The 71,634-nt window shown below is 43.2% G+C and overlaps 2 protein-coding genes and 1 long non-coding RNA gene across 3 annotated transcripts in view; 2 read left to right on the top strand and 1 right to left on the bottom strand.

The window, feature by feature from the left end:
* Ube2j1 (ubiquitin-conjugating enzyme E2, J1) overlaps positions 1-7,979 on the top strand; it is a gene marked incomplete at its 5' end in the record, with an annotated part of 14,908 nt that extends 6,929 nt beyond the window's left edge. The window contains 2 exon segments of the mRNA XM_005377749.2: positions 1,356-1,475; positions 6,813-7,979. Of these exon segments, the coding sequence (XP_005377806.2) occupies positions 1,356-1,475; positions 6,813-7,091 (399 nt within the window).
* Positions 7,980-14,330: 6,351 nt separating this feature from the next.
* On the top strand, positions 14,331-57,963 carry LOC102005911 (gamma-aminobutyric acid receptor subunit rho-2). Its single transcript, XM_005377748.2, has 9 exons — positions 14,331-14,579; positions 23,366-23,472; positions 47,086-47,153; positions 47,554-47,777; positions 48,558-48,640; positions 48,833-48,973; positions 50,556-50,708; positions 51,858-52,054; positions 55,368-57,963. Exons 1-9 carry the CDS (start codon positions 14,392-14,394, stop codon positions 55,674-55,676), a joined length of 1,470 nt encoding a protein of 489 aa, XP_005377805.1. The 5' UTR covers positions 14,331-14,391; the 3' UTR covers positions 55,677-57,963.
* A 2,448-nt stretch (positions 57,964-60,411) lies between these two features.
* On the bottom strand, positions 60,412-62,794 carry LOC106147821. The gene is made up of 3 exons (XR_001232806.1): positions 62,280-62,794; positions 60,722-60,851; positions 60,412-60,497 (listed from the first exon to the last, which is right to left on the bottom strand). It is a non-coding gene; the product is annotated as an uncharacterized LOC106147821 (long non-coding RNA).
* Positions 62,795-71,634: the final 8,840 nt, after the last annotated feature.

Genomic DNA, 71,634 nt, shown 5'->3' with positions numbered 1-71,634 from the left:
TGGACTCTGGTGTATAATGCCAAGGGTTAGGGTTCAACTTCGCATCTTAGTAGTAGTACTACAAGTCAGACGTGTTTTTTTCTCATCCATCAATAATAAGAGTACCCACTCTAGTGGAATGTTGTAATGACGGAGTTAATACAGGTAGTGTATGTGTTACATCTAGATCTGCACCTGGTACTTAATAAATTCTAGCTGTTATCATAGAAAATACAGATAAGTAACAAGAATAAGATTATAAGCCAGGTGTGGTGGCACAGGCTTGTAGTCCCAGTACTGGAGAGGCTGAGACAGGAGGATTGCTGCAAATTCTAGGCCAATCTGGGCTACATAGTGAGACCCTCTTAAAAAAAATTATTGCCCATAGTCCCACTTCCCCAAAATAACACTTAACACTTGGTTACCTCTCTCTTTTATTCCTTTTCTGCATGTTTTACTGAAACATAAGATTTATATAGTATTTTAATGCTTTGAGTAGCTATACTTATAGTTCTAGAATTTAATTAGTGCTTAAAAAAAACAACCTGCATAAAGCAACATGCTACTTCCTCCCCTTCTCCACTTCTTTATACCCTGTCTGTCCTTTTGGGTCCAGTTCTTGAAAGTTTTCCCTTTTATTTTATTACAGTGCCTAGAAAAGGAGGTATAAATGTTGGTTATAATTTCTTCCTTCGGAGGACTAGGCCCAGATGTGTTTTGTTCATCAGAATTTTTCAGATTTTAGAAAAAATATTATACATACCATATATTAACCTGCAGTAGAATGTGGAGCAGCACCTCATAATCAAACCCATTAATATTTCCTCAGCAAACCTAGGACTGTTTACACTGATGAGGCATAAACGCTATTCCAGGGGCCAGGAATATTGCTCAGTGGTAGAGCCCTTGTCTAGCAGTGTGAGGCCCTGGGTTTGATCTTCAACGCTGCCAAAATTAAACAAACAAACATTGCTAAGGACTGGTGATGTAGCTCAGTAGTAGAGTGTTTGCCTGGCACATGTGACGTGCTTCATTTGACCCCCAGCACTGGAGAAAAAATAAAGGACTAGTTGTCTCATATTACTTCATATCAGGCTTTGCCTAAAAATTGTCCAAAAAGCTTTTTATGAGAACTTTTTAGAATTATAGATTGTGAACCATGATGTTGGTTTTGTTCCTAAGTAACAGCTCCTTGAGAACAGGGATTGTCTCTCTGTCTTCCTATAATACCTAGCCCAGTGTCAGACACATAGGTGCTCAATGCTTACTGATTGATAGTAGCAATGAGTAAATCCAAGAGAGGAAAATTTAATAGGTTGCGCACTGTTCTATATGTTTCTTCTTGTAACACTGTTCTTGGGTATTTCTTTTAACAGGCAGAAGTCAATTCATCCGGAAAGACTATTGCTGAGTCAGAGATAAACCACTCTTTTTCACTGAATGATTTACAAGATAACATACCTGCGACATTCCCAGGTGCTACGGCCAGCACTTCGGTATGGCTCTTTTTAATATATATGTATTTTTGTGTTTTTATCATTATTTGGAATAGAAGATGTCAGATCAAATATATGAAAATTCTGGTTCCTGAAAAGTTGGGTTTCAGCCCAGCTCTAATGAATTGTACAATGGAACCTCGGATCACAAATGCAGTTCTCATCACAATTCTGGTTGTGAACCAGACTGAACAAGAACAGAATCAAATTTCCCCACAAGGTCAACATTGAACCTAACCATTGAAATTGATTTGGTTCTCGTCCAACTTGATTTGCAACCAGAATCATGGATAGAATCAAGTTTGGGGGGCTGGGGATTTAGCTCAGTGGCACAGTGCCTTCCTAGCAAGCGCAAGGTTGTGAGTTTGGTTCCCAGTACCAGAAAAAAACCAAAACCAAAAAAAAAAAAGAATCAAGTTCAGGAACTGATGCTTCATTCTGTTATCTTAATTCATTCAAACTTCCTGGGCTTTAGTTTTCTTAATTTTTAAGCCCTATCGTCCCTCTAGAATTCTGTGATTTTTTTAAAGATTTAGTTTCAATATAGTGCTAGATTCTGAATAAAACAAAATATATTAGACACTTTCTAAATGAACACAAATCAGGTTTGTTAAACTACATTAAAGCAGGGCCTGGGGATTTAGCTCAGTGGCACAGCGCCTGCCTGGCAAGTACAAGGTCGTGAGTTTGATTCCTGGTACCGGAAAAGGACCAAAAAAAAAAAAAAAAATTAAAAAAACAAACAAACAAAACTACATTAAAGCACTGACTTGATGCATATAGGGAGCCAGAAGTTGGACTTGCTGTGTTCAGTATACAAGCTGCTCACTACATGTGACTATCTCAGTTCTCATTTAAATTAATAAAAAGTTAAATTCAAAACTTAATTCCTTAGTCACACTAGCCACATGTGGCTAGTGGCTACCATTTATAGAAGTGTAGACATAGAACTTTACTATCACTGCACAATTCTATTGGACCATGGTCCCTTGCACATAGCGACCAAAAAATAACTATTGAATGAAAGAGTGAGTAAATGCTGTGGGGCTGTTAGTTGTTCCCTGACCTGTTGTCTTAAAAAAAAAAAATTGGTGGGACTAGGTCACCAGAGAGACTGATTTAAAAAGTTCAACTAGACTGGTGCTAAATGGGATTACAGGGAAAACCAGTGTCTTTCCTTTCTATATAAAAAAGACAACGGTTCTGGGGTCTTTCTAATAAAACATTGTTTTGTTTTGTTTTGTTTTGGTTTGTTTTGGTTTGGTTTTTCTCCGGTACCGGGAACCGAACTCACGACCTTGCGCTTGCCAGGCAGGCGCTTTTGCCGCTGAGCTAAATCCCCAGCCCCTAAAACATTGTATTATTAAGTAGCCACATCTACTTTTTTTTTCTCTCCAGTTTATGGAGGATTTTAGGAGGTCAGGAAAATTGAAAGTGAAGCTAGGAAGAAGCAGGTTTCCGCTTTACCCAGGAATAACTTACTATAAGTGAACTGAATAGTCTTGAGTGGCTTTTTCCTATTCACAGTGAGCTGATCAGAGAAAAGGAGGCTGGAGAAAAGCAGGGGGGAGGGGCCTGTAGGGAAACACTGTGCAGGGGGGAAGACTGCAGGTGAAGGTGTGGGGGGAAAGTGATGTAGTGAGTTTAAGTTGTTTTTACATGATCCCAAAGCAATTCTCTGAATACAGAGGAATATAATGAATTATTTTTGGATAGGTATGTTGTAAATTGAAATGCTAAACTTTCAGGTTTTTTGTTTTTGTTTTTTTTGGTACCGGGAATCGAACTTATGACCTCAGGCTTGCAAGGCAAGCGCTTATGCCACTGAGCTATATCCCCAGCCCTCAGGTTATTTTTTATTAGTAGTATTCTGTTTTTTTTTTATTTTATAAAGTTTTTTGATAGAGCCATTCTAGATTGAGGATGTAGCTCGGTGATAGAGCACTTGCCTAGCATGAGCAAGGCTCTGGGTTTCATCCCCAGCACCATGAAATGCACACATACACACAAGGTAGAGCCATTCTACTACTATGATGAAGGTGGTAATCTTTTACCTATTAGGACATGCTCCTAATATTTGTTATGATGTGTCTAAATCTGTCTTATAGTAAGTGATCATTATATATTTGTTGAATGAATGAATAAATCTTAGGATTGATACTAGGAATACAGGTAAAGAAATCAAGAAGTGTAAGTCAACTAGATTGCAGAACAGGCTGGGCGTGGTGATGCACGCCTGTAATTCCAGCACTCGGGAGGCTGAGGCAGGAGGATTGTTGCAAGTTTGAGACCAGCCTGGGCTACAAAGAGAGCTCAAGGCCAGCCTGAACTGCATAGTGAGACCCTGCCACAAAAAAGAAAAAGAAAAAAGGGGCTGGGGATTTAGCTCAGCGGCAAAGCGCCTGCCTGGCAAGCGCAAGGTCGTGAGTTCGGTTCCCGGTACCGGAGAAAAACCAAAAAAAAAAAAAAAAAAATTGCAGAACAGTATCTTTAGTATAGTAGTATACTTCATTTTCATGTACATAAAACAATTCTTTTTCATAGATACAATTCACTATTTGAGACTAATTTTGGTTAAAATATGCATAAGTAATTGTCTACAATTGCAAGTGGTTGTTTTAATTACATTTGCATATAAACTGTCTCAAAATGTGATTATATAATTTGACCACTGTGGAATTATTGGAAACCTGGTTTTGGCTAGGGGTAGCTGCTTTATATGCAAGTGTAATATAAATTCACTGAGATATTATACATCAAATCCCAGATAAGCTACATTTTTTTTTTTCTTTAGCCTTGAGGGGGCGAGAGATTGTGGAAAGTCTAAATAAACACAGCAGATAACATCGGGCCATCTGTTGGTTTCTGATGCAGATTTTTTAGCTACGTAGAAATAGAAAAAATAACCGATGGTAGTTTTATGTTCTTCCAGTTTAACAGATTTTCCTCTCTTCCTAAGGATTGAGGTTCTGAATAAGCCTTTCCATTTCATAATAAAAACTAATACAAAACTCTGTCACAGATACTAGTTCTTTAGGTTATTATAGAAAAATTGATATATATTTCTGGGGAAATATATATGATTACAACTATGATTCTTCTAAATAGGAAACATTTTAGAATTTTGTAATATCGCCAGGTTTTAGTCAGTAATGTCATCCAAAAGGCATCTGAAATGTAGGCATGTAATTAAAACATACTATATATGAATAAATATTTCTATTTATTTAAATATTACAGTCAGTATTTTAAAGAATTTTTTTTCTAAATATGTTAGTCATACTAATATAAGACCAAAAAGCTCTAAGTAAATTTCCATTTTTTTTGAACCTTAGTCTAGGTGCTTCCAAATAATAAGCAATTCTGTATTTTAAGTGCTTTATATCATTATCCTGTTTAATCCTCACAACTGCTGAATTGGATATTATCCTCATTGTACAAATGAGGGAGCTGAGATTTGGTTAAATAACTTGCTTAGGTTTACATATCTACCGAGCGGCAAAGCCAGCCTAGTAATGGTAAGGCTCTCTGTTTATAGGCAGGATAATGTTCTCTACTTACACTCTTGGAAAAAATAAAAGCTTTAATCTGAATCAATCTCTTGTGCTGATTTTTGGGCTGATATTACCACCATGTTTTTTTTTCTTTTTCCTGAGAACCCCTTTCTGTTTTTAAGCCTTGACTACATTGGCTCTCTTGCAATTTTTCTTTTTTTTTTTTTGTACCGGGAATCGAACTCAGGACCTTGCACTTGCTAGGTAGGTGCTTATGCCGCTAAGCTATATCCCCGGCCCCTCTCTTCCAAACTTTTTTATGTTCTTGGCTGAGCAGTCAGAAGAATGGAAGGTTTTCTACTAGAATGTTTTTTACTGGCACCATAACTCAGCTAAACTGATGGAATACTTGTTAACTCACCTCGTGACACTTGTGACGATATGTGACTCATGAAATACCAGGCCGTATTTGCACTGTTCGGTAAGCAGGCTGCTCCTTGGAGTCTTGGATTATGGGTGCCCAAGTACGTGCAGCTCCAATCCAGTATCAGCACTTTCATTTCTAACTCAAAGTCAATAGTTTCTTTTTGCTTCTATATTATGGGTCACTATATTTGACAGATTACAATGAATAGTTTTAAAAAGTCGGATTTAACCTTCTTAATGTTGAGATAAATGCCATATTTAAAATGGAAATTGTTCTGCAGATAATTTAGGTCAGCAGGTTTTCCCCCTAATGTTTCAAACTGCTGCCAGTACAAAGTTCATCCTCCTCCCTTTTAGGAAGAGTATTTGAATTATATTATTGATTATCTTTTCTTCCAGGTAATTTGAATTTTTTCTAGTGGAAACTATTTTTAAAGTGTTGTATACTTAATGTATATTATTCTGAATAAATTTTGCATTTGTTTTTTGTTTGAAAGAACATATACTGTCATTAACGTATAGCCAGTGTACATTCGTTGTCTTCAACAAAAGAATGCAAGGCTGCTGAGTTCTTACAGATAGAGTTAAGGTGTCCACATAAGCAATATGGAACTCATATTTTACATAACTTCCTTGACTATGTCCTCACCGTATTTCTTATCTGTATGCCACACTTAAGACTGAAGCGCTTTGCCGGGCATGGTGGCGCATGCCTGTAATCCCAGCACCTGGGAGGCTGAAGCAGGATTGTTGTGAGTTCAAGACCAGCCTGGGCTACAAAGTGAGCTCAAGGCCAGCTTGAAATGCATTGTGAGACCCTGTCTCAGAAAAAAAAAAAAAACAAAAAAAACCCAAGACTGAAGCGCTTTGGCTGTGCTCCGTCCAGTCATGAAAGCAGCAGTGAGGGTGCCGAAGTAGAGGCTACACTGAGCCACACCTTACTATCTTGACATTATTCTTAGACATGCCCAGGGAATTGTTGACAACGTAAGGTATCCAGTACTAAGTACAAGATCCTTACGGACTTGTGTCCGTTCATTGTCAGTAATTGTGAGAAAGGGTAAGCCTGGTTTGAGAACCACATCTAAAATTTTTATAATATTGCTATGAAAAATACATGGTTTGAAATTACTTCCTGTGCTCTATTACTACTAGTAAAGTGTGGAGAAAATAGGTAGACTTTTGTGGTCTACTTTGTTGCTGGTAAATTCCTCCTCTTTCTCAGGGGTACTCAGAGTAAGTTGTATTGTTGGCTTACTCTGCAAGGTGAGTTACTTGCCTCAGTGTTTCATAAGTCTTGGTAGTTTTTTTCCTCAGTCATATTTAACGTACTGAAATTCCTTGTATTCTTGAACAGATAAGTATATATACAAATTTTATTTGCCAATTTCAAGCAAAATTTCTTAAAATTTCCTAGTATGGAGTCGAGAATCCCTCAGCAGCATCCTCTCAACAACCTACCCAACCTGTAGCTAAGAATACTTCCATGAGCCCTCGACAGCGCCGAGCCCAGCAGCAGAGTCAAAGAAGGTCGTCCATGTCACCAGATGTGATACAGGGCCAACAGCCGAGAGACAACCATACAGATCACGGCGGATCAGCTGTACTGATTGTCATCCTGACTTTGGCATTGGCAGCTCTTATATTCCGACGAATATACATGGCCAATGAATACATATTTGACTTTGAGTTATAATAATTGTTTTGTGAATTAAGAGCTGTGACTCAGTTGCTTCATTAAACATTCTGTATTGGGTATAATCTAAGAATTGTTTACAAAGAAATTATTTTGTATCTACCCTTCATTCCTTTTTTGATCTTTATAAATTCAATATAAATTTAGCTAGACATTCAGACTATGCCAAGCAGTGTGTGTGTCCTGCTTAGTTTAAGAGACTGGAATTCAGAGTTCCTTATCTCACTATTTGATCTGCTTCACAGGGAAATAACTTACTGTTATTTCTCCTGCCTCAGTTTCTTTTTCTTTAAATTTGCCATACCTTTCCCTACAGTTCTTTGAAATCTTCAGATAAAAGATGGTATTTGAAGTTCCTGTGAGTATTATTAGTTACTCAATACCATTTATTGAGTACTCCTAGTTAGAGAGAATGATATAGGTACAGAAGAATTAAAAAGGGAAAAGGCAAAACTCAAATAGCTTCTTGAAAGCATCATTCATAGGAGATACATTGGGACTGCCCGTTCTGTGACTCTGCTCTAAATAACAAGTGAGAATGACTTTGTTTTGGTCAAACATTTCTGAGGAAATGCGATCACATTTTTGTTATTGGACATTACTTGAAGAAGAAGTACTTTGTAACCACTTCGATATGCTGTTATCACTCCCCTCTCTCCAGTATGCACACAGATTAAAGAAAAGGAGACAGTCCTTCATAGATCCTTGTCTTAAGGAATAAAGAGGCCAAGCCAGAAAATCGCTTGATTTTCTTCTAGAAGTTAGGAGGGAGGATCTTAGGATTTGAATGTTTGCTGTGCTTTGAAGTGTGTATCTTCTGAGATGTATTATATGCCTCGCTTTGTAATCACAATAAATTTTAATTATTCCAGGAATATACACAATGTACCATTTCATGTATCATTTTAATGGAAAAGCTCAGGGCCCAAGAAGCGGTGGTAGAAATTCTTTACTCAGACTTGTCTACCTAATCAAAGCCCAAGAAAGATTTTCAGTGAAACAAATCAGTATCTCAGTGCTGTTAGCACACATGCTAGTAAGATAATTTTATCATCACAATGTCTGTGGAGACGATATAATCACGGAAAACATTGCCCAGCATGTTCAGTTAGCAGCATTCAGATGTTACTAGTGAAGATTTAATCTTTAAATATAAGCAGTGTCCAGCTTCCATTTAGAAATGTGTCTGTAAGTTGATTTCCTTTTTATAAGTCAATGTAAATGAAATTTAGGTTTTAGGCCAGTCTGTGAAAATTACCTTGAATAGTTTAGGGGAGGGTACTCATAAAGTCTTTCTGCAATTTTAGCTAAAGTTATAGGCAAGAGAAAAACAAGTCATAAAATTATTTTAAAGGCAAATTTAATTTTTATTCTTATAGGGAGTTTGGAGCTATTAACTATCAGACATAATTTCATTTGACAGTTTTCTATTGTGTCTGCATCTAAAATAAGTTTACTATTATATAAGTAGAATTGTCTTAAACTTAATAACAGCATTTTAAAGTTGTTCACAGGTTGTTTCTGTTACATTTATTTTTGTTTTTGTTTTTCTTCCAGTACCAGCAATCAAACTCACAACCTTGTGCTTGCTAGGCAGGCGCTGTGCCGCTGAGCTAAATCCCCAGCCTTTTCTGTTACATTTATAGCTGAAGCTGGAAAACACTAAAAAACCCAAGGACTTTATGAAGACCTCCTGTCAGGAAGGTTACAGATTACCATTTTATAACTTTATTGCCATGAAAAAATACATTCTGAGGTCTTGGTTCATCGCACAAGCTATTAGAAATATTAGAAATCACTGACCCAGCTGGGGAGACCAGATAACATTATCACCTGAGGAAGAAATCCTCATGCCCTCAACCTAAGCTGAGATAGTGCTAGAAACAGTTTTCCTTCCATTTAAAGCTCTAGTCGTACTTGAGACGGCCCCTGGATCTACGTGATCTTGCTGCATGTTTCCGTGAAGAGTGCCTGCAGTTTATAATTAAGCATTGTGCAGATCCTTTAACCTGATGTCCTTGTCTACCCTCACCCATAAAGTAACTGGGGACCTGCTTGTGTAGGGATTTATAGCGCCCGACCACACATCTGAAAGTGGCGCATTTTGCCTTCCCCTCACAGAACGCGCCCTGAAAATCCTTCAGGTGTCACTCTGACCCTCCTCATGGGGCTAAGAGGCCTCATTAATGTTGCTGTAAGACTGTTTTAATTGAAACTCCACTGAAGGTCCTCTTCAGGAAACTATTACTTTTAAAGCCCCACTTTAATCCTTTAATTCCAGTATAAACCCAAACTGGATGTATAATCTGCTAGGTGAAGGCTTAGAATTTCTTATTGCCCCAATTCTTAATTTAGGTAACTCATGGCTTTTGCTTTGATACCATCATCATGACTGCTTACCTAGATAGTTAAAATAGCATGCTTCCAGAATACGCGTTTCATATGTGACTGTTTAAGCCAATGAACCTTTCAGATTTTATGTAATGTGGGGCTTTTATGTAGCACTTTGTTTCCATGCTGCTTATTTTATTCTACAGAAATAAATGAGTTTCAGCAAAATTACCAATTTTTTAAAACTTTAAAAATTGTTTCTTATTTTGGCTATAGACATATAAAATTTCTTCTTTCCGGCAAATAATTTTGGTTTATGAATAAATATTCTTGCTATCTGAGATGCCCCATTTTTATAGTTCAGAATCAGTAAAGAAGCAAACCTCATGCACTTGGACTTGAGCAGAAACCTGAAGCAAAGTACTGAAAAGCCTACATTGTTGTGTTTCTCACAAGTACACGTATGTGATGGGAATGTGTGAACCAGACATTAACCAAGAGTAATGTATACATTAATTTACACACCACTGAAACCCTCGTAGGACGTGCGTGTCCCAGAAGCTGCATGGACCACCTGTTGAACAGGTCAGTGCCTTTAGAACCAGTTTGAGCCACTTAATAAAACCATTGGGTATGTTTTTTGTTTTTTTTTGTTTTTCTCCGGTACCAGAAATCGAACTCACGATCTTGCGCTTGCCAGGCAGGTGCTTTGCCACTGAGCTAAATCCCCAGCCCCACCACTGGCTATGTTCATACCTTGTTTTTGACCAAAGACTGAATTCCTGCCCACCTAGTCTTATCACTGGTAGTATCTGTTCTACTCCTTTGAACATTCACTACTCTAAAATAGCCATTATCTCTTCTGAATTACTGCATTTACCTCTTTTTTTGTTTGTTTTTTTCTCCGGTACCAGGAACCGAACTCACGACTTTGCGCTTGCTAGGCAGGCGCTTTGCCGCTGAACTAAATCCCCAGCCCCTGCATTTACCTCTTCGTAGGTCTCTAGTCTTTTTCCATTCCTCACACTCAGCCAGACTCAACACACAAATCTGATCCTGTCTTTCCTATTGCTCTTAAGGTAGGCCTAACCCCTAAAGCGAGGACACAAAGCTGTGTGTGACCAGACTCCTGCCTTGCTTTCTGGGCTAATCTGATCTCATCAAATGGTATTGAGGCCTGCCCACAGCTCTGAGCCAGTGAGCAAGTGCTGAAAGTTCTGCCATCTGTGTAGCCTCATGCCAGACAGTAATTAGCTCAAATGTATCAAAGACTTAAATGTAAACTTAAAGCTGTAAAACTCTTGGAAACAATAGATGTTGGTCCCAGTGGGCCAGGAGTGGGTTCTTAAGATACAAGATCAAAAGGACAAACAAGCAAAGAAAAAGGTAAGTTATAGTTGATCAAAATAAAAATTTGTGTTTCAAAGAACACTATCAACAAAGTGAAAAGGCAACAAAATATTTACACATCAGATATCTGATAAGGAATTTATAGTAAGGATATTTGAATAATAGTTGTAATTCAGTAGTGAAAAAGATAACCTGATTTTAAAATGGCAACAGATTTGAACAGACATTTCTACAAAGAAGATATACATATAGCCATTGTATACTCAATGTCATTAGCTATTAAGAGCAATGTATATCAAAACCACACCGAGATACCATTTTATTCTCACAAGGATGGGGAGAATAAAAAGCTAGATAAGTGTTTGGTGAAGATGTAAAGAAACTGGAACTCTCCTACATTTCTAGTAGGGGTGTAAAATAATGGAGCTACCTTTTTTGTATCAGGAATCGAACTCAGGACCTTGCACTTGTCAGGCAGGCACTTGTGCCACTGAGATATATACCCCCTGCCCTTACTTTGAAAAATGGGCAGTTCCTCAAAAAACAACAAAGTTATCACATGACCCAGCCGTCCCATCCCCATATATATATTCAAAAGAAACCAAAATATGTTCACACACAAATTTGTTTGCAAATACTCATAGCAGCATTATTGTTAATAGTGAAGAGATAGAAACTCAAATGACCAGCTGATAAATGGATGAACGTGTGCTATGTCTATACAATGGACTGTTATTTGCCCATAAAAAGGAATGAAGTGATGAAACATGCTAAGACAGAGGAACCTTCAAAACAGTGGTGAGGTACAGCTCAGTGGTGCAGCACCTGCCTGGCAAGCCCAAGGTCCTGAGTTCAATTCCCAGTAGCCATTACATAAATAAATAAATAAAATGTTATGAGTGTGCTCAAAAGATTAAAAAAAAAAAGTGAGTGAAGCCAGCTACAAAGGCTGCAAATAGTGATTCCACTTACATAAAATGCCCAGAACAGGCAAAATCTTAGTGTCAGAAAGATTGGTGGTTGCCAGAGGCTAAAGGAAAGAGAATGGAGAATGACTGCTATTTGGTCTGAGATTTCTTCGTGGGGGAGATTAAAATATTCTAAAATTAGGTAGTGGTGGTAGTTGTTTAACTCTGAATATATTAAAATCAACCCTTCAAAGGAATGAACTTAGGGTATGTGAATATTTCACTGAAGTGATTTAAAAAGTACCATCCATCTGTGGTTTTCTCCTTTCTGAAATTAATTCAACTGTTGATACGAGAACTTTACAGAAAACAATTAGCAGGACCTAAAGTTGTGTCTAGAGTGCAGAAGAGTCAACAATTTCTTAGAAACAACATCCAGGCATGATTCTCCTGTTGCAGCTTGTCCTTTAAAGACTGGTTTTGAATAGAAGAAAGAAAAAGAAAGATTTTGAACAAAAGCTACAAAGAAAAGAACTTTTAACAGTTCTCGTGTCTCACCACTGAATCTTTGAAAGGAATAAGACTTTTAAACACATTTCTGGGCTAGCAGTGTAACTTAAAGGTAGAGCCCTTGCCTACCACGCATGAGGCCCTGGTTAACAAACACTTCGCCCCTGGCTAATTCGAATGAGTGGCCAGATTTGCGAATCACTACATCATTTCCACTCCTAAACACCTATGTAACCCATTGTAAGTTGGCTCCCCATCACGTCTCAACCCAAACCGCTCCTGCTGAGGTCAGGAATGCTCTTCCAGTTGCCACGTCCAGTTACCTATTTCTTGTACTCATGTTTGACTTCCTCACACGGCTGACTGTTGACTACTCCTTAGCTCCCTCCCTGAAACTCTCTGCTTTCATAGTCAGCTTCCTTGCTGCTGCTTCTATGTTTTTGTTCTGGTTTCCCCATCTATTCTTTAGATTCTCCAGGATCCTGTGCTTGGAGTTGGGATCTTTCTATGTCCAGAAGGATCTCACTCTTTCCTGGGATTAAACTGCCACCACACCCTCATGGCTTCGAGTCTATTCTTCAATCCAGACCTTTTTCTGGAGTTCTAGCCTCATAGGCCAGTTGCTTGTTTGCCATCTGGAGGTCAGTGAGCCCACAAACGTGGTCCACAAGTCCAAATTTATCTCATTTTCCCAACAAACTGGCCCCCCTCTATTGGATATCACACAATGGTAGTGCCCTCCTACTAACCCTGCAGATCCACCTCCAAGCTAGAAGGCTTTCTTTTGTAGTGGGAACGGAACCAGGGCCTTGCACACAGTAGGCGAGTGCTCTACCACTGAGCTACCTCCTCAGTCCTCTAAAGCAGAATTCATGCGGTCATTGTTGGTTTCTCTTTCACCTCCTAGAATCACCAAACATATTCCACTTCTGAAGTAACTTGGTCGTCTCCTTTCTTTCTTTCTTTTTTCTTTTTTGGTCTTTTTGAGACAGGGTCTCGCTATGTACTTCAGGCTGGCCTTGAGCTCACTTTGTAGCCCAGGCTGGTCTCGAACTCACAACGATCCTCCTGCCTCAGCCTTCCAAGTGCTGGGATTACAGGCATGCGCCACCACGCCTGGCTATCTCATTTCTTTCTTCCTCCTCTTCTTTCCTGCTTTACTTATAGAAGGAACTCATCCTGGTTAGTTGTTATATTTTCCCTGGTTCCACTGACCCTGATTAGAATTCCTTAAAAAATAAAATGGATTGTGTCATCTTGCTTTGCTGCTTTTGGCTCTTTTCTTCGCTACATAATATATCCCAAATTCTTGTTCAGCTCTCCCTCCTCCCAACCTCTGGCCCCATTTGCCTGTTTCTACCACACTCCTCTCCACCGCCAGCCCGCAGAAGCCAAGCAAGATGTAATTTCAAACATACCATATTCCGTTCAGTAGCTTAAACATAACCGCGTGTATCTCTATGCTTCTAATGCGCAGAATTCGATCTCACAGGACAGCACTCAAACCCAGTTTTTGATGTTTGTCTGTATACATTTCAGAGTCACAAATCAAAGTAAATTTAATATTCATGCTAGGAAAAAGAGCTTACATAATCATGAATTCTCTTTTAGATTATGTTCTTCTTCAATATCAAGATGTGTTTTATGCTTTGGTATGAAGTTTTCACTGAGAAAACAAAAGCCAGGTGTATATTTGGGAGAAAGCAGTGAACCTTGGCCATAGGAAAACTATGTTTGCTTAGATGGAGAACTAAAGCAACCCTCGGAACACGGGCCATTTGCGTGCTTCCTCAGCATTTCCTGAACACACTCATGTACGCCTCTCCACGCGCAAAGCCGTCCGGAATCTATGCTGACCCTCTGCTGGATGTGGCAGACTGGTTTTACGCAGCCAGAGAGATGGATTAATGATCTCAGCAAAGAGCTGGCATGTTCAAGAGATTTAATTTTTTTTTATATAACAGTTTTAGCCAAAGCCGTTCTAGGGTTCAGTGGAAGCAGTTTCCCAGGAAGGCAAACTTCTTGACTAATGGCCAATCTCTAAGCAGCAGGGAGGGCAGAGCTGGTGCTTGTGTCATGACCTGGTGGGTGGGGCGTGGGGGTGGGAAATTCATCAGTATCAAATAGTAGCTCGGGAAAATCGGCCTTGCCAACCATCCTCTCACAGGTCCTCCGAGCAGCGTCCACCAGAGGCTGAATCAATGGTCAAGCTACGCGGGGTTTGCCCCACAGGAAGTTACTGGAAAACAGCCTGTTGCATCATAGACACTCACAAAATGCCTTACTTTACAAGACTCATCCTGTTCTTGTTTTGCCTGATGGTTCTTGTGGAGAGCCGAAAACCCAGGAGGAAGAGATGGACAGGGCACCTAGAAATGTCCAAGCCAAGGTAAGGTTGTGGTGGGAGGGGAGAAGCCCACGTTTGCAGCTGTGGCACATTGGGAGAGTCCCAAAGAGGGCTGGGTACATCCTTGAGTGTCCTATTAGACTGTCTTTTCCAGCTAGAGGTAGAGAGACCCCCCGCCTCACCAGAGCACAGATATTCTATACTGAAAGCAGCAAGAGCAAAGCAAGACAAGGCTGAGCCTGCATAGCCAAAGAATTTTGCCAGGATTTTGAGGTAAGGCAGATAGTTGAAGAGTAGTAGGTTAGAATCTATTACTTCATTTCTTGGGATAACATTGTGGAAGGGACCATAAGAGGCTTGCTGAATAATTACATTCAAGGTACTTAGGGTGGCTTGTATATAGAAATTTACCTTGAACTATGAAGAAAAAATGTAAGGCTGGGGGTGTAGCTCAGTGGTAGAGTGCTTGCCTAACATGTGGGAGGCCCTAGGTTCAATCCTCAGCACCACAAGAAAAAAAAAAAGAGAAAAGAAAAAATATAGCCAAGAATAGTTTTCTCTGAAGTATTTGATAAAGGATAACTTGTATTAATAGTGGTTTTAGCCAGGCGTGGTGGCGCACACCTGTAATCCTAGCACTCAGGAGGCTGAGGTAGGAGGATCACTGTGAGTTTGAGGGCAGCCTGGGCTACAAAGTGAGCTCAAGTCCAGCCTGACCTGCATGGCAAGACCCTGTCTCAAAAAGACCAAAAGTGGTTTTTATTTTACTGTTTGAATTTATAAAAAAGTATTTGAAATTTGCCAGATTATCAGAAATGTGTGGACAACCATCAATGCCATTTCATAGATGTAAGGAGACATTTCCAAGACATACTGATCAGAGTTAGAACTTACATTCAAAACCACTACCCTACAGGTCTTAGTTCCTTAGTAAGTTTGTTTTAAACTGACATACGGAACATGGTACTCCAAACTGAGGCAGACATAGGGCTGTTGGGCATAAAGAAGAAAAGAAGAACAAGAAGCTAAGATACAGACATGTGTGGAATCTTACCCAACTGTCTTCCCTTCTTTTTTTTTTTTTTTTTTTTTTCTTTTTTTTTCCGGTACCGGGAATTGAACTCACGAACTTCCGCTTCCCAGGCAGGCGCTGTGCTGCTGAGCTAAATCCCCAGCCCCAGTCTTCCCTTCTTAATAATGAGTGAACTACTGGTTCTGGATGTAAACTAGTATTTTTTTGGGGGGGGGTGGGTACTAGAACTCAGGGCCTCCCGTATGCAAGTGCTCTACCACTGAAATACATCCCAGCTCTGAAGTTAGGGTCTTAAGGCACACATTCTCTAGGTCAGTGGTCATGTGCCATTACCAGCAACACTCTTTTGAAACTCTACCTCCAATATATCTCTATTTACTTACAAATTAGATATATGTACTATTATAAATATGCATAGTAAATCTTTACTGCTTATTTTAAAAAAAAGCCCATAGGGGCTGGGGATTTAGCTCAGCGGCAAAGCGCCTGCCTGGCAAGTGCAAGATCGTGAGTTCGGTTCCCGGTACCAGAGAAAAACCAAAACAAAAAATAAAAAAATAAAAAAAACCCCATAAATATAAATAAGAATTATAATTCCTATTTCTGGAAGCCCGGTAAAGGCGTAAATACCATAAGGCTGAGTCACACTCTAGAAACCAAACAGATCAAAATCCCCCAAAATGACGGAAATAGGCGCTGCACTAGAAGGCTTTCCCCGGCTCTGTGGCCAGAATCATAGGCTTGTAGTAGAAAGGATCTCAGAGGCATCTGATTCACAACTCTCCTGAGCTCTGATTTTGGGAAATATGAGTAAAGCTTGTGTGACACGGGGGTTGTAGGGCCAAAGGAGACTGGGAAACTTTGCTTTAGGCCATATTAAACAGATGGCCTTTCTAGAAGTTCTTTACAGCAGACCTTTTGGCACCTTTGTTATACAACTAGGTGAGGTAAACCTTGAAGAGGGGGACACATTGTTCAGTATTTCTCAAAAACAAGGACAACGTTTATCTTGTAAGACTCCTATCCCAGGGAGCACATGGTGGGAGACTGCCCAAACAGGGTCATTTTACAAGGGCATAAACAGTGGTTCAGGGAGGGCCTGAATAAGTCACAGGGCTTGCTGGTGTCTCATAGGACTGGAACATAGGTTCTTTTTACTCACCCTAGAGGAAAGGGTGTCTGAAGATATCTCTGCCTTGAATGGGTGTTGGGGTCCAGATGAGCCCCTGGGAAGCCTTATGGACACCCCCCGCCCCCACAATCTGGGCCATCATAGCATCTGTCACCTCTCAGAAGACCCAGAGTTTCATTTCTAGATGCTTGTGTGGGGACATGGGGACAACTTGAATCTGACTCTTAGGGTGAGGAGAATTTCTTGAAAGTTATCCCATGAGGTGTTAAAGTGGAAAAAGGTAAACATATAATTCAAAGAATCTAAGACCATTCTTGAACTGAGGCTGGGAGGAAGGCTAGGGACTATGGCTGTGAGAAAAATTCTATCCAAGCATCTGATGCCACTTTTCACAACTGCTATCATTATTTGATCTATACACAGGGTTGAAAACTATACTAATTAATAGGAATAAAATGACTTTTTTTGCTTATAGTCTTAGAATACTTCCTACATGTCCTATTCACACACAAAAACATATATACAGTAGTACACCCACACCACATACCACCCGCTCATACATATATGACACATAGTTCCTCACACATGGTCACACACACAGTCACTCACGTCTAACTCACAGCCCACCGCATATAACAATGGTCACACTCCACACACTGTCAGGACCTCTTCTACCCTCTCAGCCTTCCCTGCATTGTTCGGGCACATGTACTCACACAAAATTATTCTGCCCAAGCTGGGTATGGTGGCACACACTTGTAATCCCAGCACCAGGGAGGCTGGGGGAAAAAAAATCTGCCCGGAAGTTGCTTTTTCAAAACCTTCTTTGGGTTTGCTAATCTTTTAGGTCCGAGTTTATTTAATGGCTCCCAAGCAAGTCTGCTTTCTCTCGGCTGTCTTCTTCTGGTTTTCCTGTTTCTCAGACCCCGTGCTTTGCCCCAACTGCCCCAGTCTGCTTCCTGATTGGCTTCCTACCTCACGATGGCTTTCTTTTCCGTGGAGGCCCTTCTCCCTTCAAGATCGGAAGGATCAACCAAATGCCCAGGCTGTGAGAGTCTGGGCCCTCCAGTCTCAGAGCCAGCCTGGAGGGCCCTGTGCCTCCCTTCCCACCCTGCTGCGGCCCTGGTACGCCTGGCCTCAGCCCTCTTCCTGGTTTGCACCATGATTCTGTCATGCTGGGCCGAGGAGCAGCTTTGCTCTCTTGGCCGCTGGGGAAGGTCCTGGGAAGGAAAAGGAGGTGAGAGGTCAACAAAACTAGCTTTGGTTCTACCACTCTCTGGTCATGTGGCTGGTTTTCTATTTCTAAACTTCCGTTTCTCCAGCTGAAGAGGGGAAGTGGGCATGGGGTGAGGCGTGCCTAAAGATGGCCGCCGCAGCAGAGAAGGGTGTGGTCACTGCTCTGGCCAAAAAAACCCACACAGTGCCTCTAGCCTTGCTTCCAAAGGCACAGTGAACACAATCTTCTGTCACCAACATCTCCCCACCAAGGGCCTGGTCCAAAATGCCTTGGAGGGTTTGGCTGCCTTGTTGTGGGGGTGGGGCTCAGGAGATAGGAGCTGAGTGTGGAGGCTGTCCTGACAGAGCTGGGCCTGCCCTGTGAGAGTGTGAATAGAGTGCAGCTGGCTCGTGCAAACAGCCCAAGGCTCAGGATTTTAGCAGCTCCAGTGATCAAACAACTGGTCCCTTAAAAAAATATTCTGAGCCCTCAATGGCAGCAGGATTTAAATCTTCTCTCTCTTGTTGGGATGGAGGCATGCTGGGACTTCCGGTTCTGTAATCCTCCCCTAAATAAATGTGGAAACTGTTGACAGGAGGGATTTGCTCCCGGTGAGGTAGAGCGGCAGTGAGCCGGCTGCACTCACAATTTAATGTCTATGATCTGCTAAGCCCTTGGCTGAGCCTTTCATCCGCCTTCCTGGCATCTTTTGCTGAGTGTCTGGTCACGGTTTCTTACACTGTGTCTGCCCAAGGAACCAGGCCCAGTCACACTGACCCCTGGACACAAGGATTAGGGCAGAGACTGGTGGGTGTGGAAGTTCCTCGGAGGTACCAGGCCATGAGCAAGCATACATGCTTCAAGGGGACTGGACTTCAGCTCCGTCTCCAGCCCTGGGGAGGAAGTTCCACAATCACAAAAGTTTTATTGCTAGCTCAGTGCTTCTTTTTTTTTTCTTTTTTCCTTGTTTAGTTAGACCCTTGTCAATAGACAATAATTAGGATATTCTGGATTTGACTGCTTTAGGGTTGTATGTAGGTTTGGTAGACAATGACCTGGAAAGAGTATGAAAGAGAGTGAAGAGAGAATCAGTCCTTTGTCACCTAATTTAGAGGAAAGGGATTTGACCAGAGCCCGCAGTCCTGGCCTCCAGCTCTGGCTGCCACCTCCTGCCACCACCTCACTGGGTGTCTGGACCAATTCAGTCTCCTGGGGCTGGGGATTTAGCTCAGCTACACAGCTCCTGCCTGGCAACTGCAAGGTCATGAGTTCGATTCCTGGTACCGGAAGAAAAACAAACAAACAAAAACTCAGTCCCCAACTCAGCCTTGACCCCTGCTGGCTGTGGGTTCTCTGTTCTGAAGGTGGAGGCTTTCTACAGAGGGTGGCCTGTGGACCTGCCACTTGGGCTCATGGAAGAAGTATTGATTCTGGCTAAGAAAAAACCCAGTGTTTCTACATTTGCCTGAGGCATATTTATCACAAAACCATTAACAATGTCACTGGGTTGGGTCTTTGAGGTCCCTGAGGCTGAAGTAAAGAACCTAGGTTGGGTCTGTGAGGTCCCTGAGGCTGAGAACCTATCCCACCCTTTTAAAATAAGTTTGCTAGTTCACTGGCTCATTGTGGAAAAGGAATTTTTAGGATGTGCCAGTTAAAAAGAGACCTGAGAAGGTTTGTTAGAGATGGAGGTACAGGACACACTCAGAGAATGGGGTATGAATGCTAAGAGAAAGGACAGCATGTTACAAGCTGGACCAGAGCCCATGTAAAAGATGTCCTCGAGATAGGTGATCACTGACAGTAATGGCAAACCTTTTAGATCTCAGTGCCCAAACTGCAGCCCGAAACTTATTTATCACAAAATACCAATACCACAATTAAACCTGAATGCTGAGGTTTTAGCTTAGAAAAAACAACTCCTACATTAACAGCTTCTATCCTTTTTTTTTTTTTTTGGTTTTTCTCCGGTACCGGGAACCGAACTCACGACCTTGCGCTTGTCAGGCAGGCACTTTGCCGCTGAGCTAAATCCCCAGCCCCTGACAGCTTCTATCTTAAAGGAAAAATAAATAACACACGTGCCATAGTGATACAGGGGAAAGAAACTCCCAACCTGTGTGATACCTGGGACATGTTCTCTAAAATCGAAGAATGAATTTTAGGAGCAATGGAGGTTAAGAGCAGAATATATTTATTGAGGGAAAGAAAGTTTCTATCCCAGAGAGGGACAGAAGGGGACCCAAGTGAGTTGCCCAGGGAACCAGTCTTTTTCCAAGGATTCTTATAGAGCAAAGCCATGAGGTGTCCCAGCACTCGGGAGGCTGAGGCAGGAGGTTCCTTGAGAGTTTGAGGCCAGCCTGGGATACAAAGTGAGCTCAAGTTCAACCTGAACTGCACAGAGAGACCTTGCCTCAAAAAGACAAAAAAAAAAAGACACGGGGTCAGGCGGGTCCAAGGTGGGGAGGGGGATGGGAAATCACAAGGTGGGCATGAGGTGGGACAAAACTATGGTCAGCCAATAAGATTACAAGTGTGATTATTCAGGTAAAATTGATTGAATCAGGATCAAATAGGGAAGTGAGTCACATAGCAAGGGGGCATAAATATAGAACAGGGGCTTTTCCTGTAAAGAGCTGGGTCAGTGACTCTTCAAGGTGACCGCTACCTATTTAGAGTGTCAATCCCTGATGTCCATCTCTAGGGATTTGCATTTGTTTAGTCTTTTGTCTTGAGGTCTGCCCTGCAGCAAATACATCTCCATTTGCAAGGTATCTTGTCTTCCATATTGGCTCCTTCCAGGGCTTGGCCTCGTCTAACTGCCTATAATATTTCTTTCTTTCTTTCTTTCTTTCTTTCTTTTTTTTTTTTTGCCTTTTTGAGAAAGGATTTCACTAGGGAGCTCAGGCTGGCCTTGAACTCACTTTGTAGCCCAGGTGGGCCTCGAACTCACAGTGATCCTCCTGCCTCAGCCTCCCAAGTGCTGGGATTACAGGCGTGCACCACCACACCCGGCTGCCTATAATATTTCTATCTAACTCAGCTGCCTACAGCAATAGGTTTGCCGGTCAGGTTACAGCGTAGGCTATGTACCCATGTTTGAAGTTGAGACACACTGCTGCCAATGCAGCTGCTTCCTGGGGTGGAGGAACAGCAATCTGCAGGTGTGGAGGACCACTGGGATTTGGTCCTACTTCTATGTATTGATATGTTCCTAGCTGGCTAGGATGTTTCTTTATCCCCTCAGCTGGCTTTAAGCAATGCAAATAGCTCTAGCTGGGGTATTGCTGTGTAGTCTTTAAAGTAATGCACAGGTCAGTGATGCCTGGCCTGTAGCTCCCGTGTAGTATGTGTGAGCTAGGCCGAGTGACGCCACACGGTTGCTGTTGGCTGACAGTGAATTTCGAGAAAAAAGCCCTGACATCTCAGGGCCTGGGGGTTATACATCAAAACTGAAGCACTGACCCCAAAACGTTAGATACTGCCCCAATCTGTGATATGCAGATTACTCTTTCTGCATATCCTTCTCTCTGCATATTGCAGATGTGATTGCATGCCTCCTACCTAGCCCAGCTCACAGCACTCCTGGACCACCCGCCTTTCTTTCAGTCACTCGCCCCCAAGCCATTCCTCTCTTCATGAATTAATAAAATCCAGGTTCAGCCCTGGGTTGAGGCCTTTGTTTCCCTTAACCGTCATTCTAGCTGGACTTAGGGCTCCTTGGCTCCCCACAACTACAAATATGCCTTTGTGTTTTTATTCTTGCTGTGGATTGCACTTGGAAGTGGTAGATTGGAATTACTTATTGGAATTCCAGTAACTTCCCTGAGATTCCAATTGCGGACTCCTCCAGACCTTGAGGAGGTCTAGAAGGGCTTCATATATTACAGGCACAATTTACAGGTGAAAAAGAGAGGTCCAGGGCCCAAAAGACAGAAGGCAGGGGGTAGGGAGTGCTGGTCAGGTCACAAGATAGGCTGGCCCCCACAAGCAGGAAGAAGCTTGTCTGGAATGTGTAGTTTTTCTTAAGCATACAACTTAAAACTCTTGATTTTCTTGTCTCTTTTCTACCTACTTTTTATTTCTTCTATCTTACTTCAGCCACACAAGAAATTTTTGAATATAAAAATCAAAAGGAGGGGCTGGGGATTTAGCTCAGTGGCACAGTGCCTGCCTGGCAAGCACAAGGTCGTGAGTTCGATTCCCGGTACCGGAAAAAAACCAAAACCAAAATAAATAAATAAATAAATAAAATAAAAAATAAATAAAAAGGAAAAGGAAAAAGAAAAAAAGTCCCTCCATCACTCAACCCAATCATTTTCATCCAATCATAACTTTGGCAAGACAATCAGGAGCTTTCCCAAGTAGAATGCTGTTGGAGGTGGTGAAGTCCACTTTAGGAAGCAGTGGAAGGATCTGGTCCATTGATACAGGAGAAATATAACTCCTGACTTGTTAGATGTCAAATGCACTGATTTTGTGATCTCACAACTTTAAGGAATGAAGTTGCAAATCAAAGGAAGAAGGTAGAAGAGTTTCATTGGAAATGAGAAGAATAGTTTCTGGATTTCCAGGAGGGGTCTTGAATGGGGTGGCCACAGAGACCCTTTGTCAGGGTTAATTTATACAGCAAAGTTGGTACAATATAGCGGGTCAAATTACAATCAACCTATGGAATTACAAGTATAACTACTGAGCTAGTATTGACTTAACAGGAAAGAGTCACATAGCATGGGAAAGAACAAAGACATTTTTGGAAAGAGATGGGTCCAGATGCTCTAGACTTAGGATTCCTTGGCTCCCCACAACTACAAATATGCCTTAGTGTTTTTATTCTTGCTGTGGATTGCACTGGAAGTGGTAGATCAGAATTACTTATTGGAATTCCAGTAACTTTTCCCTGAGATTCCGAATGCGGACTCCTCCAGACCTCGAGGAGGTCTAGAAGGGCTTCAAATATTACAGGCACAATTTACAGGTGGAAAAGACAGGTTCAGAGCCCCAAAGACAGAAGGCAGGGGGTAGGGAGTGCTGGTCAGGTCACAAGATAGGCTGGCCCCACAAGCAGGAAGAAGCTTGTCTGGCTGGACTTACTGGACCAGGTGGTGGTAATGACAGTATAATTTTAAGTTACTGTTTGTTTGTTAGGGAAGCATGTAGGCCTGACCAGTGTATCTTTATTTGAGGACGGCCTTCTTCAGCTGTACCTCCACTGGAAATTCTGATGTCTTTATTTCTTTGTGCTGACTCTCCTGAGGGCACAGTTCCTCTCTGACTGTATATTAATTACTATGTAATTTAGCTGCCTATGATACTGTAAAGGTGTGGAAGGATGCTGGCGGGCCTTTCAGTCTTCTCCCTGGCTGAGAAGGACTGGCAGAGTAGAGATCATCTCACTCAGTGCCTTGGCAGACCACTGGAAAAGTATTTCTGGTTTGTCTTTGCAGTCACCCGTACAAAAAGTACCTTGACGTGACCAAAATCCGAACAGGAAAGCCTCAGCCACTTCTCCGGGTGGATGACCATGACTTCACCATGAGACCAGCCTTTGGAGGTAGGACCGTGGGCCTCATCCCATCCCCCAGGGCTGCTCTTCAGACTTACCTTGTTACCTTGTTTCTGTCAGCCACAGCCTTTGCTGGGGTGTGATTTCCCACCTCACGGTCAGATAAGCACGACTCCACTTCTGGAGTCACTCACGGTCCTGGAGAGATGGCAGGAAGTGGTGAAGAGGCTGCTGACTGGACCCAGGCTTCAGGTGACTCACGTGTTTACCTTCACAGAGACCAGCCATACCGACAGCTGTGTTTTGCTAAAAAAAGCAAGTGTGCAGGGAGCGCCTCTGGTTGGCTGTTCTGTGACTGGCGGGATTTCCAGTTGTCAGGGGGCCACCATCTTTCCAGTGCAGCAGCAGTTTAACTCACTGGAAAGACCCCAAAGGAGCATTGATACTTTAGGGCTCAGGGAGTAGAGGCATCACAGGGGGTGCAGTCCTTCCCAGGAAAGAGGAAACTGCACAGGCAGGCCTGCACCTTCGTCAGTTTATAAGGATGTATTATTGGCTCAGTGGCTTGGAAACAACAGGAGGGGCTGGGGATTTAGCTCAGCGGCACAGCGCCTGCCTGGCAAGCGCAAGGTCGTGAGTTCGATTCCTGGTACCGGGAAAACAAAACAAAACAAAACAAAAAACGGAAACAACAGGAATTTATTTCTTACATGTTTGGAGGCTGAAATCAAGATCAAGGTACTGAGAGAGTCTGTGTCTAGAGAGACACCTTCTCACTCTTAAGTGCAGACTGTGAAAGGCAGGAGGGAGCTCCCTGAGGTGTCTTTATAAGGGCACAATCCCGTGCATGACAGGGCTCCACTTTCACGTCTGAATCACCTCCTAAGGGCCTCACCTCCTGATACCATATGGTGATGTTATAGGAATGAAATCAGGAGATACTATAACTCCCAGTCTGCTAGATGTCTGATACTCTGAGCTCATGTTTCCCAAAAATAAAAGAATGAATTCTAAGGAACATAGGGGTTAAGAGTAGGAAATATTTATTAAGGGGGAAAGATACAGCTCCTGAGAGGCAGGAGGGGCCCCAAAGGGGTTGCTGAGGACCCCACTTCTCAGGCGAAGTTTTATAGAGCACAATCATGTGGGCGCAACATGGGTTACAGCTATAATCCACCAATAAATTTATAAGTAGCCACTTAGGTAATATGGATCCAGGGAGGAAGCAGGTCACATAGCAAGTGCACACATAGCAAGAGCACCAAGAACTTTTTAGGAGGTGAAGAGTCCAGGGGTCTTGGTTAGCCACTGAGGAGACCGATTCGACCTAGACTTCATTAGACCAGGAGTTACCACTTATCTCAGGCCTGGTCATTCCATCTTTATTTAAGGCCTGGCCTCCAAGATAAAGAGCCACCTCTGTAATGGGTTTTCTTTTTGTTGTTGTTGTTTGTTTGTTTTTCTGGTACCAGGAATCAAACTCATGACCTTATACTTGCCAGGCAGGCACTGTGCCGCTGAGCTAAATCCCCAGCCCCTGTAATGGGTTTTCATCTTTGTCCTGACTCTCTCAAGGGCCCAGCCCTATCTGACCGCTTGTAATATTTCTGCCTAACTCATCTGTAATACCTAGGGGTTGGGATTTTAACGTATACATTTTGTGAGGACACAGATGTTCAGATCAAACAGCTGGGAAAGGACCTAGTTGATTGCTCTGAGCAGGCATGGAGTGGGCTGAGAATAGAAGATTGCACAGGATCCCTGGGTCAACTCTTCCCTGGTGCATATTGGGGAAACTAAGGCCCAGTGCATGTCAGCGCATCAGCTGTGGTTGGGTAGACTGTTTTCCTTTCTGCTGTGTCTTTCCCCTCAGTACCCATTGTTATTCTGGGATGGCAGGAAGGAGTATGACCTTCAGGCAGGTAACAAATGCTTTCTGAGTCTCTGTTTGCACATGTATACAATGGGGACAGTAATCCACACCAACAGGGTTGTTTTCCAGATTAAACGAGATTATGTATGTAAAGCCCCTGACATGTATTTGTTCACATCCTCTCAGAAAACCCAGCTGTCAGACCTTCCTCCTGTGTGACTGTTAAGGGATTAAGAAATTAATTTATCCCAGAGGCCTTTGGATTTTAAAAGGCACTAAATTCTCTGGGCTCTGACACTTGCTAAACAGAGGGAGAGAAGGAGGTGGCGGATTACAGTTCAGTGACTTTCCTCTTTTCCACCCAGCAATCTGATTTACCTCTGTCTCAGGTCAAGAGGAGCGTACCAGATTGGTGGTAGTTCAGGTTTCCTCAGGGTTTGTCATGGGCGCTTCTACCAGGGAATTTTGTGGTAATAAAATTTTACTGAATGGCGAGCTAAGAAGACCAGCCTGTACCCCAGGCAGTCTACGCTAGGTGTTCACATACACTGGAGACTCCACCTTGCTTCTCTACCCTCGCATACACGGCATCAGTTGATAGGTGGTCAGCTGGGTGGCCAAGAAGAATAACAGGAGTAAGAATGGCTGCTACCGGTGTATAACCCATGTTCTGTGCCAGACATCACTCTAAGATGTGTGTGTGTGTGTTTGTGTGTGTGTGATTTGCTGGGTGTGTGGTCCGGGAATCAAACCTAGGGCCTCACACGTGCTGGACAAATACTTTACCCCTTGAGCTACACCCCCAGCCCATATATGGTTTTGATGTAATCCTCTCATAAATTCTTGGGGGTAGATACATTATAGTCATCTGATGAAGAAACTGAGGCAAGAATAGTTGAAAGGAGTGGTCCAGGTCACTGTGGCTAGGGTTGAGCCCTCCTGCCTAGGTGGGTTTTTTTTTTTTTTTTTTTTTTTTTTTTTTTCTCCGGTACCGGGAACCAAACTCAGGACCTTGCGCTTGCCAGGCAGGCACTTTGCCGCTGAGCTAAATCCCCAGCCCCCTAGGTGGGTTTTTTTCTTATCTGCTACCCTGAGCCCCTCTGAGGGGAGCTGACAATCCGTTAGGTGGAGGAGGAATGCTGCCCGAGGCTACAACACTTCTAGGAGTCCCTCAAAAAGTTTTCTTTTAAAATTAGGAAAATGAAATTTTAGGTAGAAGAAATCATTTTACTATATACTATTAATAATATACTTACCCTTTTACAAAAAGTTATAAAATATATTTTAAAAGTATCTGTATAAAGGGAGAGGTCCTTGAAGGCAAAAGTGCCTCAGGCACTCAAGAGTCAGACTGTGACCCTCCCTCAGCACACAATTCATGGGGCAGGTGTGCGTGTCTGGGTGCATTTCAGAGGATGCCGTGTAACTTTCCGCTTGTTGCTGTCAGGAGCCTGAGCAATCACTGGGTCAGAATCAGTGAAGGAGAAGCTCCTGGGGCACAGGTGGGTAAGCGATGGCCACAGAAGAGCCGGGGCCAGAATTTTGATTTCTCGTGTAACATCTGTTGTAAAACCGAAAGCCTGTGGGAGAAAGCAGAGCTAACTTTAAGGAATGGCAGGTGAAGTCCTGTCACATTCCCAGAAAACCTGGCTTGGAGCAGACTCCTATGACACGCAGCATCCCCATCACGGTGCTCCGTCCTCAAGGCACCTTTGAGGAGCAAACTGAACTTCCTGCGCCCCGGTCTCTGCATCTACTGAGCCCATCACCAGCTGCCTGGCCAAGCTTCTCCCACTGGAAAAACCTCGACTTTGGGGAAGCAGCAGGGAAAGGAGGTAGCTCCTCCAACAAATGTGCTAAGCCCTGAGGCTCTAAGGAGCTCAGTTCCTAATGCAGGGTGGGGTCACACCCCCTTCCCTGGCTTTCCTGCAGGTCCAGCTGTCACTTGGATGAAACCGGAAGGAGAACACACAGTGAGGTACCAGGGTTCCATGCCCGCATGTGGCCATAGACAAAATCTGCGAAGCTCTGCATTGTGGGCACGTGGGCGAAGGGCCTGGCCCAGGAGGGGGCTTCCCACTTGTGGTGTCAGTGGGCTTTGTCACCTACCCCGGAAACACCTGGAGATGGCTTAGTGCTTCGGAGCCTTCCTTGTAGGTGCACCTGAGAGGCCACATTTTCCTTAGTGCCTGTTCCCATCGTATTTCTTTAAGAGGAACTTTCTTGTTGATTGTTGTTTAAAATAATTGATAGAGAGGAATTCCCCTAAGACCAGATAACCCTGGGATGACCTTTTCAGACCGGGAGGAAAAAAAGATTAAAAATCTATCAGCTTCCTAATAATCTCAGGGATCAGTTGAAGCGCAAATACCTCGTTTAAGCGACCAGCTGCCTGATTCAGTTGTGTGCCCTGGTTAGAACTGCAGAGGCCCCACTGCAGGGCTGAGTTTTTAAAAATAAATTTTAAGGGCTGGGGATTTAGCTCAGTGGCACAGTTCCCGCTTGGCAAACGCGAGGTTGTGAGTTTGATTCCTGGTACCGGAAACCCGCGCCCCCACCAAAAAAATTTTAATTTTTAAAAGTTGTGTACTTTAAGTTTATATGTTTTTGCCAATTGTACCTCAAATAGGGCTGAAAATAAAACAAAAATTTGGTGAAATATACATAACACAAAATCCAGTATTTGAACCATTTTTAAGTGTACACTCAGTGACACAATATACCTTCATATTGTCCAATCATTTTCACCCAGGTATTTCCAAAAATTTTTCATCTTCTCAAATTGAAACTCCAAGCCTTTAAACAGTAAATCCCTAGTATTCCTTAAGAAGCCTTTGGAACTCATTATTCTACTTTCTGTCTCTATGATTTTGAATATTTTAGGTACCTAAGTATACTAATACAGTTTTTGTTAGCTTTTGTGATTGGTTTATTTCATCTAGCATAATGTCTTAGAAGTTCATCTGTGTTATAGCATATTATGTAGTATTTTTTTTCTTTCTGAGGCTGAGTACCATTCCATTACATGTTTATATATTTTGCTTATCCATTCATCCATGGATGGACATGCAGGCTGTTTCAACATTTTGACTATCGTGAACAATGTTGCCAAGAACATGAATATACAAATATCTGTTTGAGACTCTGCTTTTGATATCAAGAAATAAAACTGCTGGATTATGTGGTAATTCTGTTCTTTGTTTGTTTTTGTCTTTTTGAGACAGGGTCTCCCTATGCAGTTCAAGTTGACCTTGAACTCACTTTGTAGCCCAGGCTGGTCTCAAATTTACAATGATTCTCCTGCCTCAGCCTCAGCCTCAGCCTCAGGAGTGCTGAGATTACAGGTGTGCACCACCACACCTGTCTAGTAGTTCTTTCTGAGGAAGTACAATACAGTATTGTTTTCCACAGTAGTGACAGTACTTTACATTTCTACCAGCACAGTGCAGATTTTTAAATCAGGATACACAGATGTAGTAAAGGAAAGATGTAAGTAACATCATCGTGTATTCTTTTGAAATATATCCAAAGAGTTTGTTAGAATGGTCAGGAAAAATGGTGGTAAAAACATAAATCAAGTTCTCTGACCAAAATGCATTTGTCCGTAAGACAAATATTGCTTTAGGCAGGGTCCCTGGCACTTAGGTAAACAAGACAGACAGGGTCCTGTTTCCAGTTTAGTCTGGGAGACCAATATTAATGAAATCTCATGTGAGGATGTCCAGTCGTGAGGGCTGCTGGGAAGAAAAGTCCTAGGAGCTGTCAGGGTAAGGTCTGTTCCTGGGGCTGAGAAGGAGCCATCTTGTCTGGACTGCTAGCCCTACCGAAGTCCCTTTGTAATGCATTACTTTATGGAGACAGCGGCACAGCCAGTTCGGCCCGGAGTGAAAGGCCTACATTAGGGAGGTGACTCCTGCAGAGCCTGGAAGCAGGTGTAATGGGTGAGCACCCACCGGAAGACAATCCCTGTCCAGATCAGTGTAGCTGGAGCAGTCTACCCATCACTGCCACTCAGGTCTTCCCCAGGACCCTGCTCCCAGCCTGCCCCAGGCCCTTGTTCCTTATACCGCACGTTCTTGGTATACTCTTAGGAGTCAAAACCCTCCCCAGCAAAATTGTATTCTTTATTAATTTTAATTTGAATTTATTAAGGAACTTAAATTCAGTTTTTCTCCTTAAGAAACAATGATAAGAAAGTTGAAACTACCACCTTACACACCAGTACTATGGCCTTAGTCTGCCAGTGTCACTTTGCTGCCCCAACCATAGCCAGGTTCCCCTTCTGGAAACATCTTTGCCTTGCTGCTGCTCCCCATGAGTATGAAATGTAACCTGTCTTCCCTTGCCAGACCCCAGGATTGCCCCCCACCCACTGTATCCACCCTCATCTCTGGCCTCGCACTACCCAGCAGCTAAGGAGAAACCTGAATCTTCATCCTGCTCCATTCTGCTCATTGAATGGCTCACAAAGGTCCACCTGAGCTCAAGAGGAGGGGAACTAGGGTCTGTCTTCTCATAGGAGAAGTGTTGAGGAAAACCACACCCTAAGGCTGTGCTGCCTGGATGCAACCTCATCTTGGCCAGTTACGAGCTGTATGAGCTTGAGTAAGCTCCAGAGCCTTTCTGTTCCTCAGTGGCCTCCCATTTAAAGTGGGGATAATAGTACCAACTCGGGGCTGGGGATTTAGCTCAGCGGCAAAGCGCCTGCCTGGCAAGTGCAAGGTCGTGAGTTCGGTTCCCGGTACCGGAGAAAAACCAAAACAAACAAACAAACAAACAAAAAAAAAAGAATGCTCTTCAAGAAGCCAGGTATGCTGACACAAATCTATAATCCCAGAACTCTGGAAGGGTGAGGTAGGAGGATCATACATTTGAGCCCAAAGTACACATCTCTAATCCTAGCGCTTGAGAGGTTAGGACAGCACGATTGCCATGAGTTTGAGGCCAGCTCGGCTACATAGTGAGTTCATAGCTAGCTTGAACTACATAGCGAGACCCTCTCTCTCAAAAAAAAAAAAAAAGCCGGGCTATAGCTCAGCAGCACAAATGCCTGCCTGACAAGTGCAACATCCTGAGTTTGATTCCCAGTACAAAAAAAAAAAAAAGAGGGGCTGGGGATTTAGCCCAGGGGCACAGTGCCTGCCTGGCAAGTGCAAGGTCATGAGTTCGTTTCCCGGTACTGGAAAAATAAACAACCAAAAAAAAAAAAGACAGCAACAAAATCACCCATAAAACCTGTGCCTTCCTGACATACCCCTTTAGGGTCTCTGGGGTGAGGACAGGTACTGCTGAGGTTACTGCTGAGCGGTTGACAAGGGGTGGATTGTGACCATTAATTGTGGTGTTAATTTGAGCGGATTAAGAAATGCCTATTGGATTAGTGGAGCACAGTTCTGGGTGTGGTTGACATGTACGCCACAAACTGGGGAGGTAGTACCCGCCTTGGATGTGGGTGGCAGCAGCCAATAGGCTTGCAGCAATTCTCAGGTTACTGCCAGTTGCTTCCCCAATGGGGCTGTCTCCAATGTGCTGCCTTTCTAAGGAATTCCCTAGGGTTTCTCTGACGCGTGATTTTCACCTTGCTTGAAATAGTCCCACCCCTGTAAGGTTCTCTGCGTTTGTGAGTGCAGACCCTCCTTAAGCCCCCATGGCTTTCCTGGTGTTTTATTCTGTGGCCTCCAGAGAATCTTGGGCTTCTCGGTCACCAAGGAGCTCGGTCACCGAGGCCCCAGATGCCACTCGTCTGGGCCAGTGAGGCCCACGGAACCTCATAAGGCAAGAGTGTGGGGCCCCCACCTTGCTTTGGGGCTGCGGCCTCCCCTTCTGAGTGCCACTCAGACTCCCTTGCCCTGCCTCCACTCTTCACCCTGGGCAAGGCGAGCACTTAACTGCTGTGCAGCGTGAGTGGGTTGGGAGGGAAGCTAGGGAGGAGGCTCACTTGCAGGGCTGCCGTAGGCTTTTTCCTGGGGCTCCTGCCTGGGGGAATCAGGGTCCTGGGAGCCTTCCCTGGAGCACAGAGCCACCCACGTCTGCTCCTGCTCCCTATTCACCTCTCTTCCTGCCCTCTGTCCCGGACAATTCCTCTTCTACAGCCACCCTGGTCAATCTCCTTCCTTTGTCTAGTGTTTCGTGACCCAGGGACTGGATTAGGGCGGTAAGACAGGTCTAACCCTACTAGGTGGGTCTGTTGTAGGTGTTTTGTTAGTTATCTTTTATTTTTAAAAAACCTTTTTTGGGCAGTGCTGGGATCTATTCTGGATGCCGTGAACAAAGACTCCTCACATGAGGTCTTCAGGTATAAAGACAAACACTCTACCATGGAGCTACAGCCACAGCTAGGGCTGTGTCTTTTTTTAAATTAGGTTTTCAGTTTTGAGGTATAATTGACAAATAAAAGCGTGTACATATTTAAGGTATACAGCGTGTTTTGATACAAGTACATATCATGAAATGATCCCCACAGTCAAGCTAATTAACATATCCATCTGCTCAGCGTTTTCTTTGCCTTTGTGTGTGTGCGCATATGTGATGGAACGCTTACATTCTACCCTCTTAGCAAATGTCAAGCATATAGTACAGTAATGTTAATTACAGTTCTTAGATCTCAGACCTTCTCTGCTTCTCATACCTGAAACTATCCTTTGACCAATACCTCCGCCTTTTCTTCATCCCCTGGCCCTGGCAACCACCTTCTCTCTGCTTCTGTGCATCTGATAATCTTAGATTCATACCATACTTAGATCTGTTTGGGACATAAAATCTAAGTAATTAGTCAGATCTCTTTTAGGCATTTAGAGACAATTGGAGTTTGGTCCAAGGTCAGGCCAGGAGAAGGATTGTGAGTCACTAGCCTCAGGCAGGAGTGTCTGTGTGTGGGGAGAGGGGGTTGCGAAGAGGTCACCTATATCAGTTAGGGTTCACTAGAGGAAAAACATATATATATATATGAATTTACGCAGTAGCTTTACAATGGCTGCTTATGGAAGCAAGGGTAGAAGAATGCAGAATGCCCTGGAGAGCCTGGAGGGGATTCAGCCAAAAGGCAAAGGCCTGGAGCTCACGGGAGTCCCTGGTGCTCACGGCAGAATCTGGTGTGAGTCCATATGGGGAGGCTGAGAGGTCTGCACTGGAAGCCTGAAGGAACTGGAGATGAATGTCCAAAGATAATGGTAGAAACTGGAGCTCCTCTGAAGAAGCAAAAAGGGGAGACTTCCTTCTTTCCCTTTTTATTCTACCCAAGCTCTGAGCCAGGTCTTGGGTTTTCTTATTTCTGCAAGATGACCAGTACCTTTATTCTTGAAGGTTCTGGGCCATTTGTCATCAAACCTGGATTGAGTTGTTGTAGTTTCCCACTGACCTTAATAACAAGACAGAGTAATACTCGAAGGGACCCTAAGGCATCTCTTGCCCTCCAGATATATTCTTCCTTTTCTCCACTGTGGAGTAATATCCGGTTTCCCCTTGGTGGCCTGGACCAATCACCCTTGACAACACTGACTCCCAGCAGTTTCCGTAGTGTAGTGGTTATCACATTCGCCTAACATGGACTCCTTGTTAGCTTGTTTACTCAGAGGGCGAGGCCTGAGGCCTGGGAAAAGTGTCCACACTTCAGAAGCTGGAGTGGGAAGGAGGGAAGCAGAGATGAAAATACTAACTGCTGGTACAAATGGGCCAGGGGAAGTTTGAGAGCAAGAGGAAGTGACCACCGGGACCTGGGCCACTCCTGGAAAACTCAAACAGTCCAGCGTTTCTCCAAGTTGAGCATGGAGGAGCATCTCCTGACAGACATTGAAATGCAGACTCCTGGACCCCGCCCTCAGTAGGCCTGGGTGGGGCCTCAGAATTTTCATCTCTAACAAGTGCCTGGTGGTGCTGATGCTGTTGTGGAGGGGTGAGCACCTCCTCGCCCAGCCCCTGCAATTGGATAGTCAGATAATTGCTGCCAGGGGGTGCTGGCAGGCCACACCCACCACGAGCAGAGTCAGGCCTATTTTGAAACCCTATTCAGTTACACCCCCAACAAGGGAAGAAGTCCCAGGGCCACTATTTCAAATTAACTCAGGCTCTGAGAGACTCCCTTAAAGAAAGAGAGGAATAGGGAGAAAACACACAGTCAAGCCGTACAACCCCCAGTATCAAGAATTCTCCTGCTCCAGCAATGGCTGAGGCAGTATGGCCACCCGGGGCCATCCCTAGGAAGAAGCCCGGCTGACTGCCTGGGACTTGAGGGGTGGGGAGAGGACAGTCCCTTCTCTAACTTGCAGAGGCAGGGAAGAGGGCGCCTCCTTGTCCCGGAGTCTCTGTCCGCCAGCTCAGGGCCCTCTCTCCTGTCTCAGGCACAGGGCCATCTGAGATGGGTCCCCTGCTGAGCAAGGAGGCAGGTGGAGAGAGCAAGCTGCCTGAGCCTGCTCCTGTTCAGAGACGTGGAGTGCAGGGCTGTCCCTGTGGGGGTGAGGCTGTGGTGGAAACCTTGAATTTGTACCATGTCCACAAACGTAGTATTCACAGGTTAGCAAGGCCAGCAGCACCCCCAGGCCACCTCAGACATTCTGTCTCTAAAAGGAAAAGAAGATTGGGGGTCAGAGGTGCTGGGGGTCAGATCGGGGCCTCATGTGTGCTAGGCAAGATCTAGAGATGACCATGCACGTATTCTGCCAGCTACAAACACACAGGCAGTACCTCCTAAGGGTAAACGTTTTGTCCGTCTTCTATCTTCATGAATTAGTTCTGCTTATTGTGTTCGCCTCTCTCTCTCTCTCTGAGGCACTGGAGATTGAACCCATTATCCTATCCGGGCTCGGCAAGCACTGTATCACTGAGCTCTATCCCTCACCCAGTTTTGCGTAGTTTTGTACTTCGTTTAAATGGAATCATACAGGGTGTGACACTCTCCGCTAAAGCAACCTGGTTCGTCTTTGGAGTAGTAGGACTGTTGGTGAGTTTGGTTTGTGTTTTTTTGAGATAGGGTCTCTGTTGCTCAGCCTGGCCTCAAACTTTTAATCTTTTGGACTCAACCTCCCAAGTAGTTGTGATCACAGGCATGTGCCACTGTGCCTGGTAGACTGGAGAGGTTTTTTTTTAAAAAAATCATTTTCAGCGTCAATCTGTCTTTCTGAGGCTTCTATGCATGCCACCTTGTGTGACATAATAATGATACCATTCAGAAAATCTCTCTTCCATGTGACAGTCTTTCAGATAATTTAAGGGTGTTTCTCCAAAGTTTTCAGTCTTTGCAGGATTGATATCTCATACTCTTCAACAGCTCCTAAGGTGGTTTGACCAGGAATATACCTACCATCCCACTGTCCCCTGGATCTATGTTACTCACAGCTCCTCTTGGTTCCAAACACAGTTCCCTTCAGGCATGGGGGGATCATGCAGAGCCAGGGACATGAGAACTCTTCTACTGCTCAAGATACCTCTGAAAATCCTTTTAATTTCCTTCCAAAATAATGTTATGCATATACAAGCAAATATGCATATATATTCTCTTCAGTCCAGGTTTCTTTTTTTTTTTTTTTGTACCGGCAATCAAACTTAGGACCTCATGCTTGCTAGGCAGGCACTGTGCCACTGAGCTATATCCCTGGCCCTCAACTCACTTTTAAGACTTTTTAGCTATGCCTTCTCTTGCACAGCTACACCTCCATATTCTTCTGCATTTTTTACTTTTGTGTGTGTGGTAATACTGGGGATTGAACTCAGTGCCTTCATACTGAGCTACATCCACAGCCCTTTTTATTTTTTACTTTTTTAAAATTTTTGAGACAGAGTCATCACTAAGTCTCTGAATTGCCCAGGCCAGGCTCAAACTTAGGATCTTCCTGCTTCAGTCTCCCAGTGCTGGGGTTACAGGTGTGTGCCCAGCTATCTTTTTTTTTTTTTCTTACCTAGCAATATATCCTTTTTTTTTTTTTGTCTTTTTGAGACAGGGTCTTGCTATGTAGTTTAGGCTGGCCTTGAGCTCACTTTGTAGCCCAGACTGGCCTTGAATTTGCAACGATCCTCCTGCCTCAGCCTCCCAAGTGCTGGGATTACAGGCATGTGCCACCATGCCTGGCTCCTAGCAATATATCTTGGGAGTCTTTCTCTATCAGTTCATAAAGAGAATTCTTCTGGGTGTGGTGGTGCACACCTGTAATCCCAACACTCAGGAGGCTGAGGCAGAAGGATTGCTGCAAGTTTGAAGCCAGCTTGGGCTACATAGTAAGTTCAAGGCCATCCTGAGCTACATAACGAGATGCTGTCTCAAAAAATAAAAAAGATAATTCTTAATATTTTTAATGGTTTCCTACTATTCCATTATATGGATCTACCACACTTTATTTGATCACTATCTTATTGAAAGGCATTTACTTCCAATATTTTTCTATTACAGATCATATATACATGTCATTTTGGTAGCTTTATACATCTCCAATTTTGATGCTCATAGGATTCTCTAAACAGCCATGGAAAAAGCCCTACATATAAAAACAGCACTGATAACAAGAATGCTTAGCAATGTAGGATCTCCTGACAAGCCAAAAGAATAAAAATCAGGAGAAAAAAATGGACAAAAGAGAAAAACAGTTCACAGAGATGATCTTGAAGCTACAAGTGTATAACAGTGCTCAAGCTTTTACAGAGAGCATTGAAAAGCTGGACCATGACAGGAGTTGGAAGGCACCAGGTTCCGGAGATCCCTTGCCTACAGCCCGTGTGTGTGATCATACATGCAGCACACAGGATGGTGTTGGCATCGTAGTTGCCATGACCCAGGGGTACCTGTCATTGAGACCGCAGAGCCATCTCAGGAGGGTGAGGATAAGAGGAATCCGGAGGAGCTGGGGAGTGAGGGTCTGGAAGCAGAAGACTGAAGATCAGAGAGAGTCACCCCCCGAGTGAGCCTGGGGTCTGCTTGAGTAGCGGGTTGACCTTGTAGAGAGCAGCATGTGACTGGTGCCTCTGCAGGCCTGGGGCAAGGTGTGGGACACTGATGCTCAGAAGGACCTTCTAGAATCCCATGCCAACTTACCTGTCACACTTTCTTCACATAAGCGTTCCCATGCCCTGTGCTTCTCCTGTGTATTTTGTCCCCAACCTTCCAGACACAGCCCAGCCTTCATGTGCTCCACTGTGACAGGGATGGCACTGGATATTGAAGCAATGCATTTTCATCCACAGTAACTACTAGTCCAAGTCCCACGGGGGCTCTCATATCAAGAGCCATGCCAGTTTAGTGTGCTGAGGTGAAGAGAACACGTTACTTCTGTCCTCAAGGCGGCAGTGGGAGACAGGATGCTCTAGAGTTAGACAGGATCTCCGACGGACAGGAAGAGGATGTGGGGGGGCTAGCTCCTGATGTGCCATGGTGGGGGGAGACAGAAGGGCAGGGCAAAGCGGCCACAGACACACACACTCACCTCCCTGTAGAGCCTGGGGCCCAGTGGAAACATCCAGACAGGTGTGAGGGAGCCCAGGAACGTTTTAGGTTTGGTGGGAGGGAGGCTGGTGGTCTACTGCCTGAGCACAGGCTGGGAGGTTGTGTGTGTGTGTGTGTGTGTGTGTGTGTGTGTGTGTGTGCGTGCACATGTGCACACGCATCTACTCATTTGTTGTATACTGAGTGTGAGCAGGGAGGGTGACGCAGTTGTAGTGCGGGGAGGCGGCTGGGTAGACGAGCTGAGGCTGAGCTCCTGGCCATGTCAGGCCTGGGAGGGGTATGACATGCCTCTAGATGTCTGTGCATATACGGTGAGCAGATACAGGTGCCAGGGCAAATAGCAGACCACCCCAGGCTTTGGTCTGCATCCAGAGGCCACAGTGCGGAAGATTTTGCTACTGGAGGCCAAATGGACCCAGATTTGCCGATACAGATGGGAGCCGTTGTTCCGCAGCAGCCAGCAGCTCAGAGCAAGAGCTTAGTGTCAGAGGCCAGATGGCACGGATCGGAGGGTCCCCCTTCTCCTCTGTACCACAAGGTCACCTAAGGTGAGAGGGGTCTGAAATGCTTCAAAACTTGGACCGGACTGAGCTGCCATTAATTGGTTAATAAAAATTTCCCACACTTATGAGGCACAAGGGTCTGTGCAAAAGATTAGAGAAGCTGCCTTTTAAGGAAATTATTGTTTTGTACATCTGAGAAGTGTGGGTTAATTGTCCACTTTGCTACAGTATGCATGTGCTCTTCACGCAGCCCAGAGCGCCTTGTTTCTTCCATACCTGGTGCAATAACCAGTGCTTCAAGGGCCAGCCCAAACGTGGGGCTTTAACGATGCTTCCTCCAGGCCCTGTGGCTTGGATGCATCAGAAGCTGCCTCTGCGGAATCTCACCACTGCCTGAGCTTAGGTTTAACTAAGCCCTCCTTTGGCCTCCTGCTGTATCTGTGGGTGCTCCTGTCATGACTTCTGTGATGTGTCTGCAAACAGAGCTAGTCGTGTCCCTTCATGGATTCTAAACTCCTGGCGAAAGGAACGGGGGCTTATTCACTTCCACATCCTAGACTGCACTGCTTATGGGTCTAGGGGACACAGTTAGTGTACCATTAATGAATGAACCGGCCAGTCAGGGAAGGGAATATGGACCCGAGGAAGTACTGCACACACACAAGGTCTTACCCAAAATGCAGTAACTTTTGTCGTAGTAGCTCTCTACATCACTGAGACACAGTGTCTGTCATCCACAACTTAGAGGAGGAGAGGTTTATCTTGGCTCATGTTTTGGTTCATGTTCTGCTGGCTCTAGAGAAGAAACAGTGTGGCAGACAGGCATGGCAGGGGTAAAGCTGCTCACCTCAGGGCAGCTGGAGAGTGAAGGGAAGAGCCAGGCAGGGAGATATACCCTCCTAGGCTACGCCCCCAGTGACCCAACTCCGCTGAGGAGTATAATCTGCCATGATCCAATCAGCTCCCTAAACCCCTTCCTATAACTGCGTGGGGTTTTGGTGTGTGTGTGTGAGCATCTAGATACAGATGATCACACCTGTGTTGCTTGGTTATTTCTTTAAATATATAGCACCTAAAATATCAAATTAAAAGTAATAGTAGGAAATCGTTTCGCACCTTTATTTTTCCTTTCAATGAAGTTTATAAGTTTGAGAAAAATCTCATCATAAAAGAAAGCTTTGTACAAAAACCTGAAGAGCTCACTGACCATAGCCTTTATTATAGTCTGGCGAAGCCTTGATGTCTTCATTCATTTTAAATCACAAATCCTCCCTGGCTGGTAATACTGAACAATACAAAGAGTCTTTTTACAATCTCCAGGCTAGCTGGGAGCTTGCATTCCTAATGATGACTCGACTTTTTTTGAGTGTGGCCCACAGATTTTCTTGCTGCAGGGCTTCCCTCATTTTATTCTGTGGCATGATTTGAAACGCTCTGCTTCTACCTTCTTTGCAGGAGATAAGGAAGCTGTATGTCTCCATGGCAGCAGCTGGGTGCCTGTGATCTCCTGGAGAACCTAAAAGGTTGGCAGAGATGCTCCTTTCTCCAGTGCAGAGTAAACCCTCTCAGGCCAGCCTGTCTGCCCTCCCACAGGCCTTTCTCTTACTGGCCACATGGACAGTAGTTTTGCTCTACAGCTGTGCCCACCATGACACACAGTCCCCTCACCACAGACCTGAAAGCAATATGTCTGCCTCATCTTAGACCGGAACGTCCAAAACCGTGAGCAAAAGCAAAGCTTACTCTTCCGTGGATTAGCCCGCTTTGTAACAATACCTTAGGTATTGTTATAGTGATAGAAGTCTCACTAACATATGGCAGGAAAGGAGCAGGACACAGTGGACCCCAGCAACCTCAACTAGGCTGTCAGGGAAAGCCGCCTAGAACAGAGATGATGTTTAAACTGAAACCTGGCCCGTGCACTAGATTTGACAATCCCTCAAGGTCCTCAGCCAAGTTTCTCAGACAAACTTTTAAGCCACTGTTTCCAGATACTGGTTTCTCAAAATATCAATAGGCATTATGTTTTTAACCATTTATTAACACTTTGAGCTATAATATACACTGAGTAAGGGCACTGAACAAATGTATAATGAAAGGGCTTAAAATAAAGAAAAACACTCAGGTGACCATCGCTTAGATCCGCAAAAAAAGTATTCCTTTTCCCTAGGAACCTATCCTCTCTTAACATGCCACTGAAGTCAGTTACCTCATGGTAATCACTGTCTCCCTTTTCTTTATGCTTTTAGCACCAATGTGTGTAAGCTTCAACCCCATAATTTAGTTTTGTATGTTTTGTAATTTTATATAAATGGAATCATACTGCACAAACTCATCCAAGAGATGAAAGTCATACATATCATTGCATGTAACTATAATAGAATATTAGTATTACATTGTGTGCATATACCACAGTGGACATATCCAATACTATAGATAAAGTCCAACTTATCAATAGATAGACATTTGGGAGATTTTCAACTTTTAGCTACTACAAAAATATTTTATGAACATTTTTATGTATGCGTCCTGGTGCACATTTGCTAGATACTGTCTTTCAAGGTGGTTGTACCAATTTACACCCTCACTGGCAATGTATGAGAATTCCATGTGCTCCACATCCTTGTCAACACTAGGTGTAGCCATTCTTTCATCTGAGCCAATTTTGTTGGTAGATAGTAATTGGATCTAACTATTGTTTTAATGGAACTATTGATGCCATCACACACTTTTTGCTGTCCGTTGTTTACTTCCTCTCTTCTTAAATGCATATTGAGGTCTCTTGCCTGCTTTTGTATTGGGTTGTCTGACTTGTTCTTAGTGGGAGTCTTTGGAGCTATTTATATTTTCTGTATATGAACTCTTTGCCAGTTATATGTATTACAAACATCTTCTCCTACTGTATGCTTTGCTTTTTCACTCTCTTCTTGGTGTCTTTTGATAAAAGTTTTGATTTTTTTCAATGTAATTTTTTCATTGAAACATAACACACATACAGAAAAGTAACCAAAGCATAAGTGTGCAGTCAGTGAATTATCAAAAAGGGAGCATATTTGTGTGGCCAGCACCCAGATGAACACAGAACATTTCCACAACTCCAGAAAATCCCTTCTCCTAGTCACCAAACCTTCACCATGGGTAACCACGATGACTTCTGACAGCAATGATTAATTTTGCTAAGTGGTCTTAATTTTGATATATATTTATTGGTTTTTCTCCTTATGGTTGTACTTTTGTGTCTTGATTAACATATTGGTGATATATTGTTAGGAATATATTTTTTGTTATATTCTGGAGTGGTTTTTTCTTTGTTTTGTTTTTGCCTTTCATATTTAGATCTATTAGAGTTATTTTGTATTTTGGATATTTTCATATGGATGGCCAATTGTTCCAGCAATAGTTATTAAAGATACACTGAAGTGCCCATAAGAGTGTGTGTGTTCCTGAACTCTCAGTTCTGTCCCATCTGGCCATTGCCCGTCTTCACTACCATAATTATTCCCACGGTGATATAAATCTCCACCTCTCCCAAAACAAATCTTCACTCTTTCTTCAAGGAGAACTTCCCTTAGGCCTTGGAACTTTATAATCATCTCTTTCAAGTGCTATAAGAAAGTCTAATGACACTTGACCGGAAATGCATTGAGTCTATAGGTAAATATATGGGATAATCTATGTCTTTATACAGTGGAATCTTCCAGTACATCAACTGATACGTTTCTCCTCTTACTTAGAGACTTTTAGATAGTTTGTTAGATCCATTTCTAGTTACAAATTCTTAGGCATTTTGATATTTGACAGTTAGAAAATTCCTTTTCTAACTTTGCTGGTACAAAGCAATACAATTTTTTAATGTATTGATTTTGTATTCAATAATCTTATTAAAATCTCTTACTGATTTTATAATTTTAATGTGCTGATTTCAAATGGATAACCGTATAGCACACAAATAATAACACTGTTTCTTTCCAGCTGTCCTGACTTTTTTTTTCATTTTTTGCCTTAGTGCACTGGCTAGGCCTCTTAGAGCAACATCAAGTAGAAGCAGCATTAATAGGCATTCTGCTCTCATTCCTAGCCTTAAAGGAAACCACAACACTTCACAGCTAGATACAGTGTTTATGTAGCTATTTATTTCTAGCTATCTCTTTTCAGATTGAGGAGGTACCCTTGTGTTCCCATGTGTCTTTAAAAATTATAAATAGGTACTGATTTCATAAAGGCTTTTCCTACTCCTACTGAGATATGTTTTTCTCTTTTAGTTTATAAAATTATATTAATTGATTTTATTTTTATAATTTCCAGTTTCTTTCTTTTCTGTTTTCTTTTTTCTCTTCCCTCTTTCTCTCTCCCCTTCTTTTCTCCCCCCCTTCCTCTTCCTTCCTTCCTTCTTTCCTTCCTTCCTTCTTTCTATCCCCCCCTTCCTCTTCCTTCCTTCCTTCTTTCCTTCCTTCCTTCTTTCTAGTACTGGGGATTAAACCCAGTGGTGCTCTACCATTGACCTACACTCTCAGCCCTTTTTCGAATTTTTAGAATTTTTTTTTTTTTTTTTTGGTCTTGGTTTTTCTCCGGTACCGGGAACCGAACTCACGACCTTGTGCTTGCCAGGCAGGCGCTTTGCCGCTGAGCTAAATCCCCAGCCCCGAATTTTTAGAATTTTGATACAAAGTCTCACTAACTTGCCCAAGTTAGCTGGAATCTGCAGTCCACCTGCCTTAGCTCTTGAGTAGCTGCAGTTACAAGAGTCTGCCACTGTTCCTGGTTCTCAGCGGTCATTTAAAAAAAATCTCTTTGTGTGTGGCAGACTTAGATATTTTTAAATTTATGTTATTTCGATGTCTGGATTCCCCTTGTTTCTATGATCTGTTTTTCCTGCTGTTTATCATATAGCGCTTATTTTCTTACATGCTTGGTTACTTTTGCTTATGAACGGTATATTTACAATATTTTAAAGGAAGTTTTTGGAGACCTCGGATGATGTTATTGTCCTCCAGGGAGGATTTGTATTTATTTCTGTCAGGTACCTGCTGGCAGCAGCACTCTAGGTAGTTCTAATCAATGACTGGGTTTGAAGCTAAGCAGCACACCATGAAAAGATATGTCCGCCCTCATTGCTAAGGTGTGCTTTTCAGGGTCTGGGTGCAAATCAGCCAGCCTAGAGGACTCTGGCCCCTGGATGCATGAAATTGTCAAGAACATCGCTCACCCTTGAAATTCCCCTCTAGAACAGGCAACTCCTCCAGGAGAAGTGAGTCCACACACTGAGCCCATCTCATGGGGCCTCTGTTTCCCTCCAGCTCCCTGAGCTTAAACTAATCTGTTATCTCTGCTGTGCTCAAAAAGAAGACAGCTTCTTTTGTCTACTTTTGTCCAGATTTTAAGTTTTCAATAGAAACTTTCCTGTAAATTACTCAGCTTGCTATTACTAAAGGTGGAAGTTATTAATTTTCCAATGTTAAAATGAATATTGCATTTTTGGAACTTACCTGATTTTAAATTTGATTTGCTAGCTTTTATAATTTATTAGTGGATTTTACAGGAATGTTTGGTGGTGGTGGTGGTACTAGGGATTTAGCTCAGGGCCTATGTACTGAATTCTGTCTCAGCCCGTTGAATTTTATTTTATTTTTTAAATTTTTAGACAGGGTCTCACTAGGTCACCCAGGTGGGCTCAAATTTGTGATCTGCTTGCTTCAGTCTCCAGAAGTGCTAGGATTACAGCATGTGCTAGGATGCCTGGCTTATTTGTTAATATTTATATAGGATTTTTGATTCTGTGTTTCAGAGTGAGGTTGACTTGTAATTTGCTTGCTCAGGCAGTCCTTTTCTGACATCATAAAATAAACTGATGTTATTTGATACTTCTTTCGATTCATTTAATATTCTTTTTACATTCTTCAGAAGAGTACCTAAAAGATTGTTATTACTGCTTCCTAAACCTTGAGTAGGTTGCTAGTGAAGACACCTGAACCTGTTATTTTCTCGGCAGGACAAATTTTAATTACAGACTCAAATTTTAAAAAATAGCTATAACACCTTTCAGATTTTTGTATTTGGCTTTTTATCAATGTTGATTGATATTTTATATATTTATGGTAATTTGTCCATATATCTATATTTTAAAGTTTATTAGCAAAATTTGTTCAGAAGAACCTCTTTTTATCTTTTTTATGTGTACAAAATATATAGTGATGTCTTCTCATTGCTGATATTGGTTATTTTTGCCTTCTTTCTGTTTTGCAAAATTAATCTTGCCAAAGTTTTATCAATTTTATTCATCCTTTCAAAGAACAAATATGTATATGTTTGGTACTGGGAATTGAACTCAGGACCTTGTGCTTGTGAGGTAGGTGCTTGTGCCCCTGAGCTATATCAAAGAGCAAATATTTGGCTTTATTGATCCTCTTAGTTGTATATTTGCTTCTATATTAATACTTTTTGTTTTTATCATTATAATTTCCTTCCATAAATTTAATTTGTGGTACTTTTCCTAAATTTTAAGGTGAATGATTAGCTTATTAATCATTTCTGCTTTTCTAATTTTTCCAGTTAAAGTTATAAATTTCTCTATAAGAAAAATTGTCTATATTCCATAAATTTTGATATGTATTTTAAAAATCACTTAATTTACACTTATTAAATGGGGTTTTCAGTATATTCCTTTTGTTCCAAATAGGCAGATATTTTCTATAGACGTATATATATTGTATCTGAGACAGACTTACAATAGTTTGCTTAGGCTAATTTTGAACTGCTGGGCTCAAGAAATCTTTATGCTTTAACCTCCCCAGGAACTGGGGCTATAGGTATGTGCCACCTTGCTCAGTTCTACTTATGTTTTTGTTATTAATTTCTAGTGATTATTAAAGTCATATCTTATATAAATTTTAGTCTTTTGAAATCTGTTGAAATTGCTTTTTGGCATTTATTATTCTACTATATCCTTTCTGTTGTTCCTATTTTTCACTCTGCTTTCTTTTGAATTATTTCTGGTTATTTCTATTTCAGTTTGGAAAGTACATACTCTTACTCTTTCTTGGTGAAGTACATTCTGTCTTACTATTTCTTGGTGATTCTACACAAATGAAAATGACCTGAATCATTGGCTTGTCATACTTATATGTTAATTAGCTACTTTTATTGTTCACCTGGATAATGCAGTGCAAAGTTATTTTAGTTTTTTCAACCCCCACAGTAAATGTAACATCACACACAGATACACACACACACATATGTGCACGTGTGCACATGCAGTGTGTCCTAGGGCTTCACATGTGCCAGGCAAGTGCTTCACCACTGAGGTGTGCACGGCCCTTAGACTAGTATTTTCTTTCCAACCTCTGATAGGATTCAGCTCTACTCAGAACAGAAAATTGTTAATGGAAAGAGAGAAACATCATTACTCTTGGGTTTGGACTTTTACTCAAAACCAGCCGGGGAAGGGCCACAAAATAGAGAGATCAGGTGAGCAGCACTAAGGAGGGTGAAAGGCAGAGCTCAAGAGACAGAAAGCAGGGCCACCGACCCTGTTAGAGCCTGAGGGGTGAGTTTCCCCAAAAGCAATCCTGTAGCCTCCCGAATACACGTTCTACCAGAGCACTTGCTGCCAGTAACCGGGGCACCTGAGGTCTTGGCCTGCAGTCCATGTAGGCAATGTCTTGGGAGCACGGATCTTTCAAAAGTTTTATCAGATTTCTCCTTAAAGGGGCGGCTGGAGCTGTGGAGAGCAGGCCAGGCGCTGAGAACAGAGAGGCACAGTCACAGATGCCATGCGCGCGCTGGTATATTTCATCTGGAAAATGCTCTGAGCCAAACTGGTCAAACACTGGGGGTATTATCTTCAAACCAGGCCACTAGACATTTGCCCAAAGAGGGTATTGTTTCGTTCATTTGGTTCTTGGAGCCGTGTAGCAGGTCACTTGGCGCTTTAGAGGAAAGGAATGAGGGGTACTCGGGAGTTGGGTAGATGGAGTACAGAACACGTTCCACTAGAGGCAGGGCTGGCCTGGGTTTCCAAGCCCTGATGCTGGCCATTTTAGTATCTCAGATTAAGGAAGGGTTCTCGACCATGAGGTAATTAACCAGCCTCTGTTCCTTCTGCGCCACCACGTGGGGGTCTAGGGTACTGGGAGGGTCTGGGCCCGAATTCCTGCAGACCTCCCCCATATTACAAGGCCCTGGCCCTGATGAGGGGGCTCTTCCTCCACTGACCATTCCACTTCTGATTCTCTTAGTGCTCTGGAGCCCGTCGTAAGAACAGAAAGTGCTGTCAGAGCAGGGGTTTCTCAAGGACCCGGATCTATGCCATCAGTTGAGGAACATAGCAAGCCAGAAAGGTCTATTTTCGCTCTGCTTTATCTGAGAGGGAAAAAGGAAGATTAAAAATAAAGCAATTGTGCTCATTTACTCGCATGTTTAAGAGCAGAACGTTCTCCCAGTCTATTGAGCTCAGCAGAAACACCCAATCTCGAATGGTGGATTTTAAGGGTTAGCAAGTCTCTAAGGAAGTCGGGGAGAGTCAGTGAGAGCATCCAATCTCCTGGGCCACCTCCAAAAGGACCCTCACTCCACATTTGGGCTGGAATGGAAGATTAAGCCTCCTGGGTCCTACTTATGCCTTGTCAAGTACTCTGGTCCTCATTTTGTGTCCTCAGCCAAACCCTCAAACTCTTCTAGTTCTTCTCATTTCCTAAGACCCAGACTCGCCCTGCCCAATGGGTCTCCCTGCTCAGGCTACCCAGGATCAGAGTATCTTTTTCTTCCTGGTCAGGGCTAAAGGGCCCATGTACGGAGGGGCTGGACATTTGACAATGCCCCCTCCCCCCGAGGCCCAGCCCTTGATGCTCCAGAAACATGTTTTTGGCTACGAGTGTAAGAAAATTTGTTAATATACTTGACAGATACAGATTTTAAATTTATCCTGTTTTTTATATTAAAATATAAAAACATTTTACTGAGGTATAATATATATAAAGAGAAGTGCACAGCTTTTAACGTACAGCTCGTTAAACTGTCACAAAGTGCACTTGCCAAAGTAACCATCATCCAGCTCAAGGAAAAGGTGCCCAGATATCACAGAGGAGCCCAGGTCTAGAAATCATATTTTGTTTGTTTTTTCCCAGTTTTAGAAATCTTGCTAGGGGCCAGATGAAGTTGAATGCTAGTTTCTATGCTACATGTCCTGAAAGATTTCCAAATCTTGCCCAGTATTGTCTTTCACTGTGCTCTAACTTTGCAGAGATCTGGTGTCCCACTAGATGGAAGGCTTCTGGAGGATAGGCCCCCTGCTCTATGTGGCGTTCTCTGTAGGCAGAATGCCAGTGACTGGAGGAGTTCAAAACCCAGGCATACAGGTGAACCACCCTCAGGTCAGGGGCTGTTAGGCTTCGTTCTGTGCTTTTGGGTGTTGGAGGGCGCTGTGGTTTGGGTCTGAAGTGTCCCTGTAAAGCCTGTTGTGCTCAGAAGCAAGGTTCTCAGAAGGTGATGGCTGTGGGAGTGAGGCTCCTCTCCCCGGGTCCTCCCTTCCCTCTCTGCTTCCTGGTCTCATTGATATGAGCAGCTTTCCTGCACAGCAGGCTCTTCCTCCATGGCATGTCTGCCTGGGAGCTCACTGACTATGGACTGAAACCTCTAAAAAAAAGTGAGCTAAAATAAACCTCTCCTTTAAGTTGTGGGACTCGGGTATTGTGTCTCAGCAGTAAGTAAGAAAGTGAGTAGGGCAGGGAAGAACAAATGACCAGGGACTCAGCATAGAATCGCGGACCACTTTGTCACCTCTGCTGCAGTCAAGGGGGTGGGCAGTCTCTTAGCTCAAGGCAGAGAGGAATTGGCCGTAACCAGCTGTCTCTGCTCTTCTGCAGGCCCTGCCATCCCGGTGGGTGTGGACGTGCAGGTGGAGAGTCTGGACAGCATCTCCGAGGTGGACATGGTATGCACGCCCAGGGCTGGCGGCCCCCGGGGAAGGTCACACGGCTGAGATGTTGTGGGAGCGTGTGGCATGGTGGCCTTGGTGGTGCAGGCTGTGCCTGTGAGCACACAGTGGGAGCCGAAGGTGATAAAATAGGGAGTTGGAAGTTGGGTTAGGGACAGCAAAATCTAGAACAGTGTTCTCAAGCTTCATGGGTTAGCTACAGTTTCATTTGCAAAGTTTAGAGAGTGGGCAGCTCAGTCGCCTGAAGTCCCGTCACATCGGCCACTGTGCCAGGGCTGAAGAGCTGTCGCTCCTGTCTGGAGCTGAGCCTGCAGTGTCCACCACAGTGAAGTAGGACGGGACTGTGGGGAAGGAAGCTCTAAATCACTTCTGTCTGGTCTTGCCCGCGGCTCCTCAGGACTTCACCATGACTCTATATCTGAGACACTACTGGAAGGACGAGAGGCTGGCCTTTCCCAGCACCAGCAACAAGAGTATGACCTTCGATGGCCGCCTGGTGAAGAAGATCTGGGTCCCTGACGTCTTCTTTGTTCACTCCAAAAGGTCGTTCATCCATGACACCACCACTGACAACATCATGCTGAGGGTGTTTCCGGACGGCCAAGTGCTGTACAGCATGAGGTGATATTCACAAAGCCACTGTCCCTTTGTCCAGTATGATGCCAATGTTGTGGTCAGCGCCTTTGGCCCTGAAGTTTGTCACTGTGGCTGGGTCTGTGGGATGGCACAAGCTTTCGCTGTCAGTCCAAATTGTCTGAAGGTGAAATGGCCACCCCCGTAGGTGGTGACCTCCTCTTCAGTGCCGCTCATAAGCTTATATTAGAAGACTACTTTGGCCATAATGAGTTGCCGGACACGAATACCTCCTAGGAGAGTCTATAGTTCTAGTTTATTGGTAATAAAGATAAGAAAAAACCTCACTAGTACTTATGTGTATTGAGGGCTGCTGCAGAATGGCTTCTGGCCTTACTAGAGTGATGCAAATCATCACATCTATTCCACATCTTCCTGGCCTGCTTGTATGATTTACCAGAATTCAGTGCTAATGCCAATCACTTTCTGGCCTTGGGTGGCATGAAGCATGAGCCTCCTAGGCATCTCTGAGGGGAGGCAGCCCTGCTGGCTGAGGGCCATGACCAGCGAAGGGTCCCGGGGTGGGTCACTAACAGCCAAGCCTCACCCCAGTAGCCAGAGAGGGGAGCAGCATCCCAGTAAAGGGGATCCAGTGGGGCGGCAGTAACCACTTCCACAGAAGACAAAACTAGGGGTTCATTACGGTTTTGTGCCTGTGTTTCCAGACTTCAGAAGCAGACACGGCTGTATTCTGTGTCTTCCTAACTCTGGGCGGGTGTGAGCCGGTAGCTCACTGCACAAGCCAACATTTGCGTTTGTGTCATGTAGGATTACTGTCACTGCCATGTGCAACATGGACTTCAGCCACTTTCCCCTGGACTCCCAGACCTGCTCGCTGGAGCTGGAGAGCTGTAAGTATCAGTGTTTTCAATTCCTTCGCCTTATTTCCTCTCGTCTTTCTGCTGGTTGCATAGCCTTGAGACCGAGTGCTGCCTGTCAGCTGTAGGGCCTGTTTCCCCCTCAGCTGCTGTAGGGTTTCTCTGGTGCTTCACGCTGCGTCAGAAGCAAAGGAGTCCAAGTAACTTGTTTTCCTCTCCCCAAAGATGCATACACAGATGAAGATCTGATGCTGTATTGGAAGAACGGGGATGAATCCCTGAAAACAGATGAGAAGATCTCCTTATCTCAGTTTTTGATTCAGAAATTTCACACAACTTCCAGACTGGCCTTCTACAGCAGTACTGGTAGCTAACTTTTGCCACAGTTTGATTCAGATGTGAGGGGGAAAAGCATTACAATTCTTCTTCAGCTGTAAACTCTTCTATTCTCAATGAAAATCAAGTCTGAATGTTAAAACAATGCACAGTTCCAAAATATAAACAGTGTTTAAAAGCAAGGAGCAGAGGGTAAAAAAAAAAAAAATTGTTCTCCCTGAGAGCCCATTGCCAGAGGTAACACTCTTCAGGGTATTTAGCTTTAAGTGTACAGTTTTCTAAGGAGGGAGCTGTGTTTTAGGTGCTGTTCTATAACCTGACTTGTTCTGCTTACCAATATGGATGGATGGATGGTTTCCAAGGGAATATATTTATTAGCTATATTGATACCTTAGGTTATTTCATGTTTGGCTGGTTCTGGAAATTGAACACAGGGCCCTGAGTATGCTAACTACATGTTCTACCATAGACTTACACCCTAGGGGCCAGTAGGTACATTTTTCTCATGCTTAATTTAATCTCTTCTTGGGTCTTGGGCTACATTTGAAGTCTTGGGAGGATCCATCTGTCAGCTGTCTCTAATCTCACCTTTAACTCTGAGATTCATTTCTTATGATTGCTGTAACAAAGTACCACAAACCAGATAATTAAAACAGCAGAAATCTATCTCTTATGATTTTTGAGGCCAGAGATCTGATGGCCGTGCTCCCTTTGAAGAATCCTCTAGGGAAGAACCCTTCCAACATGTTCCCAGTTTCCAGTGGCAGCCAGCAATTGTTGGCATTCCTTGGCTTGCTGCTGCATCCCTTGGATCTCTGCCTCTGTCATCAAATGGCCTCCCACACCCTCAGCCTGGAGCTGGGACGCACAAGTGTATCCTCATGTGCTGTTCTCCTCCCTGTGTGTCCAGGCCCAAGGTTCTCTCTCCTGTAGTCACCAGTCGTTGGATTAGGGCCCATCCTAATCCAGTATGACCTCATTTTACCTTATTCACTTCTGCAAAGACCCCATTTCCAAATGAGGTTACATTCATAGGTACTGGGCGTTAGAACCTGCACATATCTTATAAGAAGTTGAAGTGTCAGGAGTAGAGCTAATGACAGGCTTTAAGATGGTGTGAATGGCCTATTACTTCTTGAGATAGATATAGAGAGAGAGTGAGTGACCATCTCACAGTTACAAGGACAGTGAGGAAACCCCAGATCTCCTGGCTCCTGCTTCCACAGTATTGGCTTCAACAATAACAACAAAACCAACTCCCACTGTGCTCCTGAGCAGCCCATCCCTCAGGAAATATGGTTGTGGTTTGCAAGTAACAAACATCAAACCAACAACTAAATCTACACCTCTGTTTTATTCTACCTTTCCCCAAACTGCTGTGAGTAAATGTTAGATAATACAACATAAGACAGGAAATGTACTACATATTCACAAGATACTTATTCATGCGAGACAGACCTTAGATTTTGGAAAAGAAAGATATTGTATTAAGCTGACTGGTCACTGAGTTTAACTTTTGCTGTTGACGGGAGCAATGTCAGGGAGGACGGCTCCCAAGAAGGAGTTTGTTTTCACCCTGATGGAGCCTCACTGGCTTCTTCTTGTCTCCCAGGCTGGTACAACCGTCTGTACATCAACTTCACGCTGCATCGCCACATCTTCTTCTTCTTGCTGCAAACCTATTTCCCTGCTACCTTGATGGTCATGCTGTCCTGGGTGTCCTTCTGGATTGACCACAGAGCTGTGCCCGCCAGAGTCTCACTGGGTAAAGTATTTGATAAGGTGTGGTAGAGTGGTTATTTTCTCAAACGATCACTAAGTAAAGGAAGACTAACAGGAATCTTAACGGATGGGGAGGTAGAGTCAGAGGAAGCAACTTCTTCCCCCGCCTCTTGCCTGCACCATTCCGGTGAAGCTTCAGTCTCCTCTACACTATGAAAACAACGGGGAACTAGAACCCCACCTGTCTGGATTGAATTCATGAAGACATAGCCTATTTGGGGTACAGATGTCTGCAACTTGCGGTATTAGCAGTCAGTACTTAGATAAATAGCATGATTCTGCAAATGCCAGAAACTTATTCTGTAAATACAAAAATTTCCTTTGTTGGCCTTGTTTAAACGAGGGTATGGGGGCAGGGCCCACACTACACAACTTTGGGGAAAAGGGTGGGATGTGTGCCCTGGAGCTGTAGTTTCAGCCCTTCCTGACCCTGAGTTCCAGACTGAGAGCTTATGATTTATGAATCCAGTTTGACATCCAGTTGAGCTCTGAGAAAGGGAGGGTTTTAACAGCAAGACACAACGAGAAGCAGCATAGCAGGGTTCCAGGAATTTACATCTTCACGGGCTTAAATAAATGCAGCTTAGATGAGAGAGAATTGATTATTCCTCAAGGTTTGATAAAATTCTTTTAGAGGTGTCCTTTTGCTTTGTTTTGTTGCACTGGACATTGACCCAGGCCTTTCACACTGAGCTACATCCCCACCCCTTCTTTATTTTTGATTTTGAAAAGACAGTATCTTTTTAAGTTGTACAGGCTGGGCTTGAACTTGTGATCTGCCTGCCTCAGCTTCCCAGAGTGCTGGGCCTGCGGGTTTGTGCGGTCATGCCCAGCTCTGAGTTACTTTTTAATTCCACATCAGAAGAGACCCTTTATAGAGGACTCCTGACCTTGTCAGCCCCACCACAGAATCTACTCCGTGTCCCAAGCTGCTTGGGAACAAGCAGATATTGAGTGGGGTGTGGAAATGGCCTGACTGAGGAGCAGAATCCTACAGCTCTACCAAGTGGAAACACATCTGGGCAGTTTCTCATTCCAGTTCAGAGACACAGAAAGTGAAGTTTTGGCTCTGTGAGATTCGGGGGTAGCTCTGCGCCAGTATGAGCGGCTGATCCAAGACTGGGTTTTGCAGGCATCACGACGGTGCTGACCATGTCCACCATCATCACGGGCGTGAACGCCTCCATGCCCCGTGTGTCCTACATCAAGGCCGTGGACATCTACCTCTGGGTGAGCTTCGTGTTCGTGTTCCTCTCGGTGCTGGAGTATGCGGCTGTCAACTACCTGACCACCGTGCAGGAGCGGAAGGAGCGGAAGCTGCGGGAGAAGGTGCGGGAGGTGTCATCATGGCCCGAGCTCAGCCGGTGCTGCTGGTTGGAAGAGAAGGGGATGATGGTCCACTGGGCAGGGGCAGTGCGGGGGTGCTGCACGTAGAACAGTCAGAACCACCTTGTTTTAGAATGGGCTTTAGCTTCTATTACAAAGGATCTGAGAAAGCAGAAAGTCTTTGGGAAAAGCCTAGGAAGACTTGGGTGTAGGCCCAACTTGCCACCTAAGCAGGGCCTCACTTTCCTCATCTGTAAAAAGGGGATTACCCAACCCTCACCCCACCTTCAGCCCAGCGCTAATGCAAGAGGCACATGAGATGGCATGTGTAAAGGTTGCTTTGAAAGTGTAGGATTCCAGACACATAGAAAGTATCACTGTTCTTATTGAACGTGTCCAGGGAAAATTCTTGTCCTGTGACCGGAGGGGAGGGGAGAGTTCTGGAACAAAATGCTCTTTTATTGATAAGCGCTCTGGTCCAGTGAAAATTTAGCCACAGTAACGATGAAGGCTAAGTATTGTCTTTTACCCTTTAGGCTCTTTGGAATGACTACACCATCTGTACTAACCTGCCCCGTACCACACTATACAATGAAACAACACAAATGGGAAATTTTTATAAAGCAGTGTTCACGGGTACAGAAAGGAGAGGTCTGTTTCACTCATATTGCAATTTTCATTAATCCTAAGAAGAAATAAAATGCTGATTTGTCACCAAATCATTGCTAACCATTGCATTAATTCAAATGGTGATCACCTAAAAGGTGTAGAGATCAGGGAACACGCAAATCCCACATTTGTGCACATGGAGGTGCCTACTGGCCCCTTAGCATAAGGTGCTTTACGTTTTGGGAAAAGAGGGCATATTTCCTTTTCAAAAAAGTATTAATGCCCGCTTTATGCCTGTCAAATATTTCTACATTGTCTCCATATGTACCAACATTTAAGGATTTATCTATAAAATTATTCAAATCGTTTTTACTTTGGTGTTTGAGTACCTGTTTGAGTTTTTGATAATTTGTACATTGATTATTATCAAATACCTTCGGGTTATATTTAAATACTTTTGACTTAAAATCCATTAGACTTTCCTTTTCAAAGAATACCAAAGCCTTCATCTAGCAAACATGGGCTCTTGATCCATTAACAGCATGAGTCTTACATTCAGGCAGTCCATTAACCTAGTGCTGTACCGTGGGCCCTGGTCTTTGCTGGGGATTATAAGACACTGGAGAGCAACAGGGCAGTCTGTCTTGCTCTGTATGAGGACAGACGCAGGAGGGGGCGGGGAGTGAGAGTTTCTGTTGCACTGGGGTCGCATGTTGGGTTTGGAGGCTGGGAAGCACAGCTGCTGGAGGGCAGATAGCAGTGGAAGATACAGAATCTCTCTCCTGTTACCCTGCGGAGGAACCAACGCTAGTGATCACTACATTGGCCTCAGTGAAGCCCCTGCTCCCAAATGAGAGTTTTAAAAAGCACCTGCTTTGAAATAAAGGCCCAGGCCTGTTAAGATAAAGATTCTAGGCTGGAGGGGTAGCTCAGGGGTAGAGTGCGTGTCTAGTACATGCAGGGCCCTGGGCTTGATCTGCAGCTTTGCAAAAGTAGATAAATACAAAAGAAGGAAAAGAGGGGCTGGGGATTTAGCTCAGCGGCACAGCACCTGCCTGGCAAGCGCAAGGTCGTGAGTTCGATTTTTGGTACCAGAAAAAAAACTGAAAAAAAAAAAAAAAAAGAAGGAAAAGAGAAGCCTCGCCTCCTCAGCTGCTCCATACAGGAGCTGATTATCTGGACCTGTCTAACATACCAGGACCCACTTCTCTTTCTCAGAAACAAGCTCGTATGCAAAACAGGGGCCTATCATCACTTTGGCCTGTCCTGATTCTAACTCTAAATCTCAGGCAACAGGTCTGTTTGCAGTTTAGCAGAAAGAATTTCAATTTAGAGCAAAGAAGTAAAGATCTATGCCTTTACTGAATAAGTACATGAAAAACCCTCCAGTGACAAAACCTGACAATTTGATCAAAGTTTGAGAGCTGAATAAATGACCTCTTACTGGTTTTTTATTCCTCTAGCTATGAATCTGTTAATTATTCAGGAATGTATTCAAGTGTTACTTAATTACTGCTACTGACAAGACAAGGCATAGATATGATGAAACAATCATACCTGGTTTTTAAAAAGCCCCCAAACCACAAATGATTTCTGCAAGAATAAATAAGAATGCTTCAAGTCATTCTAATTTTGCACATAACCATCTATTTTTACATTCAAAAGTCTCAGGGCATTTGTCTGGGTATTTTATGTAGAAATAGGAGGTGAGTTGTGAGACTTCATTATTTCACTTACCAACACAGTAAATACAGAGGCCCTGGTTAGAAGCAATTAAAGCCAACAAGCTGGAAGGAATAAGCCACGGCCCGTTGCCTGTGTCCAGCAGGCCTCATGCTTTGGCCAACACAATCAGTCCAGGTGTCCGCTGAGAACCCACGCTCTGACTCCGACTGAGGGCGGAAGTCAAAGGAAATAACTTTTCCTTTCTGCCTTACAGTTTTTTTTATAAACATTTCTGTGCTTGAGGAAGTAATGGAAAGAATGGGGAACTGTAATCTAGCTACTCCACACCTAGATCCAGTATTATTAATGTTTTGCCATTTTTGGAGGAGGAAAAGGAGGAAAGAGGAATGTTAAAAAATTCTTCTTTCCCCATATAAACATTTTTTGTTGCTCAACCGTTTAAAAATACATTATAGCCAGATGTGGTGGCACATACCTGTGATCCCAGCACATGGGAGACTGAGGCAGAAGGATTGCTGCAAGTTCAAGGCCAACCTGGACTTCATAGTTCAACCTTGTCTCCAAAAAAAAAAAAAAAAAAAAAATATAAGCACAGTGATCCTTAATTCTTAAAGGTAACTCTTTAGAACAACGGTATTTTTCTACCTAATCATCTCTGACTCCTGCGCTGGGATTAGAATATGTGGGTTTACATTCCTGGCTCTTACATGGTGTGAGCTCAGGGGAAGGTATAGCTCTCTGGGTCTCAGTTTTTGCTGTGCAATTGGACTAGATCAGAAGTTCTCCATTCTGGTTGCATAGTAGGGTCACTTGGGAGTTTTAAATTAATTATGTAGTGTGGGGCCTGGGCGTGGATCAGGTGACTGATATGCAGCCGGGGTAGACTAAATGCTCTCCAGAAGTCCTTCTATCTCTGTCTTTCCCTGCTTCTGAGAAGCAGTCTGGCTTTGCTCTCGAACTGGGCCATGTCCTCTGCCCAGCTCACAGGCTTCAATGAACCCTCTGTGTTTGCTACCCATAGTTCCCGTGCATGTGTGGAATGCCTCATTCGAGAACCATGATGCTGGATGGAAGCGGCAGTGAGTCTGAGGCCAACAGCCTGGCTGGGTACCCGCGAAGTCACATTCTGACAGACGAAAGACAAGAAAAAATAGTGGTCCACCTGGCCTTGAGCAGTGAATCCAGCTCCTCCAGGAAGAAGGGGCTTCTCAAGGGCCAGATGGGGCTTCGTCTCTTCCAGAACACCCATGCCATTGACAAATACTCCAGGTTGATATTCCCTGCCTCCTACATATTTTTCAACTTAATATATTGGTCAGTATTTTCCTAGGGGATCCAAGGCTGTGCAAGCAAAAGGCATGGACATCCGTTGGTGGACACAGGGACCTGTTGGCCATGTTCCCCACACCAGACGGAGCAGCAGCTCCTGGACCACCATGAGCAGCACCTCCCTCTCAGAGGAGCCGAGGGGCCCTCCCCCAGTCCTCATCCTAAACTCACGGGTTTTCCCCTTGTTTATGCTGTGTTCTGTGTCATGCTTTACTTCTCTGGACAAAGCTGTCTTTTGTTTTTGCATGTGAAGTTGGTCACAAGAGCCCCCACTTATTAAAAAAGAGACCCAAATGCCTCCCAGAGGTTTTGAGACCCTCGTGAAGCCTAGACTTCTGTTGTAGAGGGGACAGATAAATGAAGGGCAACCTTAGGGGAATGTGGGTGGGTAACAGGAAATCAGAAACAAAATAATCTGTGATCTCATGTAACTGAACTAAGTGCCTACCTAGGAAAGAAGAACTCAGACAGGAAATGGTTTGACCTATGTGAAGCTGGTGACCCACATGCTTGTATAATATTAGGGGAGATTATTATCCACTCATTCAACCAATCATTACACTTTTACCTACCTTAGTCTTTTCCTCAGAGAACTTCTCTAGATTGTGCTCATTTGTCACACTTCATCACGTACTTGTACCTTTCCCCTCCCCTCCACCCTGCTTACCCCATGGACCCATTCTGTTTATTGGTGCTTTTACTCTAGGTCTGCTTGAAAGTTACTCCCTGCCTCCCATGAGGTTCTCATGAAGCCAGCTCAGTGCTTCCTCCCCTGGAATCTTCATGTGAGACCAACACATCTGGGAAGGATGACAGGGACTTGAGATTCAGTGACAGCACAGGGTCTTAGGAAGAAGCGAGCACAGGTCTGCTGTGGAAATCTATTTTAGGCCCATCCTTCTTCTGTTTCTGGACTCCTCCCTTCTCCAGCAGAACAGTATCCTGAGGGATAATACTCATCCTGTGTCCAAGTCCAGCCCCTTACTCTACCCAGAAGAGCCCATACTTGAAAATGATATTGCCTTCCTTCCACAAGCTAGTGACGTGTCTGTCCCTCTATCAGAGCTAAGCTCAGGATTAGCAAGACTATCTGACTCATCGAATCTACACCAAGTTGTGATGGGCCATGTCTCTTCACCCTGTTTTAGGATACTTCTGGCTGACTTAAGTGCATCTCTAGTTAGTGGAATTTCACGTGGTACAAAGGACATGATTTTTATAAGGGTGCTCTTCCTTGGAGTCAGGAGGATGTTCTTGGGGAGTGGGTTCCCTACTCACTGAAGGACATTGCTCTGTTCTCTCCCTCGTTACTTCACCAACTTCCTTCCAAAGCCTATAGTTTTGGTCAAGAGTAGAAAAATAGTCATCAACAAAGAGGGCATAAACCAGCCTTAAATCAAGTTCTAGCCTGTAAAGTCTGCTCCGCATTCATGACTCCCAGAAGCAGAGATTAGTTCCTGAGCACTGGGGTGCACATGGACACCATAGCCTCCAGGAGTTTCAAATCAGGAGCTTGTGGCTACCTGACCCTCCCACCTCTTCACCATCACTGACCACGCAGTTGTTGTACAAAGTCCTGTTCCTCTGTTGCTTCCCTGGGTCAGTCCTCCACACATTTCCTGAAACAGGATTAAGAGACATGGCCCATCACAACTATTTAAGTTTTAAAAAACTGAAAACTCAGTTCCTCCGTTGCACTAACCATACATTAGCTCAGTAGTCACAGGGCCTACTGATGACTGAATTGGACAGTGCAGAGCTATAAAAATTTCTACAATGGCAGAAAGTTCTGTCAGACAGCACGAGGGCATGAAGGGAAGAGAACAAGTTAGGAATTGCTGAGTACGGGGTTTGTGAGGCTCATCATCCATTTTGCCTGGGTCCTAGGTGTGGGGAGAGCAGAGGCCAGCTCTTTCCACAGTGCTGGGACTCATGGCAGGTCCCCCTCCATGCCACTGCTAATGAGCACAACTTCTCCTGCATGGACTTGTCAGGCCCAAGATCACCTCCTAGATGAGCAAAGGATGAAAGTGTATAAAGAGGATATTTGGATGGCATGAGGCATCTGGGCTTGTTTAAAAACCTTTGATCTCTAGAGACTTTCCTGGGCCACAATGCTATTCAAGGAATGATAATTATATTGTGATTCAATGTATTGTGTTGCTTTGGTTGTTTTATTTAATTCCAACATTATTCCACTTCCAATTGCACTGTCTTCATAAACTGTGGCTCATATAACATGGTTGCCTGTTCACAAAACAAATAAAGAGTATTTTTGCTAGCTGATATATTTGAGTTAATTCTATACCAAACATATTTAGTGTTAGGTTTCTGGCGCAGAAAAGAACCAAATACAAGAAAGAAGGCCTTTACACCGGACATAGAGAAGGGAGGGCAGCATGCGATACCGAAGTCCTCTAGGGCTAGACAAGCGGGCTGGGGTTAAAGACTCTGGCTAGGGGCGGAACTTAAGGGGTGGGCTTAGTGACGTGTCAGGAGCTGATTGGGTTTTTTTTCCGCATGTTGGGGAAGGGCAAGAGGAAGTTGTACTCCGGGCTGAGGGGAGATCACTGGGGAGATAAACTATTGTTTTGGGCTTCAGCCATGTTAGACCACCACCACCATAATAACTCTGCAATTCATACCGGCAGGAACCTATCATTTAGAATCATTAACAGTGTTTAGTAGTGTTGAACTACGTTACAATGACACTACTATATTTACCAGTGATTCATTGCCATATAATAGTCTCACTTTACTTGAGAAAAGTAGAAAATTAAAGGATGTAAAGTGGAGGCCTCAAGAACAGGAGCAGAAGCCTGAACTAAGGAAATGTCGAGAATGTGGACTGATTAACCCATGAGGCAGGAAGACCCAGGATTATCAAGGATACTTGAATGGTACTTTATTTCACTGAATCTAAAATATCGTCCAAGATAAGATGCACACATATTTTATGTGCCACTAAGCAAGAAAAAAATGTTGTTAATTAAATTGGGACAGGATGATGCTAAGTTGAAAGATGACTCAATTTCATCAATGTTAAATTGTGGGACAATGTACATGTTAGGATAAAAGAAATGGGTAATATATAAAAGCTGGTGGCTGAATCGACTTCACTGACACCAAAGGAGCCAGCATTTATCAAGCACTTGCCTTCAAGGCCTTGTACTGGGGGATGAAGGGGTGGTAGATAAATATATGAATGGGAAATACCCTTCAGTCATTAAGAAGCCTACACTGTAGTGGACACAGTTTGAAAGAAGGAAAAACCACAGAATTTGCCAGGCATGGTGGCTCAGGCCTGTAATCCCAGCATGAGGGAGGCTGAGGCAGAGGATCACTGTGAGTTTGAGGCCTGTCTGCGTTCCACAGTGAGACCCTGTCTCAAAAAAAGAGAAAAGACCACAGAATTTGAGGAGTGCTATTGGTAGTAAATTTTGAGCATTTTGCACAACTCGTCTGTGCAAGTGCCCGGTAGGTCCTGTACACTGCTCTGGGGGCTTACACCTTGTCATTTCCTGTTAGATAATGAGGTGTCTTGTTCATGTGTTCACGTTCAGTATGGAGGCAGAGCCTGGAGATGGGAGAGAAAGCACTTTGCTAACAATGTGACCTTGAGTTGTTCACTTAGTCGCTCTGAGCATTAGTTTCTCCATCTCAAAAAACAAATTCTTTAAAGAGGTGGTATTCCCGGGTCCTAGGGCGGATGTGAGGGACTGAGCTAATTAGTCTAAAGCACTGTAACACACAAAGTAGGAAAAAGGAGAAGGAGAGGGGAGTGAAACAGGAGGGCAGGGCCCGACATTCCCCAGGAGGTAGTTTTGGTTGTTGTTTTCTTCTGTAGCTGCCCCAGTGCCTTGGATCAGCTGCTCCGGGAGACCGGCACTTTGGTTTCAGCAAACTTTGGTCATCGGTGCATCCCAGATGACCTCATCCACAGCCTCTCTGGATGACTCTGACCCTCTGCAGCCATCCTCAAACAGGTCCTTGAGGAGCCTTGCTCCCATCCGTGAGGAAACAGAAAGTCTGTAGTTAGCCAGCGGGACACTCTGAATTTGCATTTTATTTTCCCTTATAAACAACTGCTCTTGCATCTTTAAGGCATCCATCTATACACTATTCCCCCTTATCGTGCAACACAAACCTAGTAGAACTTTTTCAGATGGCGTAGTTTTTATCTATTCATAACTTCTATCTTGAATAGAGTATATCATGTTCTGCATTGTTTCCCAGAGCATATTTTCTACAAAAAATTTTACTTGATATCATGAAATGCCACTAGATTTATTCATTTGCTTTCAATGACTTGCTGGATCTCCTATACCAGTTTTAATTAGATTGAGCAACAGGTAACAGAATAAAATAACATGAAGGGGCTGAGGGTATAACAGTATACATAAGATCCTGGGTTCAATCCCTAGCACCACAGGGAAAAAAGAAAAACAAATAAAAAACCATTCTTGGAGGCTGAGGCAGGAGGATGACCAGGTTTCAGTCCTAACAGAGCAATTTAATGAGACCCTCTCTCAAGAAATAAAAAGGGCTGGGATGTAGCTCAGTGCAAAGGCCTTAGGTTCAATCCCTAGTCCCAAAGCAAAACAGCAAAACACAAAAACAAAAACAAAAACCCCCCATGAGGTTAAGTAAAAGCTAGAAGCCTGGAAGCAGGTAACTGAGGATTGTATAGTAGTTCTCTTCCACAGGGTACTCAAGGACCTAAAACTCGGGCTTTACCTGTTCACTCTTCACTGCCCTGGAGGGTCTAGTGGTTTCTTGACTTCATGATCCAAGAAGGTGACAGGAGCTCCAGCCATCATTTCTGCATTTGAGGAAGCAAAGTAGCTAAAGGGACAAAGGAGGGAGAAGGGGCATACCAGCTCTCTTTCAAGGAAAGCTCCAGAGGCTGCCACACACCCTTTGGGCTCCTTCCAGCTGCAGAGAATGCCAGGGAAAGTATTTGCTCTCAGTAGGCACAGGTCTAGATAAAAACGAGATTGCAGAAGGAAGGGAAACACATCTAGCGGAGTAAAGAGGAATTCCTACCAGAGACCCAGGAACACAGCCACAGTCTCTGTGAAGCACCAGCTGAAAATCTTTGGGAAGCTCATGTCTCAGGACATGTTCAGCCATCATCGCCTTCCTCTGTTCCTCTGACTCAGATACCCGCTTGTTCCTGCCTCGGGGGTAAAGCAGACGTCAGAAATCAGTGGGTTTTTCTGAAGCATTGTGCTCAACCAGGTGCTTCTGTTATAGCTGAGCTCAAAAAGACCCAGAACATTTCTGTGTTAAAAAATAGGACACAAGTGGTAAATCCCTGCCACCATTTGTTTTGAAAAAGCATAGGATTTCTTTTTTCCCCTTCCACTCTGCCAGTTTTAGGGCAAGCAAATGGAATCAATAAATCCAAGACAGTTCGCTTCAGGACAGACTGTGAAGGCTGTCTTCTCCTTGGCACTAACTGGCGAGGCTTGGCCACTAATTGCTTAACTATTATTAGATAACTGTGAAACTGCCTGTATCTTACAACTTTTATTAATGTATGATTTGGGGCCAGGAATATAGCTCAGTGGCATAAGTGCCTGCCTGGCAAGCACAAGGTCCTGAGTTCGAGTCCTGGTACAAAAAAAAAAACGAAGAATTAATGTATGATTTGCATGCAATAAAACACACATATCATTGAGTGTGCATCTGGCCAGTTTTGAGTATACCGTTACTTCTTATTTTCAGCCACAGACAGAATATTTCTGACACCTCATAAAGTTCTCTGATGTTTAGGATCAATAGTATTCATCACCTCCTTTTTACTCCACAACCTCTATTTGAGTTTTATTGCCAGTAGATTGATTTTATATACTTCTTTTGTGGTACGGGGATCAAGCCTAGGGCCTCACACATGGTAGGCAAGTGCTCTGTACCAACAAGTCAGCCGGGTTAGCTTTGTACCTACAGAATATCTTTCCTTCCCCTTCAACTCTGCCAATTTTGCATCAGGCAAATGGAACCAGCAAATCCAAGGCAGTTCTCTTCAGAACAGATTTTGAGACGGGGTCTTGCTAAATTGCGGACTGAGAAAACTACCTGCACTCCTATATTTAGCATTTTCTGCAGAACAATTCAAAAGCAGAAGTCACAGCTCCAGAGACCATATCACTAGGGATTGGCCAGCTCTATCTCCAGCACTGATGAAGACAGACAGGAAATTACCAGTTGTACCTACATGGAACCGAAAACCAAGAACTATGACTCATAGTCACTCAGAAAAAGCAACTCAAACCAACCCATCTAAACCAATTTGCTGATGGTAAATAATAATAAAAAAAGACAAATCACCCTAAGGCTTGCTATTTTGGTTTTTATTTTTTTAAAAGAGTCAAAGAGGGGCTGGGGATTTAGCTCAGTGGTAAAAGCACCTGCCTGGCAAGCGCAAGGTCGTGAGTTCGGTTCCCGGTACCGGAGAAAAACCAAAAAAAAAAAAAAAAAAAAAGAGTCAAAGAGAGAGTAGGCATTAACTGATTTTAAGAAACTGTATGCACAGTTAATCTATGAGTCAAGATAGTTACATACTGAAAAAGGTAGTCATATATTAAATTGAACAACTTACACTGTTATGTTGCTTTTCTGGTGCATTCTTTCCTGTTACGCATTTCCACATGAGTCTAATTCAAATCTGTCATTTATGTTATCATAAAATTAAATTATATTCTTTGGTTTCTTTGAAAGCTGACAGTTCCAAATGTGGCTTCTTATTCAAAGAATTCAATCTTTGCCAAAATGCCTCTACTTCGTTCAAATGAATTAGCTCCTATAATGAGCAGGGAATCATCCGAAATTAGTAAGCGGGAAGATTTGAGTTGTCATCAAAATGCTTTGTTGGGCGACATGGTAAGAAGACTGTGTCAGAATCACTTTACAGATCAGCCATTTCCGAAAGGGGAGGGGAGTGTGCGCCGATGAAAAAGCACAAAATTTTCCTCCACTAACCACATGTGCTGGGCAGACAACTTCCTGTCTGTGGCCTCAGGTTCCCCGCAGACAAATGCTGTGCCTACGTCCAGGTCTTGTACTTGGCACCCAACGAAGCAGGATGTGAAAATGGCTTCTAAATTCCCAGGGTCAGTGAACTACAAACAGCAGTTAGCGACTCCTGAGCAGCTGAGCTGTTTTGGAGCAGTAGAAAAGACGTCTCTGTTTGATATTCAGTCATCAAACAGCCTGGAACACTGCTGGAGAGATCCCAGCTCCAGACCCCACTTCACCCAACAACTCCTGTGAAAGACTCTTCACCGTCTCTGTGGCTTCAGCATAGGTCTCAGCGGACCTCTCACTTCCTCTTCTTACTGCAGTGACGGCCACATAGACTCCCTGGAGATGTGAGAGTATACCAAACTCCATCCACAGAAACCTGGGGATTTTGTACGGTTATACTTGAGCCTGTACACCTATGGGTTTCTGTTAAATAGACTTGGAAATGAATAAAAGGTTACCTTGGACAATTTTACTAGAATTCCAGCAGAGGGAGTCAAGGCTGCACTTTCCCTGGGAAATGTGAGTTCATTTCCAAGTTGGCGTACAAAGACGGCCTGCCTTCTTTCCTTCGTATCAGATGGTGGTAGTCATAAGTTTAGTATCTATTGGTGGAGGAGGTACATAGCTAAATTTCATTGCAAATTCAGCTGTGCTTCCCAGGTGGGTTTGCTTGTTACTGATCACAAGAGCCATGAAGCCATTTGGGAGCAGCAGCCCAGGAATGTTACGTGTTCAGTGTACAGACAGTGGGTACCATTGGTGGCCGACTCCTTATCCACACTGTCTTTCTCCTTCTGGTTCGGAACTAGTATTGTTCAATATCTGGCCAATTTCCAGTCCACAGGAGGACCCCAATTAATGTGAAGCAATCAGAGCACATGTCCCTGCCTGTAAATGTAATTAACTGTGAGGTGAACTTGTCACCTTACTTGGCCCAGTGAGTCTGAGGGGAAGAGCTTGTCTACCACGCTAGAGGGAGATGTTTTTCCTCTCTTGCAGACTGGGTTATAAACAAAGAAACATGTTGCTGTTGGCAAATATACCGCAACCCTGAGGAAAATGGCAGAAGAGGAAAAAGAAGAAATGTGTAAGAAGGAAGAAAGGAAAGAACCTGTATTCTATGGCACCTCTGAACTACTAAACCAAATGGCCCTGTTACCTGCAATTCTTGTTTTATGAGAGAAGACTTTTCTGTTTAAACCAGTTTGAGACAAGACTATATTTTGTAAAATTACAATTAAGAGATGTAGTACTTGTGTGGAAAAGTGGCCTTTCAGTTGCCCTGGGCCTATTCAAAAGTCTTCAGCTTTTAAGCTACCTATCAGTGGGGGAGAGAAAATGACAGCACTGGGACCAGTAGCATAATACAACCCCTCCAGGACTTGGAATCCAGACACCTGGAAAACAAATTTATCAAAGAGAAAAAGAATGCTGGGAATCAAGAAAGAGCCAACAGGAATATTAGAAATCACAGAAAAACTGGAGACCACACATAGAACAGAATGAAGGGTCTGGAATGATAACCTGAGTCCCAGGGCGGGGACCTGTGTCTGCAAACCAAGATAAACCTGGAGAGGACCAGCAATCCCCAGAAGAAGCAAAAGACCAGCAGCATTAGTCCCAAGAAAAGCCCACAGTAGTGTAAGATGCAAACACAGTGTGGCATTTTACTCTGAATGTGACTTTTTCTACATGGTACACTAAAGTGGGAGAAGAAATCCAAGAACTGCCTAACATATTTGGGAATTATTAATCAGGAATTATTTAGGGAAGGGGTTAATTGTTTAAGACTGAGATACTCCGAGAATTGGAAGTAATGGCACAGTTACACTTTCTGGGACTAGCCTACCACAATGCCTGGGTGGGAAACAGCCACAAGAAACGTTGCAGAAAGGGAGCAGGCTAGGCGCAGACCCGCTTAGAAGTCTAAGCAGTGGCTACCACAGACTGGAAGGACCTAGTCCTTCTAACCCCAGGTGTGGTCAGAAGCCAGGCCAGTGCTTGTGATTTCTGAGGGGGCTGGGTCTGATAGTGCTGGCATGAAGTCCAGTGGATTGCATGATCCCCGCTCCCCGCCGCTGCTGCCTACAGCCAGCATGGAGCTCAGTGGTCTGTTTGCTTTCCCGATCTGCTAATGTAATCAAGGATGCACCTTGGTGCAGATGGTTACCATCCTCTGGAGTGGATAACAGAAGGGCCTCCGGAGCAAGGGGGCACCTCACAAGCCAACAGACCAGGGAGCTTGGCGGGGAGAGCAGCAATGTAGAGTGCACAGAGGGGCATGGACACTGAGAACTGCTGGAGTGGATATAGCCTTAGGGCAGAAACGAACCCTGCCCTGTGGGGCAGGACTCAGCGCGCGCACACACACACGCACACGCACACGCGCACACACACGGGTGTGGAAGCAAGATAGGGCCTAGTTGTGCCTCACTATTCTTCCCCGCTACTTGGTGGATCCCAATTCTGTGAGCCATGTAAAAGAAAAACCACTCACCCAACATATGAAGTTTTTAAAACTCATTTTTCTTTCTCTTTGTTTTTTTCTTTTCTTTTTTCTTTCTTTTACTCTTTGTCCTATTCTTTTTCTTATTTTCATGCTACTTTTATTTAAATCTATTAACTTACTTCCTTTTATTCTTCAGTTGGATCTTTCATCCCACCTTTCTGTTGTCCTTTTCATCTTCTTTTTCTTTCTCTTTTCAGATTTTACTTTTTTCATTTTCTCTTTCTCCACACCCTCTATTTTTATTATTGTTACATTAAACTTTGTTTTTAAAATTTTTTTTTAGTTGACTAAATGCTGTTATTGTTGAACCATCATTGTTAATGATGGGATAATTGTTGCATGTAGTAGATATTTACTATATGTCAATATTTGGTTTGTCTTCGTGCTTATGTTATTTTTGTAGATCTCTTTTGTATTGATAAGTGTGGTAAATTTGTAGCTTTTATTAGTTCTTTTGGTCTGTCAACATCTGGTTTATCTCCAACTCTATTATTATTGCTGATTTTTTGCTAATACCAACAGGTGGCATAGTTGTTGCTGTTAATTGTTTTCTTACTGCGTGCTGATTCTGGTCTGTCTTTGTGTCATTAACATTGCTGCAGCTTGTTTTCTCCTTTCTGTGTGGTGCTGGGAATCAAGCTTCCAGGAGAAGGTTGGACACTAACAGGACCCTCACGCAGTACACTAAACGGGTTGGAAAGGGGCATTAACACCAAAACATAACGAAACATAAGGAAACATCACAGGGAGACAGAGTTTAACTAAAGAGACTTGTAGAGTAGGGGCAGTGTCTCTCTACCCTGTAGCACAAAATCAGTAGAAATTTGAGAAAGCAAGGCAACAAGATGCCTCCAAAAACCCTTAGCCCCTCAAAAGCTGGTCTCTGGGTACTGAAGTAGAGGAAGTAACAGATGAATAACTAAAAAACTGAAGGGTCAAAATGTTTGAAGAGCTCAAAGAAGAAGCACACAAGCAATTTCATAAAATATTTAGTGAGTTTAAAGAGAATTTTATTAAACAGATAATGAATTTTACTAAAAAATATTTCTCAAGCTAAAAGATAAAACAACGGATGAACTAATTGAGTTAAAGAAGACAATATAAGATATGAATGACAAGTTTGGTGAAGAATTGTAAATTATAAGAGCAAAGCAAGAAGAAATATAAGACATGAAAAATTCAATAGAAAGCATGGCTAGCAGATTAGATCAATCCTAGGTCAGAGCATAAAAATTGAAGATAAGGTGGATGTAAAAGTTCATACACTCAGTTGTACCCTAAAAATGACAAGACAACAAACAAGCTAGGTCTGACAAGTACTACATGGCTCAAAAAAAGGCATTATGTAAATAAAAGAAAAATTATAAGGTCATTCAAAAGGTATAAAATACTTATTCACTGAAATCATAGCAGAAAACTTTCCAAATCTAGGGAAAGAACTCAATATTCAAGTATAAAATGCATATAGAACCTCAAATAGCCATGACTAGAAAAGAATCTACACCATGTACAGTAATAATCAAAATTCAAGAAATTCAACAAAAGAGAATGCTGTTAGAGAAAAGCATCAAATTACTTTATGTTTATTTTTTAGACAGGGTCTCACTGGATAGTTCAGGCTGGCCATGAACTTACTACGTAGGCCAGGTTGGCCTCAAACTCATGATGATCCTCCTGCCTTAGCCTCCCAATTGCTGGGATTACAGGCATGTATTACCATGCCCAGGTAGCAAACAAGGGAAACACAAGTGCGGTGTATTTCGCATCATCCACCTTAAAGATCAGGAGAGCTTGGAGCAAAGCTTTTCAAGCTGTAATAGAAAACAGTTGTCAACCTAGACTTCTATTCCTGCAAATTTACCTTCAACACTGACTTGGAAGAAAAGACTTTCTATGAAAAGAAATCCTAAAGAAATGCATGACCACTAAACCAGCACTCCAGAAAATACTCAAGAAAATTCTAGATAGAGGCAGGTAGGTCACCAGCACCAAAAAGCCCAAAGGAAAATGTACATTTAACTGAGACTAATTTTAAAAAAGGGAAATATAAACAAAAACAAAGAATCAGCACTGGAAAAATAATGCAATGATAGGATTCAGTAAACACCTTACAATTATAACTCTGAAGGTCAGTGGTCTTTACTCCCCAATCAAAATACACAGACAGGCAGATTGGATGAAAAAACAAACTTCAGGTGAACTATGGATAGAACCCATTCCCACAGACTGCACCTGGAACCCAGCTCTGTAGTTCAACTCTAGCCAACTCTGCTTGTAGATTCTGAGCCCTGGATGTGGTCACCAATTAATTTCAACTTTACTCTATGTTCTGTTTTATTTCGACATGGAACAGCAGAAGTGCTGACCCACTGACCAACCCAATGAGGCCAGTGGCCTGGGAGAGAAGGTAAGCCTTGAAGAATCAGATTCAGGGAGAAATAACAGACTGGGCTAGCAGAGCTAGCCCTAAGAAAAGTCTATAGCTGTTGTAAACTACAAAAAACAGTGTGGGATTTTACTCTGAAAGTAATTCCTTTACAGCAAGTTAGAGTTGGACAAGAAAGCCAGTGCGGCATCTGCCAGAGAGTTTTTGATCAGATACCATTTGGGGAAGGAGTTAATTGTTTAAGACTGACCCATAGAACAACTCTACTTCAGGATTCCAGGGTTATACTCCCATAGTGATTGGTGAGAGATGGCAATAGGAGATAGCCACAGAGAGGATGTGGGATAGTTATAGACCCTCTAAGAAGTTTAAGCTTAGGCCAGGAAGGACAAAGGTCTCACTTTCAGTGGTTAGAATCCAGATCTGGTGAAGGTGGATTTCAGAGGCAGCTGGATCTGAATGTGATAGCATTAAACGCTTGAACTCTACCTCATTGCCTAAACCCAGCAGAGCCCAGTGGTCTGATTGCTTTCCCCATCTACCATTATGAGCAAGGACACACCTTGGCTTGGACAGTTGCCATAGTCTGGGGTATATGGACAGAGGGGCCACTGGAGCAGGGAAAGTGCCTCACAAACCTACAGGCCAGAGAGCTAGCCAGAGAAAAATCATGATTTGCTGGATTTTAAGACTGCAGATCCTGGAATGAAATCATTCATTCAAAATGACAGAAACTAATAATTTTAAGGCTCATTTTTTTTTTTTTTCTATTTAGGGTTTGAAGTTGTTTCTCTTTTTTCCTTCTTATTTTTCTTTTCATTTATTTTGCTCTCTGCTTTTTCTTTTTTCTTGTTTGTTCTTCTCTGTTGCTTTTGTCTAATACTATTATTTCCTTTTACTCCTCGATAGAATCCTTTATCTTACTTTTTTGTCCTCCTTCTCATCTTCCGTTGATGAATTTTTCAAATTCTATTCTTTTCATTTTCTACTCCCTAACCCACTTTATACTGAATAGTATAACCATTAAGCTTTATGAATTTTTAGATAATTACTTAACTATGCTGTTACTGTTGAATACTGTTCTATTGCTAGTGGAGGTATAGTTGTTGCAGACAGGTATTTACTGTGTGTGAATATTTTGTTTATCTTAGTGTTTATATTGTGATTGTAGATCTCTTTTCTATGAGTAAAGGTGATACATTACTGATTCTTCTGCCAATATCTAGTTTGTCTTTCATGCTATTACTGTTGCTGATTTTATTGCTATTGCTGAGATGGCAGACTTGTTGCTATTAATTGCTTTTCTTTATGCCAATATCTGGATTGCCTTTGTGTCATTAATGATACTGTGACTCATTCCGAAAGAACGGTGTGCTAAGCCAAATACACATCAGCACCTCATCTGAAATAAACAGATGTGGTTGGATCTTCAGACAGAGGCAAAGGCCCGTAGTTAGAAATACCCAGAGTGCATCACTGAAAAGCAGACTCTGACTGATGTCATCTCCATACTAGCAAAAAATACTTCAAATATAATAATCCCACAAAACTCAGTACAAAAAGCAAAGAAACAAAGACAATAGAAACATGAGAAGACAAGGCAAAACAATGCCTTCCCAAACTCCCAACTCCCTCAAAGCTGATCCATAAGGCATTGAGCAGGAGGAAATCAAAGGCTACATGCTGAATTTTCCAAAAGGATAATGGAAGACAAAAAAGCATTTAATAAAAAAAATGATCTGCAAGTTTATAGAAGATACTAATAAAAAGCTAGTTGAGCTGAGTTGAACAAAATGGTACAAAAGTGAATGACCAGTTTTAGCCGTTAGAGTCCATAAAAAGGTACCAAACAAAAGTTCAGGAGATTAAAAATTATTGGAAGTGTGAGCAGCAGAAACAACCAGTGTGAGGATATAGTGTCAGAACTGAAAATAGAGCTGCTTTCTGTGGGTCACTGTCTTGGTTACTTTTCTCTCATTGTTGAGACAAAATACCTGACACCCAGAACTAACTAAGGAAAGGTTTATTTAGTTCACAGTTTGTGGAGGTTTCAGTCCATACTCAGCTGGCTCCAAGGTAGAGTGGCACATGGCAGAGGGCAACAGTTCATAGCGGTGGAAGACAGCAAATGCAACAAGAGCAAAAGGGAAGAGTAGCGGCAAGTAGTCTCTTTCTCACCCTTACATATGCAAACTATCTGCCCCAGGGTGGTGTAGCACTCACACCTATGAATCAATCACAAACTCTAAAAGCCCACCCCATGACTGCATGTGTCTTTGGGGGGACACCCAGACACAAGCCATAACTGTCACTTGTTGAGGATGTGGCTCATATTATTTCTATGATGCTGTATTTAAATGACGTAGCACTTCACAAATATTTACTATTTATGCCTGCCCCAGATGGACCTACAGTTTGGAGGGACTGTCTTCAAGTAAGGAATACAGCAAATCAAAATATGTCCACAATCACCTCAAATGTCCATGCAGTGCTGGAAATATCATGTATTTCCTAAATGCTCCTCCTATTTCTAGTTCTAGCCTAATAGAAAAATTGAAGTCATTTAAAATAGCAAGCCATGGGAGTCTAACACAGAACTATTTAATGCTGCCTTCTCTCTCTTCTCATAGACAGGGTACGTATGTGGTTTTTTCCCCCTTACTTATTTGTCATTGCTAGCTCCTATTTCTTTGTTTGTTTATTTATTATTTTTGAGACAAGGTCTCAGTATGTAGCCCAGGCTGGCCTCAAACTCACAGTCATCCTCCTGCCTCAGAGTCTCAAGTGCTGGGATTATAGGTGTGAGCCACCATGCATAGCTGCTAGCTCATATTTATAAACTGTAGTTAATTTGTAGTAGAAGCTACGTTTCAAAAACCAGCCAAAACTCCTGAAGGAAAGAGCAATAGTAGGAGGTAGGGGTTGACTCATGGGGAGGAGACCAAAGTGCCCAACTTCCCCAGGAGGATTTTGGTGAAGAGTTTGCTCAGAGAATCACTAAATAATTGGCCCCAAGGTTCATAAAACACTTAGTATTTGACCATAATTATGTGAAATAAAGAACTAAAAAGAAATATGAATTTTCACCCAACAATAAGTAACCTTATGGTGTGATCACTATAGGATATACATACTGCTGCACTTCCTGTAGCATTCTCCAGAGGGCATCCAGACTACTTTTAAATTTATATCCCACCAATTGTTTTAGAGAAAAATGGAAGAGTATGGTTAGTTTTGTTGCTTGCTGGTTTTAAACATGGCCTCACTATGCTGCCACCACACCATGATGACATTTATACTGTCCTTAAAAAGAGGATGGTGTATGTGAAACAGTAGCGGGACATTTTAGGCACTGGACAATTACACACTCAGGTTATGTGTTACCAGTCAGTGCCATTGGTAAGCGGAGAGAGCCCACACTGAGCCTCTGAGGTCAGGAGAACTTACTTCATGGGGGAGGTGAGCTTTGCCTAATGGCTCAGTTTTGGATGGACTTTCCAAGGTGAGCAAAATTGGAGCCAGCACGTACTGTGTTTTTAAAAGTAAATCAATGCTAATCAGAAAAAAATTTAAAACCTTGTTGAAATTTTTCCTAAAATACATTAACACATGGAAATCTGAAATTATTCCCTATATTTTGAAATGCTTCAAAAATAAATGCAGAAAAATTTACATATATGCACACAAATGTATATATAAATGTTACATATTGTATGTATGTGTATATATATATAAAACATTTCCTTTTTAGGAAATAAAAGCTTTGAGTATTTTGATAGGTTATTTACTCATTCATACATGGTTACTCTGGTGTGAGAAAGCAAAATTGTAAATAAGGACCAAATGTGTAACATTTGGGAATGTTATTGGGAAATGGGAAGAAAATGCTCAAAGGAGAAAGGGAACAGGGAGGGGGAAGGAGAAAGAAAGGAAGGGAAAAGAGAGAAGAATAGAAAGAAAACATGGAAACAAAGCTTTTGTAAACAGGCAGCAACTTCAGAGAGGATCCCTAGAGTTGAGGGAAAAAACAAGAAG

This window comes from Chinchilla lanigera, unplaced genomic scaffold (assembly GCF_000276665.1).
Source record: "Chinchilla lanigera isolate Chin_1 unplaced genomic scaffold, ChiLan1.0 scaffold00010, whole genome shotgun sequence".
In the NCBI taxonomy this organism is placed as follows: domain Eukaryota; kingdom Metazoa; phylum Chordata; class Mammalia; order Rodentia; family Chinchillidae; genus Chinchilla; species Chinchilla lanigera.
The sequence above is the reverse complement of the archived record's forward strand: the minus strand, read 5'-3'. Positions and strand labels throughout refer to the sequence as shown.

Bases quoted from the DNA above. Each gene is read 5' to 3' on its own strand.
- LOC102005911 (XM_005377748.2), top strand. From the start codon at position 14,392: ATGGTCAAGCTACGCGGGGTTTGCCCCACAGGAAGTTACTGGAAAACA. The intron at 50,709-51,857 runs GTAAAGTATTTG...TGGGTTTTGCAG, and splicing joins GCCCGCCAGAGTCTCACTGG to GCATCACGACGGTGCTGACC. The intron at 52,055-55,367 runs GTGCGGGAGGTG...TGCTACCCATAG, and splicing joins AGCGGAAGCTGCGGGAGAAG to TTCCCGTGCATGTGTGGAAT.